Source organism: Pinus tabuliformis, chromosome 9, assembly GCF_031772625.1.
Source record: "Pinus tabuliformis cultivar Carrire ecotype Pingquan chromosome 9, CPIR1, whole genome shotgun sequence".
Classification (NCBI taxonomy): domain Eukaryota; kingdom Viridiplantae; phylum Streptophyta; class Pinopsida; order Pinales; family Pinaceae; genus Pinus; species Pinus tabuliformis.
The window spans coordinates 1,096,662,228-1,096,734,316 of record NC_142307.1 but is presented as its reverse complement, the minus strand read 5'-3'; positions in this window follow the sequence as shown (position 1 = coordinate 1,096,734,316).

Below are 72,089 nucleotides of genomic sequence, written 5' to 3'. Positions count from 1 at the left end.
CTGTTCCTGTTGAAAGGAACTTGCTGATGCTTCCCTGCTGGGTGGGACCATACCAAAAGACTGTCCTATTGGCATTTCTTCCTCTGAGAAGGGATTGATTCTCTGTCTTTTCTCCCCATGACTTGCTGACGTTGTAAGGGGAGTCTCTTTGTCCCTTTTTCTACTTGTATCCTCCTTTTGTGGAGTTTGGAGGATTGATGCCTCAGCTGAAGTTTCTTGCCTTGGAGGCACAGATTTTTCAGTGGATTTAGGGGCTTCCACTGTTTGCTCTTGCTGGACAGGCTGTTCCTACCTTTGTTCTTCCTGTTGTTGCTGTTCTTCTTGCTGCTGCACTAGGGTTTCCATTTGCTCTTCAGTCATAGGAGGTGGCTGTTCCACCTGCTTTTCTTTGCCTTTGTTGGCTGTCTGTGGAGTATTCACGGCAGCTTGCTGATGTGTTGTTGAGGATGAGGCAGCTGCTCCAAGTTGTCTTTTGTATGAGAGGGGGACCTGTCCACAAGTTTCTAAGTCAGTTTCCTTTTGAATATTTCTGGCCTCTCTTTCTAGCAGCTCTTCACTAGTGATTTCCTCTTCTAGGGTGCCCTCTTCCCAGCTTAATGCATTGGCATACTGCTCAATCTCAGGCTGCCTCACATGTGAATAGGTACCCAATTTGTATCTTATCCTCCTGAGGGAAACAAAATGATTAGGGTCATAGGGTATCCACTCAAAACTAGTTTGCAGTTTGAGAGCCTCTAGGATACTATTTGCCTCTTTCCATCCCTCTTCTTTTTTGTTATATAGGAAGGGGCCCAGCTGGCTCCTTACCTTCAACTGTGCCTTCTTGTTCTTACTTTGGAAGTGGAGGTAGTCGGCATTCCCAAATTTCCTGAAGTATTCTAGGGCAAAACGCCTCATGGGGACATACCTTGGCAGCCTAAAAGGCTTCAACTCACAGCCATATACTCTGATGACTGTGTGGTCTTGGTAAAGGTACCAATTACCAATGCTGTAGGTTTTGTTTAGATGGAGAATTCTCCTCATGTCATCAGTTAGCCTTGGAGGAGGAACACCATACAATAATGTCATAGCTGGATGTATGAATAAGTCTATGAACTCACAGTATGTGTATGGTGACACAGAGGTGCAATGAAAAACAGAGGTCCAAAACACAACTGACCTTGGATTCCCCTGGGCATTAACTTGTTTCAGGGGAATGAAGAAGCTGCCTGGTTGATTAAACAAGAATAGACGATAAATGTAGGAAGTATATCTGAACAGTCTTTCCCTTTGCAAATTCATCAGCTGGTCATGGATCCTATTTGCAATATATGTGGCATAGTCATAATGTACAGCTGGAGGCTTTCCAGGAGAGAATATAGACAGCATTTCCATTATAATTTCATCCACATCCTCCGTTCCCTTGTACCCTAGGACATAGCTGATCAAATCCACTAGCATTCTGCCCAATTCATTTAAGTAAGCATATCCAATAGGAGGAGTTCTGATGGTTTCAGAGCTTGATTGTACAAACAGCTGGTTGATTTTGATGATCTGGTCATTTGACAACTTATTCCCCTTCTTTATCAAGTTCTGCATGTAGAGGGGGGTCAATGGTTTTGCAGTGTGGAAATGCAGCATCTCATTTATGCTCTCTGGGGTGATATGGAACAGAATTGAGCCTGTAGGGCTGAGGACAGCTCTTTGGCATGGATCATAGCACTCCTGGCATCTGTGGATCAATTTAGGCATAGGATTTACCTGGGGGAGGTTGTAGATGGGCAAGTTTGAGTCCCAAATCCCTAGGATGTCAGCTCCACTAAGGTGCTGGGCTTTCAACTCATTTAGCATCTGAATATTATATTTAGAGCCTAATGGAAACCAGTCTAACATTTGATAATCCATATCTCCCAGAGCTTTCCATTCTAACTCCCTGTGAGGGGCATTGAGAGGCTTGATGTTCAGTGCAATTGGAGTTTCCATGGTCTATTAAGCTTCTGACTTGTAGGTGAACTGGTTGAAGTAGGCAGAACGACACAGAGGTGATTACTTGCAATGAAAGTGTGAATTTCAGGGACCAGAGGGTGAAGTGGGCACATAGCAATTGAAATACTGTTTGAATTATGAATAAGACCAATGTCTGGTCTCACTTTGTCATTTGTGGCAAGTTTTTTAATGGATTGACCAACTGTCTCACGATTGCGCGAGCAATTTACTGTTTTTGATAAGAACTCGGGAAATCAAGGCTCAGCTGGTGGTTTTCGAGCTTGCAGTTGGGAATAGAGGCTTTGCAGAGGGAATTTGCCGGTAAAATGATGATTTTTAGTGTCCTTTGAGCCTTCTGAGTAATTTACAGACAATTCAGGCGTATGGAGGATAAATGATGAGAAATACCTGGTAAACAGCGAGCAGTGGTCGTAAATGTGGGTAGGATTGGTGCTCTGGAGGTCTTCAGGTCGATTCCAGCGGGGTGGCGCAGTTTTGGACGTAAAAGACCATGCAGCGGAAACAATAGCAAATGAGCAAAAGGTATGCAAAACGTGATTTTTGGCCAAAATATGGACCTTTTGGCAATTTGGCGCTTTTTCTCGGATGACGTTAGCATGACGTCATAGGGTGGGGTCAAGCTTAGATGACGTCAGCATGACGTCATCGGGTGAGGTGGCGAGCTACTATTGGTCCATGGGGATGATGCGGTGGCAGACACGTTGGCACAGGGGCGGACAAGAGTACTGATGCGATGGCAGGGTGGCGATGACGTGGATCTGACGTGGGACCAGCAAACCGGGCGGTAAGTGCCATAGCAATTACGGTTAAGTGCCATAGCGGTTACGGTTTCTCGGAGCGCTTACGATACGGCCCTGGTTTTGTCAGAGGCCGCTCCAAGAGACCCGAGAGGGTGACGCGTGGCCGCGCAATGACGTATCCCTTCGTCATTTTCTCGGGCGCTAATCGTCTGTCGTGGGGGCCGCTCCGATATCAATGAGGGTCGTCGGATCCCACGGGTCCGATCCGACGGTGGACGGGAGGGCGATGTGATCGGTGGATACGGATGCGGGCGGAGGAATAAACAAATATTTCTTTTGGGACACGTGCTCAGCGGGAAAGGTTTAGATATGGTATTTTTCAATGTTTTTCAATATATTTCGAAAAATCAAATATATGCGCCAACTTTGGTTAAGCGGAAAAAGTGGGTTTTTTGGGTTTTTTCATAATTTCAAAGGGGTTATGGGTAGGAGGGGTTTTTATAGGGTTTTTCTTTGCAAATGATGGTTTGATGAGTGGAATGACTTGAAACAAGGGAGAGAGATGAGGTATAGGTTCATCAAAGTGACCAGATGTCATTTTGATTCCTTTTTAGAGAACATATGGCTATAATGCCAAGGGGAGGGATATTTATACCAAATTTGGGGTTTATACACGATGGTGTTAATACTAGTAGGGGAAAGGTAATATAGGGGATTTACATAGTAAAGTTAGAGTTAATATGGGGGGAAGATGTGAATGAGGGGGGAAAATCACTAAGTTTATTTGAAACTTACTTAGTTTAGGGAGTAGATCAAAATGAAAAGAGTTTAGACAAGAAATGTGGCTTCTAAAAAGATTAAGAACCACCATGAAACCATAATCTCTTCCATGAATATCAGCTGATGAGGGAGTGTTAGTAATGAAATGGAGAGGGGAGGAAGGGAGGTTAGACATGCTTCCTGCTTGCTGCAATTTGATGAAGAATGACACCTTCTCAATTCATTGATTTTGCTTTGGTAAACAAAGTGAGCACACATGCAACTGATAAGAAATGGCCCTTCTGCAACCCCAACTACCTACCCATCTATTTTCCTAGCATTTTTTATTTCTTCTTGGAGGGTGCACTTGGACTTGCAGACCCTTACTTGCCTTTTCTTTTCTTTGGATTTTCTTTTGTTTTTCTATCTACTTATACCCTTATTTCTTCCAAGGTCCCAGATTAAGCTGTTGGGAGCCTTTATTCTCTACCTAAACTACTTGTCTTCCAAGATTAAACAGTTTGGACAGACTGCTTTCTCTAATCTACAACTGAAAATTTGGAACATGACATGATCCAGATTAGACTGTTGGACCATTCATCAAAATTCGAGTCCATACCAAGCTATAAGCACAGATTGGATGCTCTTGGAAATATGTGATCTTTGAATCATCAAAGCAGAGCATATTTGGACCTTTTCATAGCCAATCATGAAATATGAAACCTATTGGTATAGGTAGCTAACATTATATATGAATTACATTTTAAAAAAAGTACACGAGCAATTATCATCTTGATATCATTATCATATATTGATCAAGGGAAACTCAATCCCTATATATGGAGCATGCATATTGAAATTGAATTGTGTGTAACTTTAGTTATGATATTATTGAGGAACCATTAGATCATGAACAATAGGTAGCATTAACGATGATGTCAATACATATTCCTCCATGAAGGGCTTTTGAATATAGGAAAGTCAAGTGGTTCCCCCATGAGAGAATAAATTTACATCAAAGATCACATTTGAGTTCATTATCCAAATATTTCAATTGTAAATCAAGTAGTACAAAATGTAACAAAATCATTATCAATTACTCATAAAACCTCTATGCTTTCTCTTTTTATAGACCATCAGAGGTTTGATTGTTGTAAATCCATGTAGAGTATTTTTGTTTTTTTTTAATGAAAGGAAATTGGCTTGATGGATACAAAATGGTTCCAAGGGAAGATCCCATGAAATCAACACCAATGCGATGGTTGCAGTATATGAAGTGGATATAATATAAGCTTAAAATTTAATATGGAATAAAATTAAACTTACCTCTGTCCTATTGATTATATATGATGTAGGAAATCCTTTCCAATCTAATATAGATGTCTTCTGATATATCCTAGAGTTAACACACCAACAAATGGAACCACAAGAAAATTATTTCTTGATAAAGATCATGAACCATTCTAAATCAATTGTCTTTATGATGATCTTTCTATAAAACATAATTAACTAACTTGGAGTTAACAGGGTGATTATTTCTAGCCATAACCAACACTTCATGGGAAGTTACATAACCACATGTATGGGTTCTTAGCAGTTTGGGCGACAATAAAAAACATTTCTAGCACTCTCCAACTTGGTCCAAATTGATACAAACATAATGTTTTTTAATGATTATATTCCCTTCAATATTTTCTCAAGAAAGAGTTTCAATGAATGATTTATGGTGGTAAATAATCTATCAGTCAGGTATAGACCTTAACATATATCAGAGTTCTGATTGAAGATGCATAATGAATGGTCATGATATTTTCCTATTCCAAATCATGTTTTGGAAATTTATTAAGACAAAAATTATCACCTTTAACAATGGGATCCACACTAGGTAAACGATCCTTCATGTGAAATATTTCTAGAGCCTTATTAATGTAGGCCTTTTGAGACAATCCTAATATCCCTCAGTATCTATCTCTCTGAGGGCATATGCCAATGAAAAAAGAGGCTTCACCCATATCCTTCATTTCAAAAATACGTTTCAAATATTTCTTAACCTCATGTAGCAATCCCAAATCATTACTGGAAAGCTTAATATTATCCACATATAGAACTAAGAATATGCATTATAATGGATTTGAGACTTCTGCTACCTGCATATTGTGTGGTTATATCTTCCGGATCCATCACATTTTGTTATTTTATGCATTGACGTTTCGAACCATCCTCTATGGATGCATAAAATAACAAAATGTGATGGATCGGGAAGATATAACCACACAATATGCATTATCTCCCATTGACCTTAATGTACATACATTGATCCATGATGTTCTCAATAAAACTAAATAAATAAATGACACCATAAAATTTAAAATACCATTGATGTGAAGCTTGTTTTATCCCATATTTGAAGTAAAACATTTAGGTTGAATCATGTAGACCTCTTCCTCTAGATCCCCATTAAGGAAAATTAGATACTAATGCCATGATAATCCAAAATGAGTCGTTTGTATAAACCAGAGAAAAGGTATCATGGTAGTCAATACCTTCTTTTTGAGTGAATTATTTGGACACAAGTATGGTTTTATATCACTCTATATTTTCATATGAGTCCTTTTTGGTTTTGTAGACCAATTTATAGCTAATGGCTTCGAATTTGTTAGGAAATACAATTAAATCCCATACATGGTTCTTATCCATTGGATACAACTCTTCTAACATAGAACTATTCCAAAGTTTGTAGTTTGCTTCACTCATGGCTTTTGAAAATAAGATATGATCTTCCTCAATTCCAATGCATGGATCTGAATCTTGTAGGTACACAACATAATCAAAAGAAATTATTGCAAGTTTCCTTATTCTTGATGATCTTCTTAATCCTATATCTCCAAACACATTTTGTGGTATTTAAATAATAGGTTCATTGACAACTTGATCCTCATGGGGTGGAATTTCATTAATTTTTGTTCTTCCATAACGACATCTTATAGATTGTGATGATCCACTGTATTTCAAAACCAATGTTGCAACTCCTCAAGGCTACCAACTTTAATTATCAACCCAGGGTCGATACAAACGTAAGAGGGGTCGGCATTGTATGTGTAGCAGACACCTTCCTCTTCCTAGTATGACTCAATTTGATGCACATGAAAGAAGGAAATGAAACAACTTCAAATGGGAAAATATGTAGGTAATGTGCCAGTACTAAGTTGAAAAAGGTAAATAGCAATAATAAATCTTATTCTACTTTGACTCAAAAGTAAGTGACAAAAATGAAATCTATTCTATTTTCAAAAAGTGTAAAGCACAATGAAAACCAAGCAAATCTAATCTATCTTGCTGGAAAGGAAATGAAACTAAAGGAAATATATTCTATTTTGTAGGAAAGGAAAGTCCTAGATTACTCTTGCAGGAAGGAAATCACATTTTTCTTAAAGTAAATTGTGGAAAGGAAATTTAAAATAATTCTAGAAATCAACATTCAAGAAGCAAGCAATGTAGGAGCTAAATGGCGACCTAATCAAGCCTTATCTCAACCAAAGTGTCCTCAGAGAATTCAAAGGCTATAAATATATTTATACCATGAATTTAGAGTAAATAAGAGCTCGAAAACAAACTATGACAAAAACTTTTTGTTGCTACAAGATTGCTACAGGATGCACGTTTCTTGAGTTAACCTGCCAAATTACAAAGTTAATAAAATGAAAGAACTGTGAGGTAATTTTTTTTATTAATTTAATATTTTTAGGCTTCAATCCAATTTTAATCAACCTGAAAGAGTTTTGTTATCATGTGTTGAAATTCAATAGAAAATTACTACTAAAAAGTAGAAATTTCATAACGATGAACTAGTAAGTTGATCTAAGTACACAAATGCCTAAGCTAATCAAGTGAAAATGTTATGGAGTAAATTTTGTTATTAATTTGGATGGTTTTAGGCTTCACTACAATTGGAATAAAATCAAAATAATCTCATTAGCAAGTGATAAAATTTAGTATAAATTTATAACTATTTTGCTAATGGATACTCCTAGAAATTCCAAAATTGTGAACTAGTAAACCAATACAAGTAGTTCAATGATGAATATGAATTTGTAGAGGTGTTCTAAGGACGTATCATACCTGTAAATGTATATACGACCTGCCAAACCACTTACCTCAGTCATTTAACCAATCTAACCTAGAACAAAGGAAGCATAAGTGGAGAAATAGGAAATGCAAGAATAAGAAATGCAAGTGAAAAAAATATTCAAAGAAGATAAATAAATTGTACATCAGGGATCTAAGGCTCTTGGGATGGCCAAGCCAAAGGATACACATATTCCTATGAAGGAAGCCAATCCTTAGAAGCTAAAAATGAAACCAAACTTCATTATTAGAGTCAATCCAAGTACATCCATGCTCGAAATGAAAGTAGAACTGTGAAATAACAAGTTTTCTTCACTAGAAGACTAAAAAATCCATTCCCCTAGAGGCTAATTTGAATGGGTACTTATACAAATTAATGGGGAAGCATCCTCCTTGAAAGGAGGTAGATTTTCCCTCCAAAATCCCTCAAAAAGTGGATCTGGTTCCCAATAGTAGAAATCTTCATTAAATACTAAGTTACAACTTCTCCTATAGCATGGAACACATCCCTAGATTTTATCAATCAATGGAGCTCTATAATTTGTAAATAATTTCATGATATATTATTCATTTATTGGTCCATCCTGTACAGATCTTCGGAATTTACTCAATATTCTATAAAATAAATAATATTAGGCACATAATATGAAATTATCTCTAAACCTCCTAATGAACACATTATAGCTCAAAAAGATGTCATCAAGTGAAAAAATAGAGGTTAAATGTGATGAAGGATGGTCAAATAGGCCTTGAATAGTACCTATTTGGGAGGTCCATCATACCCCACTACTGAAATTGTTGCTCATCCTCTGAAGAACTTATTCACTTAACTATACCTACTCCATGGACCTAATGGTCTCTCTCTTGTACATTTCTTTTATGTATTTCTTTTTTTATTCCACACTTAGATTAGTTGTCTCCTTTTGCAAGTCTGTTTATATGAAAAGGTTGTTCCTCTACAAACTTATCATTCCTTTCTCTTAAGAAGTTTGGTTGTAGGTTCTACAAGGACAAACACAACAATATAGTTGTTCTTTTCATGCAATAGTTAAATCTTATTTTAAATTCAATTAATCCTTCCTTTTGAATTTTGGTCTTTTAAAAATTAGTAATTTGTTTAATAGTGTTTTCAAGCACAAAAACATAACTTTTCTCTTTGTAGGTGAACTTTGTTGGATTATAGGGAAAAGCGGTATCATCTCCATTACATTCACACCCTCTCCCTTGACACCCTCATTCCATTTTCACACATTCTTCCAAACTATATGTGCCTTGAAAAATCATAGTTTTGCTACAAACCATTAGTCTATCTTTTACCCCTCATGCAATATGGGATCTTGAGAGTTCTAGGTTTGGCAAGGTCTTCCACATCCTTTTCCAACCTCCTGCTACATTTTTCTACCATTTTTCCACCTATGGAACCCTCAAAACGCCATCAGATGAAATCATATAGAAATATAGAGCATCTTATAGCATCTTGTAGTAGACCTATAACATCCTTTAGAACCTCACATAATCCATCAGAACTTTACCAAAATTCCCCCTCAAGCTTAATTTTGGCCTCTTACCCTTCTATAATGTCTTCTAGGCCATGAACACAAGATGGCAAAGATCAAAGACACCTTGGAAAACCTATTTTCATCACTATGGTCTGAATTCGATTAGGGTTAACTGTTTTGATTTTGAATGTCTCCTTTCCCTGTGCTCCATTATTCTCGGTAGTGGGATCTCTAGGGTTGAATCCACCCCCCATAGTCTACAATACAACTTTCCAAAGTTGGAATGGTAGTTCTCCCTTTCTGGTATAAGTTTTAGATATTTTCTCAGCAGTTAGGGTTTTAGAATAGGGGTAAAAGAGTAGTTTATTCACACTTGTTAAAGGAAGGAAAAATTCAAACTCAACTCGAAAACAACCCCATTTCCCTTATAATCATGCTTAACTCAAAATAAACATTCCCATTCATTTCTTTTCATTCCCAAACTGGTATTATAATTTCATTACGAGATGCACTGTTGAAGGAACAAGAGGTTTTGCAAGTTTCTTGTCCATAGATGACAAAGAAAAAGGTGTAATTACCCTTCTCTTGGATGTCCCTCTTTGAATCTACATTTTTTGGATGGAATTTCTCAAACTCTGGCTCTTTTACAGCCCTTTAGACTTTCATGTAGTTCTTGGAAACGATCCTATAGCATATTGTCTTATCTTCTAGGAGATTGTCTCAATCTTGTAGCTGCTAACTCCAGATACTATAGCCCCTCTACAATAGTATTGTTGAGCCTCGATATTGAAACAACATTGTTGCAACTCCCAAGGCTACCGACTTTAATTATCAACCCGGGGTTCATACAAACTTAAGAGGCATCGACACTATATGTGCAACATACAATGTGTCCTTCCTTTGTTGTCATGATGTAATGGAGTGCATGTATTGAAATCAAATCCTAAACTAATTGTAGAAAATGAAATGCTCAAAATGGAAACATTAACCTATTACAAGAAATAAAGTACAAGGAAAGAAACCTATTCTAATTGCATAAATATCTTGAACTAAATGTAAAAGAAAATTAGCTTAACCCTATTTATCACATGTGATTATTTAAACTAATTGAGCATGGAGTCTAATCTAGGGCGTGTTAATTTCTATGTGCATGTGTGAATATAAAAGAACTCTTTTTTTAATATTTTTTTTTTATAAATGAAAATGCTAATCTTTCCTTTTTCTTTGGAAGGGGAGACAGGTATGGAGGAAGAGGGTTACAATGGTCTTGATGGCATGGAGGTCAATTAGGGGCCGAATCCTAGCTTTAGTGATGATTTTTCTCAATTCGGGATCAAAACAGGCTGCTACAAGATTTCCTACATGATTCACTAGTTCTCTTATATGATCCCCTGCTTTACTACAAGAAGAGGACGAAAGCTTAGGAAGTAGTCTAGAAGGTGGAATGAAGCTTGAGAAAGGTGGATAATGGAAGAATAAGGCATGGAGCTTATGGACACTACCTAGAAATGAAGCAAGGGCTTCAGGATGGTTAGATTTTCTCAATGGAAATGGAAATTTTTGCTTATAAAACAAGAATTCAGATTGAGATTTTAGTGGATTTTAGCGACATTGGTGGATTAGGCTTGGATGAGGCGAACGAGATGAGGTCTCCTCGCAATGTATAATATGTTTCACAAACACACATTCTTGTATGTATCTATACACAAATTCATCTATGCATAGGGAAGATTTATTAAATGGAAGAAAACAAAATTGCTACCATCTAATGACTAGGTGCGACAATGGAAGTGCTTAAAGTCAATACAAAAGTTCTATGAATTTATTAAGAAATCTAAGAGATCGGAAATGAAAATTGCAACTTATCCTAAGAAACTTAAAGATATTTAACCCATTCTAAAAAATAGCTGAAAATTACTAGTCTAAAATCCAGAAATTTGAAAACTAGTGAGCTAGTAAATCCGTAAAATTCCTAACCTAATCAAGTGAAAATCTAATGGGGTAATTTTTTTTATTAAATAGAATGTTTTTTTAATATAATTCAAGTGGAACAAACTCGATTGAAGCTCGTTAGCATGCTCTAAAAAATAGCAGAAATTTATTGTTCTTTGCCACAAAGGAGTTCCAAAAATCTAGATTTGGGAATAAGAAAACTAATCCACATATTTCAGTGATTAATATGACCTTCCAAATATTTTTCAAGGGTGAAATGATGATTTTGATCCTACAAAATAGCTTACATCAACCATTTAACCCAATCCTACAACAATAAATCATTAATACTAAATGCAGAAATAGAACGAAACAAGAACAAGAGATGCATGTGAATAAGAAGTGACAAGAAGAAAAGAAAATGACACAAAAGGACTATGAGGCTCCTAGGATAGCCAAGCCCAAGGAAACTCAGAGTCCTATGGAGGATACTAAGACTTAGAAGCTAAACATGACACCAATCTTCATTATTTCCATCAATATAATTACATCCCTACAAGAAAATACAATAGAGCTATAAAAATACGAGTTCTCTCCACAAGGAGACTAATCAAAATCTCTCCCTAAAGGCAAATTCGACTTGGTACTTATACAAAATGATTAGGAATCATTCCCCATGGAAGGTTGAAGGTTTCCCCACCAAAATCCCTTGATTACTAGATCTGGTTTCCAATACTAGGAATCTGCATTAAATGGTAGGGAACACATTCTTAGATTCTCAATCATTGAAGTTCCACAATCTATGTCATAATTCCATAATATCTTGTTGATTTATTATTTAATATTGATCCTCCTGTAGTAGGGAGAAAGACCCTAAATTATCTCCTCCTCCAAATCTTCATAATCTGCCCAATATTCTCATAATATTCCACAAAAATAAATAATATTAGGCACAAATATGCAATTATTCATAAACCTTCCTAATGAACATATTAAAGTTAAAAATAAATTATCTAATGCAAAAATAGAGGTTTAATGTGCTAAAGGATAGATAGGCCTTAATTTATGTCTAATTTTGAGGCCCATCATACCCCCATGCTGGAAGTGTTGCTCATCCTCTAAGAAACTTAGTGACGTCATTGTGCCACATTCATGGCCTTGACAACCTCTCTCTTGTGCATTCCTCAGTCCTTTCTCTTAAGAAACTTGGATGTAAGTTCTACAAGGGAAAGCCCAAAAATCTATTTGTGCATAGAAAAATCACTATTTCTTGAGACCATTAGCTTGCCTTCTTCCCCTTATTCAAGATGGGTTCTTGAATATTTTGTACTTTGGCAGGGTATTCCACATCTTATCAACCTTCTGGTACCTTATTCCACCATTTGGACACATTTGAAACCTTCAAAATGCCTTTAGATGAGAACTAGGACATCTTGTACTAATTCCTGTCAAAACTACAGGAAACCCATTTTGAGCATAAATGATAGTCTGAGCCAAGGCTAGGCTCTCAACTTGAATTCCATGCCTTTCTCCCATTTCTATAACACCTTTTATGCCTTGGACAAAAGCTAGAAAGTGATTAGAGACCTCTTGGAAAGTCTCTTTTTACCACTGCATTTTGAGTTCTGTTTTGATGGTCAATGCCTTATTTCCTTTTGTCACCTTCTTCTACTCTTTTGTGGCCTAGATGATTGCCTAATGGCCTTGGAGTTCTCTGTTTTGATTAGGTCTCCCTTAGGCACTGCCATTTTTGGTTTTAGCATAATTTGTTCCTTTCTTCCTTCTTGTAGCAACATTCTGTTTTCCTGTAGCGGTCATTCCTTCTCTTTCGGAGTCTTTAAACTGTATGAGAGTGATGAGAAATGATGTAGAGGGTTTGGAGGATGATGCTAGGGCTCAAAGGGAGTAGTCTAGGTTTGTCAAAATGGAGAGGATGCTCTGTTTTTTTTTCAAGAAATTTTCAGGGTGAGACAGAGTGTAGGGTTTGTTCTCGAAATTATGAAATGGGATGGATGAATGATGGATAGATAATGAACATGAAGTGGATGGAGGGTTTGGATTGCTGTGGTGACTTGGCCTTTGCAAAAATTTCTTCTTTTATTTTTTGTCCCCATTTCTTGAAATCATCACCCTTCATAATTTGACTTTTCCACATTGCATGAGTGAATGAGTGAGCTAAAATTAACTAGTTGAAGGTGGCCGAGACTACTGGCCCATACTTAGCTTATAAAACCTCATCTCTCATGCATTGAAAACAAATTTCTAACTATAATAGGCTCAAGTGAAGAGGTTAAGAATATCACACACATGTACCTACCTGTTGGTTGTTGGAGAGACATGCATGTTGCTGCTGAGTTGATGTTGTTGTGCTGCTCATGACTCGGGTACATCTTCTTGACTACCTTTTACTTTTTTTGTTGATATTATTTTGCTAATGGGTTGATTTCTCGTTGATGTGCAAGTGTTGGCTTCGTCTATTGCTGTTGAACTCTAGAGGATTTTCCTTTTACATGCAATCATTCTTCTTCTCTCTCAATCATTGTGCTGAAGGTTAGGTCTGGAGTTGTTGTTTTTTTCATAATAGGATGCTACAGGATGTCATGTAGCTTTATTTTTCTTCAATTTGTTTTCATCCTTCCTCTGCTCTGAGGGTGAATAGGTATTGGAGTGAGTGGAAGGTGTGGTCATGGAGTGGAAAGGGAGTTAGGCAGCTGGTATGCCCCTTTGATGTTCTTTTCTCTCTTTTTTTCATTTTTTTTAAAGACAACGAGGACAACCTCCTGTAGCAGAATTGGTTTGTTCATATCTCCCAAACGATAGAACGGACCGACCTGAACTTTCTAAGCATGTTTCCATCATCATTATGCACCTCCCCATAAAAAATTCTTGGCCAATGGATGCACGAATCTTGAGAAAAAATAAAAATGGCTGAAGGTGATGGAGGCCAATTGCTTGGAAAGCATGCACTTGAATTTGCTGAAATTTATTGGACATGTTACCATCATCCATATGCATCTCCCGATGAAACAAATTTTTAAACATATGCATGAATATCGAGAAAATTGAAAAATGGTTGAAGGTCATGGACATCAATTTCTTGGAAACCATGCACTAGAATTTTTTGAAATTGCTTGAGCATGTTACCATCATCCATATACATCTCCCCCTAAAATAGCTTGGAAAATGGATGCATGGTTTGCAAGATATGGCAGAAATAGTTTTCCGCTCTATGTATTTCTATTTTGTGTTGTAAAATAGAGTCTTCCTATAGTATTTTGGGACAACAAGGAAAATGAGTGTTAGAAGCTTGGGAATGATGAGTGTTTGGTGGAAATAGATGAGGGTGATGGATTGGCATGGCCTTGGTCTTGTTGGAGCATTTGAGAAAAGGAGAAGAAAGTCAAAATTTGAATTCTTTTGACTAGGCTTGATTAACTTTTTTCTTTTGGTACCAACTTGTTTTTGTTGCTTGCAGATGTTGGAGAGTACATGCATTCATCAGAGAGATACATGGAGAAAATATTTTTTATTTTTTCCTTTTCTTTCTTCTAGGCCTACTAGTTTCCTCAAGGAGGTTTTCAACTAGTAGGTCTGCCTAGGCACCTCAAAGGAGGTTTTCACCTAGGATTTTTTTTTTTTTTCTTTTTTTTTTTCCCAACCCATTGACCGCCTCATGGAGGATTTCAATCAATGAGCCAATCTGAGGCACCTCAAATGAGGTTTTCACCTGACATTTTTTTATTTTTCTCTTATTTTTCATTTTTTTATTTTACCCTACTTTACTTGAAAAACAAAATCACTTTCAAGTATAAGAATACTTCCAATGGAGCCATGTGCATATCAATATGATAGACAAACTGATGTGTAGACTTTCAATATATGATTTGACATGTACCTGGACTTCAAAGACCAAATGATTTGACTTTGAAATGATCAAGCATAGTTGAAGAAGAGAGTGATGCTCCATCTTGTTGATTTTTTGGAACCAAACCTCAATATAACTTTGATGCCCTTGGTTTTCTTGCTTATCTCGATCATTCTTCATGTCTTATTCTACCATGACCTTCAAATATTCCTCTTTTCATTGATTGTTCTCTTGAATACATGGAGGATTTCATGGTAACCATGAGGAAACTTTCTTGACCTTTGATTTTGTTGTTTGCTCTTCATCAAATGCAGCCCATGATCCTTTGGTATTCTCATTTGAATATTCTTCTTTTGGATGTGGTCCTTCAATGATATCAAGAGAATCTCTTTTTTGCAATACTCTTCCTAAGCTATGGTGAATACCATTTAGCTCAAGAGGAGATGTTTGGAAGTTTTGTACCTCAGCATTGTAAGTGGGCTGAGCTACTTCAATGTGTGGGTTTGGAAATGGTGGTACAAGTAGTTGAGTGGGAGTGGATATTTGAGATGGATGTGATTGGGGTTGTGGTTGTGGTGGAGGTGAATGGTAGGGATAACATGGAGTTGGGTATGGAGGATATTGAGGATATTGTGGATGGCTCCAATAATTTCCTTGCAAACCTTGTTTCCAAGATTGGTTTTGGGGTTGAGATGACCAATGTTGCCAAGGAAAGGATGTGTTCCAATTACTTTGAAGTGGATATGAATAACCTTGAAATTGTGAATTAGGCTCTTGCATCATACTAGGTTGACTAGGCTACCATGGTCCTCTTGGAGCTACATAACGTAGTTTCTTTGGTGATTGACTTTTTCCATTTTCCTCTTGGTAAAATTCCTTCAACCTTGGTAATAATGGACAATGTTTAACAACATATGATTCTGCGTGGACAACACAAATATCATCATCTTCCTTTTCTTCATCTTGCATTCTTAACATTTTTACCCGTTTGGTTAGATTGCTAAGAATTTATGTTTTAAGATCATCGAACAAATTTCCAAGGCTAGCTTGACTTACCGATCTTGATGTCGATTTACCTACTCTTTCACTTCCTCTTGATATGTGTTTTCACGTTTCACAAATTTCTTCAAAAGATAATTGGTATACATCACCTCTACTCATGAGATCAAGGAGATTAATCCATTCATCCCTAATTGTTCTAAGTAAGAGGGTTTTTAGTGTGTCAGATCCTCAATTATGTAGTTTTTCCCTCTTAAGATTATACATGAACCTCTCTATTAGATCCTCTAGACTCTCATCTTCCTTTTGATTCATTCTAAATATTTCTTCTTTAAGATTATGATCTTTATATTTTTTTTAAAATATCCTTTGCATATCATTCCATGATATTATTGAATTAGTCCCTAAACTCATGAACCATTTAATATCTCTATCCTTCAATGTTGTTGGAAACAATCTCAATTTTTAATTTTTAATAAGTAACCCAAATGGGGGGGGGGGGGGGGGGGGGTGGGTTGGTGTTGGAGTTTTCTTTTTGTTTTTATGATTGAATGGAAACAATAATGCAATGCACTTTTCTGTTTTTAAAATGAAATATGCCTATTGCAAATATTTTTTTTGTTTTTGCAAAAAGTAAAAAGTAATGAATCAACTAGGGAAGAAAACAATGCACACCTCCCCGACAACGACGCCAAAAAGTGATGAGCCTCAGTATTGCAACAAGAATGATACAACTCCCAAGGCTACCGACTTTAATTATCAACCCAAGGTTCGTAGAAACTTAAGAGGTATGGGAACTATATTTGCAGCATATAATGTGTCCTTCCTTTGCTATCATGATGTAATGGAGTGCATGTACTGGAATCAAATCCTAAACTAATTGAAGAAAATGAAATGCTCAAAATGGAAACCTTAACCTATTGTAAGAAATAAAATAAAAGGAAAGAAACCTATTCTAATTGCATAAAGATCATGAAATAAATGTAAAAGAAACCTATCTTAACCCTATTTATCACATGTGATGATTTAAACTAACTGAGCATGGAGTCTGATCTAGGGAGTGTTAATTTCTATGTGCATGTGTGAATATAAAATAATTGTTTTTTTAATCTTTTCATTTTATAAATGAAAATGCTAATCTTTTCTTGTTATTTGGAAGAGGAGATAGGTATGGAAGAAGAGGGTTACAATGATCTCGATGGCATGGAGGTCAATTAGGGGCCTAATCCTAGGTTCAATGATGACTTTTCTCAATTCAGGCTCAAAATAGGCTGCTACAGGATTTCCGACAGGATGAACTAGTTCTCCTATAATGTCCCCTGTTTTACTACAGGAACAGACCGAAATCTTAGGAAGTGGTATAGAAGGTGGAATGAAGCTTGGGAAAGGTGAATAATAGAAGAATAAGGCATGGAGGCGGTGGACACTACCCAGAACTCAAGCAAGGGCTTTAAGATGGTTGGATTTGCTCAATGGAAATGGCAAATTTTGCTTATAAAACAAGAATTCAGATTGAGATTTTTGTGGATTTTGGCGACATGGGTAGATGAGGCTTGGATGATGCGAACGAGATGAGGTCTCCTTGAAATGTAGAATATCTATCACAAACACACATTCTTGTCTGTATCTATACACAAATTCATCTATGCATAGGGAAGATTTATTAAATGGAAGAAAATAGAATTGTTACCATCTAATGGCTAGGTGCATGAAATCAATAAAAATTTGCTTTGAAACTAGTATGAAATCTAAGAGATCAAAAATGACAATTTCAACTTATCCTAAGAAACTTAAAGAAAATTAACCCATGCTAAAAAATAGCTGAAAATTACTAGTCTAAAATCCATAAATTCAAGAACTAGTGAGCCAGTAAATCTATAAAATGCTTAACCTAATCAAGTGCAAATGCAATGGGATAATTTTTGTTATTAAATATAATTTTTTTGTGATTTAATGCAAGTGGAACCAACTCTATTGAAGCTCGTTAGCATACTCTAAAAAATAGCAGAATTTTTTTGTTCTTTGCCACAAAGGAGTTCCAGAAATCTAGATTTGGGAATAAGAAAACTAATCGAAGTAGATCAGTGATTAATATGACCTTCCAAAGATTTTCCAAGGATGAAATGATGTTTGTGATCCTAAAAAAAAACTTACATCAACCATTTAACCCAATCCTACAACAAGAAAGCATTAATACTAAATGCTGAAATAGAATGAAACAAGAACAAGAGATGCATGTGAATAGCAAGTGGAAAGAAGAGAATCAAATGATAGAAAAGGGCTATGAGGATTTTGGGATGGCCAAGCCCAAGGAAAATCAGAGTCCTATGGAGGAGACCAAGACTTCGAAGCTGAAAATGACACCAATCTTCATTATTTCCATCAATATAATTACATCCATGCAAGAAAATACAATGGAGTTGAAAACATACGAGTTCTCTCCACAAGAATACTAATCAAAATCTCCCCCTAGTGGAAAATTCAACTTGGTACTTATATAAAATGATTAGGAATAATTCCCCATGAAAGGAGAAAGCTTTCCCCACTAAAATCCCTTGATTACTGGATCTCGTTCCCAATACTTAGAATCTACATTAAATGGGAGGGAACACATTCCTAGATTTTCTCAATCATTGTAGTTCAACAAACTGTGCCATAATTCCATAATACCTTGTTGATTTATTATTTAATATTTATCTTCCTGTAGTAGGGAGAAAGTACCTAGATTATCTCCTTCTCCAAATCTTCATAATCTGCCCAAAATTCTCATAATATTCCACAAAAATATATAATATTAGGCAAAAATATGAAATTATTCATAAACCTTTCTAATGAACATATTAATGTTAAAAATACAATATCTAATGCAAAAAGAGATGTTTAATGTGTTGAAGGATGGTTAGATGGGCCTTAATTTATGCTTAATTTAGAGGAACAGACCTTAATTTATGTCTAAATTAGAGGCCCATCAAATCTATGAAAGTAATAGCTCGGGTATCTTGTCCTCCAACACCAATGGTGGGCCTCCTTAGCTTAAAATAATATTTTTTATGTGCCAAGTGAGGCTCAAGCCCGCTTAAGTCATTTGTGTTTTGGTGAGAGGCTTAGTGTGTTTTACAAGTTGACCCCCACCTACCACCCTTACTTATCAACTCTGATGACAAATACGCATGTAGGCTCCACCCTACTGAGTCATCGTCCTCTATTTGTATTTTTATTCAAATATGTGAGGGAAAAAAAGGTGATTGTAGTTAATTGTTGAAGGCGGTTGATAAAAATGACCCATCATTAGCTTATAAAACCTTTTTCTCATGCATTGCTAACATTTTCTAAACTAAGATGCACTCATAAGGAAGGGTTAGGAATGTGAATATCTGTGTAACAATCGCCGGTTGATTTTCCATGTAAATAAAATAATACCAAGGTCATGGGACATGTATTCCAAGCTGAATGTTGGGAAAACATTATAATGGACATCATTTGTGGTTTATTAATGGCTATGGAAATTGGAAAAGGCATTGGAAAAAGAAAATAGGCAATAATTGGCATTTAATTATGGGAAATAAGGAAAATAGGAGAAATTGAAGGTGGAGAGACACAAATTTTCATGCAAGGGAAATTAGACGAAAAATGAAGGAAAATGAAGAAATCAAGAGAGATCAATGGTAAAAAGGCATCAGAGAAAAAACTCACAACTTTTGTCAGTTTAGTTTTGGCTCTCTTCTTCCATACTCTTACACTCTTACACACTTAGAGCATTCGTGGAGCACTCTAGCATTCATTTGGATTGGATGATGCAAGCAAAGAACAAGCAAGGAATTTGAGGACAACGAAAAAGAAGGTTGGATCAACAACTACAACAAGAATAATTTGCAGGTAACATGATGCATCTGTGATTTCCTTGATGGTTTCTAGATGCATGGCATTTGCATGTGGTTCTTTGGTTATTTTACTGTCATTGGCATGATATTTTCCTGGATTGATAATGGTTTTATCCTTGCCTTGCTATTTCCTAGATAATAATGGTGTTGTGGGTGCCTTGTGTTGTTTTAAGCTTGATATGGGTGGTAGACTTTGGATCTTGACGAGGTGGTCTCAAGAAATCCCCAAGGGTCAAGGGTAGAGATGGGATTTCTCCTGGAACTCTTGAAGGATGGGTGGAGACAAGAAAATCTCTCTTGATGTGGTGAAGAAAGTTGGAGGCATCTAAGCTTGTTTTGGTGTTAGTGATTTCTATATTAGTGCGGTAAAATCATTATGGTTGAGCGTTGAGGTGGTTTGGCCTCTAGAAGCCCTGGTTATATTATGGTTATATGTTGGTTATAAGATTGGTTAGATGATGTGCTCTTACTATGGATTGTTTTCATGACTTGACAAATTATTCAATGATTTTTGTATTCATGAGCTAATAAGTGTTTTTGTAGCTACCTTAAGAGGGCATTGGACCTTCTTGACAATTATCTAATGTAGTCTAGAAGTTTATAATCATATATGCATTGATGACCTATAGCTTCTATGTTTATCATATGTTTGACTAAATGTCTATCATGTATTAGGAATGTCTAGGACAAGAACTTTTTCAAGCTTTGATTTTTTAGCATTATTATTAGCATTATCATGATTCTAGAAAGTTACAGGTAGTTTTGGTCAGTGGTATGGACGCTAGCTTGAAAAAGTGGCATAGATCTTGTGATCACATGCACATAACAGGGGATTCTGGGTCATAACCGCATGGAGACCAGCTTGTGGGTTCAATTATAGCCTCTTGGTTGGGGAGTAAACTTGGTGAAATAGAGTTCTAGCTCGGGGATTGATCAGCTGGGGTGGTTAATAGGCTCCTGAGCTATCTATCGTCTTCAAGGGATGTCAGTTTACTTTCGGTCTGTAGGCCCCACATCCATATCTAGAACTTTGTGGTCGGGTCATACCATAGTGATAGTCAACTCATGTTTACCTTGGAGAGATTGTCAAAGTGGGTAAATGTGGGAGGCATTACAACCTGTTCCTACCTAATGGTATTTGTGTTGATGTGTTGTGAATGATGTTTTGGATCGTTTGATGCTTGCAGGAGGTTGTTGATCATGGATGAGACTATTTGTATTTCCTCTAAGGAGTGTATTTATTGTCTTCACTACTCCATGCACTAGCTTGAAATTTGTTTTGAGTCTCTTCTACTGATGAAAGTTTTTATGGTGCAGGTTCTTCAAAATGCAAGTGTCATTATGGGTTAAATAATGTTTTTTTTTGTTGAACAAGGAGACTATGACAGTCTACAGGGGATCCTATATATGCCAGGATCGATGGTGTAGTCTTCTAATGCTACATGGTGATTAGATGTCTTGATTTGGTATCTTGTCTTTGGTCCAATAGGGTGTGTGAAAATTACTACAGGATTGTGTTTCTTCCTGGAGCAGTCACACATACCCTTCTAGGATTAAAATTTCCTCTAAATTCTACTTCAAAAAACATTGATAATTCATAAAGAAGCTATTGATAATGGTCATAGGTTTTTTCTGTGGTGGAAGAGGTTGAAGAATGGGTGAAAAGTAGTGTTTTTGATGGACAAAAGTGGGAAGAAAGGTGGGAAAAATGTAAAATTGTGTGGTGGATGGATGATAGGTATTTTGTGGGCCTCCTACCTTATTCCTGAGTGAAAACCATCCAAACTTCTCCTTCTTTTCATGCTAATAAATATGTTGTAGTAGTGTTGGGACAATCTTGTAGTAGTTTAGGGACAATCTTGTAGCAAAATAGTTTAACCCATATCTCTCAAATGGTAGCTTGTATTCATCTAAAGTTTGTTTATCATGTTACTATCATCCTTATTCACCTCCACATGAAAAATATTATCCAATGGATGCACAAATCTTGAGAAAAAATAAAAATGGATATAGGTTACGATGGTCATTTTCTTAAAAACTATGCACTAAAATTTGCTAAAAAATTTTAAGCATGTTACCATCATCCTTGTGCATCTCCACATATAAAAGATCATCCAATTGATCAATTATTTTCTAGATATGGCCAAGACAATTTATGCCCTGTATTTTTTTCCAATTATGAAATATCCTGTAGCAGCACAAAAATTTCCTATAACAACATGAAAAATGCATGGGAAAGGCTTAGGAATGATGGTTAATGTTGGAAATGGATGAGGGTGATGGATTGACATGGCCTTAGTGTTTTTATAGCATATGGGAAAGGAGGTGAAATCTCAAGTTTGACTTCTCTTAACTAGATTTCTGATCAAATTCTTTTTATGGTGCTAACTTCTTGTTGTTGCTTGCAAAGGTTGGAGAGCACCTACATGGAGAAAACAATTTTTTTTCTTGTTTCATTTTTTCATTGTTTTCCTTTTTTTTCCTAGGCCTGTTGGCTACCTCAAGGAGGATTTCAACCAGTAGGTCTACCAAGACACCTTAGAAGAGGTTTTTAACTCGGATCTTATTTATTTATTTTTTCTGTTTTTTCCAATCCATTGACCACCTCATGGAGGTTTTCAATTAGTGAGACAATCTCAGGCTCCTTAAAGGAGGTTTTCACCTGACAATTTATTTTTTCTCTTATTTTCTTTTTCCCTTTTTCCTTTTTTTTATCTTACTCTACATGAAAAAAAAAGAAATTCGCTTTCGAATATAGGAATACTTCCAATGGAGCCATGTGCATAAAAATATGACAGATAAACTCATGTGTAGGATCAAAAGATATGCTTTGACATGTACCTGAATATGAGAGACTAATTACTTTTATGATGTCAAGAACATTAGAAGAAGAGAGTGGTGCTCCACCTTAATAATTTTTTGGAACCAAAACCCAATACAGTTTTGATGTGCTTGGTTCTCTTGCTCATCTATATCACCCTTTGTGTCTTCTTCCAATGGATCCATGTGCATAACAAGATGATAGATAAACTTATGTGTAGGTTCAAAATATATGCTTTGACATGTACCTAAATATGAGAGACCTACTGCTTTGAAGATGTCAAGAACCATAGAAGAAGAGAATGGTGTTCCACCTTAATGATTTTTTGGAACCAAAGCTCAATATAGTTGTGATGCCCTTGGTTCTCTTTCTCATCTAGATCACCCTGTATGACATTCAAATATTCTATTTTTGGTTGATTAATATCTTGATCACATAAAGGATCTGGTGATAAGCATAGTAGAAATTCTTAAATCTTAGTCTCTAATGGTTGATCTCCATCAACTGTGGTCCATGATTCTCATGGATATTATTCTTTTGGATGTTGTTCTTTAATGAAAATAAGAGAATGTCTTCTTTGAAATACTATTCTTTATCTAAGATGAATATAATTTGGATCAATAACAATTGTTTGGAAATTCTGTACCTTAGCACTGTAAGTGGGATGAGCTACATTATTATTTGGGTTCGAAAATTGTGTAGGTAGTTGAGTGAGAGTGGGTCTTTGAAATGGTTGTGGTGGAGGTGGATGGTTTATATAACAATGAGATTGGTATGGAGGATATTGAGGATGTTGAGGGAAATATGGATCACCCCATTGAGGAGGTTAGTGTTAATATGGTTGAGAAGAAGGAATGACGGGTTGGGGAGGATAATACCATGAATATAAAGAAAAATATGGATCACCCCATTGAGGAGGTTTGTGTTGATATGTTTCAAAAGAAGGAATGACGTAAGACCTTGATATGGTTGAGAATTTTTGGGAGGATAAGACACTTGTTGATATGGGTTGACAAAGTAGAGTTGCTCCATGCCCCCTTCTATCTTCTCTGCCACGTTTTATTTTTCTACCTACAAAAGTGGATGGTGATGTGGTTCTTACTGCACCATATGACCAAGTGGGGGGCTTTGGGGTATTGAAGAATTTTTTGTTGTTTTTATAAAAAGAAATTGAATGAGAATGCTAATGAAATGCGATGAAAGATGCCTGATGCAATTTTTTCTTTTTGTAGAAAATATGATTGCAGAAAAGAAAGAACGAATCATTCCAAGAAAAGGAGAGTAATTTCTTTGAGACCCTCCCCAACAATGACACCAAAAAATGTTGAGCCTCAGTATTTCAACAAGAATGTTGCAACTCCAAAGGCTACCAACTTTAATTATCAATTCAGGGTTCATACAAACTCAAGAGGGGCCGACATTGTATGTGCAACAAACACATTCCTTTTCCTAGTATGACTCCCTTTGATGCAAGTGAAAGAAGGTATTGAAACAAATTCAAATGAGAAAATATCTAAGCAATTCGTCATTCCTAAGTTGCAAAAGATAAATAACAATAAGCAAACCTATTCTACTTTTACTGGAAAGTAAATGACAAAAATGAAATTTATTCTATTTGCAAAAAGTATAAAGCACAATGACAACCAAGCAAATATAATCTATCTTTCTAGAAAAAAAATGTAATTAAAGGAAATATATTCTATTTTGGAGGAAATGAAAGTCCTAGATTACTCTTGCAGGAAGGAAATCACACTTTGCTTATAGTAAACTATGGAAAGGAAATCTAAACTAAATGCAGAAATAAACATTTAAGAAGAAAGCAATGTAAGGGCTAAATGGTGACCTAATTGAGCCTCATATCAACCAAATTGGCCTCATAGTGTTCATAGTCTATAAATATATTTATACCATGAATTTGGAGTGAATAAAAGATTGAAAAAAAACTGCTATGATAAACTTTCCGTTCCTACATGATTGTTACAGCAAGCATGTTTCTCGAGTTAGCCTGCCGAATGAGCAAGATAATCAAATGAAAAAACTACGAAGTAACTTTAGTTATTAAGTTCAATTTTTTTAGGCATCAATCCAAGTTGAATCAACCCAAAAGAGCTTCATCAACACGTGCTAAAATTTAGCAGAAAATTACTGCTAAAAACTGGAATTTTGAGAACAATGAACTAGTAAATTGATCTAGGTATCCAAATGCATAAGCTAATCAACTACTAATTCTATGGGGTAAATGTTGTTATTAAGCTGGATTTTTTAGGCTTCAATAAATTTGGAATCAACTCAAAAGAAGCTATGTTGGGTCCCTATAATACTAGTGATTACCCCATTACTATTCTAGTTATACCCCTTATGTATATTGTTGTGCCCCATAGAATCCCTCTATTGTTAGTTTTGTGGCTTTATATTATTATTGTTAGGTCGGCTGGATTATATTGTGACTCCTTAGACTCCTATATATAGAAAGGAGGTTTTGTCATTTGTATCATCCAAGAATTTCTCATTTATGTAATGTAAAGGAGGTTGCCCCCTCGAAGAGGCTGAATTCTAAGGCATTGATCTTTCTTTTCTATCTTTTCTTGAGCTGGTTTCATAACATTTGGTATCAGAGCTTTGGATTCTAGGGTTTCGCTGCTCCAAACAGGTCATCGTGGCATTTTCGTTATAACGTTTTTTCTGTGACATTTAAGAAGTCGCAAAAAAAACCCATTTGAGAAGAAAGCACGTTGAACCTTGGGTCCGAACGTCAGATCTTTTCGCGCGATATTTGCGGAGATATGCTCTGAGGAAGTTGGTCTTTTTGCAGACTCCTGAATTACATTCAAAACAGGTGACCTAGGAAAAATCTTCATAACTTTCTCTCTGGGGATCGGATTGAAATTTCGTAAAAAGGTATAGAAAGAGGACGGACTGTAGTTTCTTGCATATCGTTTTCAGAACCAAAGGTCGAAAATTGTACACGGGGCACTTCATACAAGTTCACTCTTCTGGAAAGGTCTATAATCAGGTCATCTTGGGAGATTGCGCATAACTCTTTCTTGGAGAATCCAATTTGGATCAGACTGGTGGCATTGGAAAGAGGACACAGAGAGCTACTATAGGTCACAATTTTAGAACTAGATGATTGGAAAGTACAGAGATACATCAGAGGCAATATCAAGCTCCTACAAAGTGAAAAAAGGTGTGTAGATTTTTTTAAATTTTTGTTTAAGCTTGGTTTGAAAATTTATTTTGAAGAAATTCAAAGGGCATAGTAGAGCATTATCATCGGTAACTGATTCCCCGAGGAAAGAAAATGCAAACACCTAGTAAGGAACCTGAAAGCTCTAGCATGACTCATGAAGAAGAGGAAGAAATGCAACATGATATATCAAAATTACAAGACCAAGTGCAATAACTGTCCCTTGCACAAAAAGGAACAGAATCTAAGATGGATGGTTTAAAGAAAGATGTAGAAGCTAAGATGGATGGTTTAAAGAATGGTGTAGACGCTAAGATGGACTGTTTAAAGAAAGGCGTAGAAGCTAATATGGATGGCATGGAAGCTAAGGTGAATGGCATGGACGCTAAAATTGATGGCATGGATGATAAGATGGAAGAATTGAAGATAAATATGAATAGATTGCTACAAGAAATGGTCACTAAGGGTGAAAGAGTACTAAAGGAAACTCATGATGAGAACAAAAGAAATGTTAATCATGATTCCATAGACTCTAATGTTGGATCAAAGATTAACCATGTTCCAAAAATCGATATGAGGAAGTTTGATGGCAAGGATCCCGCCACATGGATATTACAGATGGAGCAATTCGTCGATCTCAATAATGTGCAAAACACACAAAAGGTACGTATGGCAACTTTATATTTGGAACCAAATCAGTTTGTATGGTATCAATGGCTTTGGTCTCGTAAACAATTTATCACTTGGGCAATTTTTACGGAAGAATTGATAGCACATTATGAGGATACAAAAAGCAACACTTTTTTTAGCCAATTGATAAGTCTCAAACAAAAGGGTTCAATAATGGAGCACATTGAGGAGTTCCAAAAATTGAACATAAGGGTAAAAGATATTCCAGAGGAGCATAGGATTGATGTGTTCATAGGGTCTTTAAAGGATAATATCCAACATGATGTGCGCCTTTGGGAACCTGATTCATTAGAGAAGGCATTCAGGTTAGCAAGAAAAATGGAAAGCAAAATTATGGCAACTAGGAAGCATACCATTCACAACTATAAAGACGGAAGTGTTGTTACCCATAGTCTTCCACAACCTACAAGGTTGACGCCACAACAATTGGAAGAAAAAAGAGCAAAAGGGCTTTGTTACAATTGTGATAGAAAATACAGAAAAGGTCATAAGTGTGCTGAGAAGAAATTATTCTACATAGATTGTGAAGAGGAAGAAGAAAAGGAGCAAGAAAGGTCAAAAGAAGAGGATATATTCTAGGAACAAAGCCTAGATGAAGAACAAATAAATCCGACCATATCTTGTAATGCATTGGCGGGAATTACCACTCCTCAAACCATCAAGATAGAAGGACAAATCAAGAAGAAAAAGGTAATAGTGTTGATTGATTCAGGAAGCACCCACAATTTTATTCATTGTAGGGTAGCAAAAGAATTGAATTGCTTCCTATATCCAGCACCAGAGTGTCAAGTGATGATTGCAAATGGAGGAACAATAAATTGTTCTGGAAAGTGTCATAATATCAAGCTATCCATGGGAGAATATGTATTGACTAGCCCAATGCTTTCCATTCCAATGGGAGGTGTTGATGTTGTACTAGGAGTCCAATGGCTACAATCCTTGGGTATAATAGCTTTTAATTTTCAAGAACTTTTCATGAAATTTTTTGTGGAAGGAAAGGAAGTTGAATTAAGGGGTATTGCAGGGAAACCAGGAAAGATAATCAGCTCTAATGACATGACAAAGCTTCTAAAAAAGGAGCAAAGAGGTGTAATTGCACAATTATGTTCGCTAGATGTTTCCACATTGGAATCATCTATTTCTCCAGATCTCCAAAAAGTCCTGGACAATCATTCCAAGGTATTTGAGACTCCCAAAGGTCTCCCGCCTATGCATGATCATGATCATGCTATTCATCTGATTCCAGGAAGTGTTCCTCCAAACATCAGGCTGTACAGATATCCATATGTCCAAAAAAGTGAAATTGAACGTATGGTTGCAAAAATGCTAGAGACAGGTATAATTAAACCGAGTCAAAGTTCTTTCTCAGCTCCAGTAGTATTGGTGCACAAGAAGGATGGATCATGGCACATGTGTCCAGATTATAGGGAGCTCAACAAGCTCACTATTAAAGATAAGTTCCCCATTCCTGTCATTGATGAATTACTGGATGAATTGCATGGATCAATTTACTTCACCAAGTTGGATCTTCGTTCGGGATATCATCAAATCAAAATGAAGATTGAAGACATTCCGAAAACGGCATTTAGAACTCATGAGGGTCATTATGAATTTTTGGTCATGCCTTTTGGCCTTACCAATGTACCTTCAACATTTCAAGGTTTGATGAATTCAATTTTCAAACCATTCCTTAGAAATTTTGTGTTGGTATTTTTCGATGATATGCTAATCTACAGCAAGTCTTGGAAGGATCATGTTGAACATGTTGACAAGGTGCTACAACTATTGGAGGAGAAACAATTATATTCAAAAAGATCCAAATGTTTCTTTGGAGTCTAGGAGGTGGAATATTTGGGTCATATTGTATCTCATGAAGGAGTTAAGGTAGACCCTAGCAAAATTAAAGCTATTAAGGAATGGAAAATCCCCACATCCATAAAGCATCTGCGAGGATTTCTTGGGTTGAGAGGGTATTATCGCAAGTTCATTAAGAATTATGGGAGAATAGCAGCACCTCTAACAACATTATTGAAGAAAGATTCATTTTCATGGACTTCGGAAGCAACAAAGGCCTTTAAACATCTTAAAGAGGCAATGTGCCAAGCACCGGTCTTAGCTACACCGGACTTCACAAAAACCTTTATTGTGGAATGTGATGGTTCAGGAAATGGAATTGGTGATGTTCTAATGCAAGATGAAAGACCCATTGCTTTTGAAAGTCGTCCAATCAAGGGAAAGTTTTTAAGCAAAGCTATTTATGAGAAGGAAATGTTGGCAATACTCCATGCACTTAATAAATGGAAACCCTACCTAATGGGAAGACACTTCAAGGTAAAAACGGATCATGATAGCCTTAAATACTTTTTAGAACAAAGATTATCCTCTGAAGAGCAACAAAAGTGGGTCACAAAGATGTTGGGTTATGACTTTGAAATCATCTACAAAAAAGGGAAGCAAAATGTGGTGGCAGATGCACTCTCAAGAAAGGATGAGGATATGGAAGCATTGTTGTGTGCCATTTCTATTATCCAATCAGATTGGATAAACGAAGCAAAGGAGGAATGGAAGAATGACGAAGAAGTGTGGGCACTTATTCGAAAGCTACAACAAGATTCCAGTACTTCTGATATATTTAGTTGGAAAAATGATTCGTTATGGTACAAAGATCGCTTATACCTTTGTAAGAATTCCCAGCTAAAACAAAAGATTCTTATGGAATTGCACACTTCTCCCTTAGGAGGGCACTCAATATTTTTAAAAACTTACCACAGGGTTAAGAACGAATTTTGTTGGGATGGCCTTAAATCAGATATTCAAAAGTTTGTGGCGGAATGTTTGTTTGCCAACAAAATAAAGTTGAAACAATTAAGACACCGGGTCTATTACAACCTTTATCCATTCCAAGCCAACGTTGGGAGGAGGTTTCAATGGATTTTATCACAGGTTTACCCAAGTCTGAGGGAAAGAGTGTCATCATGGTGGTAGTTGACAGACTTACCAAGTATGCACACTTTTGTGCATTATCACACCCATTTAAAGCCAGTACAGTTTCTACTGCATTTATGGAAACAGTTCAAAAGCTACATGGAAATCCAAAGATTATTGTAAGTGACAGAGATCCCATTTTCACTGGAAATTTTTGGACAGAATTATTTTCTTGTCTTGGTACTCAGTTAGCTCATAGCTCATCTTATCATCCTCAATCTGATGGGCAAACTGAGATAGTAAACAAATGTTTGGAAGGATATCTTCGTTGCTTTGTATCTGATAAACAGACACAATGGGTCAAATGGTTGCCTCTGGCTGAATGGTGGTATAACACTTCCTTCCATACAGCAACAAAAATGACCCCATTTATGGCACTTTATGGGTACCAACCACCATCAATCACATCATATTTAAGAGAAAATTCTAAGGTTCAGGCAGTGGAACATCACATCGAACAGCAACAACAAGTCCTCCAACTCTTAAAGGATAACCTCGTGTTGGCACAAAATAGAATGAAACAACAGGCAGATCAACATCGCAGTGAAAGAAGTTTTGATGTAGGTGATTGGGTATTCATACGGCTACAACCATATAAGAAAATGTCCCTAAAGCAAGCTAAGAAGGATAATAAATTATCACCAAAGTATTATGGTCCGTACAAGGTGTTGGAAAAGATTGGTACTATGGCATACAAATTGGAGCTTCCTGCAGCTTCTCGATTGCACCCAGTTTTCCATGTTTCATGTTTAAAGAAGGTTATAGGCGAAAAGCTCCCAGTTCAAACAATATTGCCAGAACTTGACGAGGAAGGAAAAATTATATTGGAACCGGAAGCAGTCACAGAAATAAGAACTCGACAACTACGAAATCGATCAATTTCAGAGTATCTTATCAAGTGGAAGAACTTATCCGCTGAAGATTCCACATGGGAGGATGAGAATTTTATGCAGAAGTATCCAGAATTGCTCAAGTGTTGAGGACAACACTTTTTTGAAGGAGAGGGGCATGTTGGGTCCCTATAATACTAGTGATTACCCCATTACTATTGTAGTTATACCCCTTATGTATATTTTTGTGCCCCTATTACCCCCATATTGTTATTTCTGTGCCCCATAGAATCCCTCTATTGTTATTTTTGTGTCTTTATATTATTATTGTTAGGTCAGTTGGATTCTATTGTGACTCCTTAGACTCCTATATATAGAAAGGAGGTTTTGTCATTTGTATCATCCAAGAATTGTTCATTTATGTAATGTAAAGGAGGTTGCCCCCTCAAAGAGGCTGAATTCTAAGGCGTTGATCTTTCTTTTCTATCTTTTCTTGAGCTGGTTTCATAACAAGCTCATTAGCATGTGCTAAACTTTAATAGGAATTTATTATTGTTTTGCTATAGGATGCTTCCAGAAATTTGAAAATTATGAACTAGTAAACCAATCCAAGTAGTTTGATGATGAATATGAATATGATAGTTTTTCTAAGGATGAATCATACTTGTAAATGTATAAATGACCTACAAAACTACTTACTTCAATCATTTAAGTATGATTCATCCTCAAATGAAGCATGTACAAAGTGTAGAAATAGTAAATACAAGAATAAGAAATGAAAGTGAACAAGACATTCAATGAAGATAAAGAAATTGTACTGTATGGATTTGAGGCTCTTGGGATGGCCAATCCCAAGGATAAATAGAGTCCTATGAAGGAAACCAAGCCTTAGAACCTGAAAATGACACCAAACTTCATTATTAGAGTTAATTCAAGTACATCCCTGCTGGAAATGAAAGTAGAACTACTAAATAACAAGTTTTCTTCACAAGAAGACTAAAAAATCCATGCCCCTAGAAGCTAATTTGAATTGGTACTTATACAAATTGATGGGGAAGCATCCTCCTTGAAAGGAGGTAGATTTTCCCTCCAAAATCCTTCAAAAAGTGGACTTGGTTACCAACAATAGGAATCTTCATTAAATATTGAGTTTTGTCTTCTCCTGTAGTGGGGAACACATCCATATATTTTCTCAATCAATGGAGCTCTAGAATATGTCAATAATTTCATGATATATTATTGATTTATTGGTCCATCTCATGGCTTCCTGTGGCAAGGAGCAAACCCCTAAATTCTCTCATTCTACACATCTTCATAATTTACTCATTACTCTCTCAATATTCTGCAAAATAAATAATATTCGGCACATAATATGAAATTATCTCTAAACCATCCTAATAAGCACATTATAGTTCAAAAAGATGTCATCAAATGCAAAAAGAGAGGTTAAATGTACTGAAGGATGGTCAGATGGGCCTTAAATTGTACCTATTTGGGAGGCTCACCATATTATCTTGAAATATAGTTAACCAATTTATATTTATAGGTATGATAACTAGAGATTGCATTTCCTCAAAATTTAAATTTCGAGGTTTTTCACTTCCACTAATGTCATTTTCCTTGAGAAAACTTGCATTATTACGTGTATGGAAAGGACAACAAAAATTGAACGCCTTGGACTTTCTACATAACCAATGAAAAACCATTGGTTGTGTTTAAGTCCAAATTTTTCTCTAATGGATTATATATCCTAACCTCAACAGGATAGCCCCATACATGTACATGTCCTAAAATTGGTTCCCAACCATTCCATAACTCAAAAGGAGTTTTAGGTACTGCCTTAGTAGGAACCCTCTTTAGAATATATACAACTTTTTTTAAAGGAAGACTCCATAAAGATATTGAGAGTGTGGAGTTACTAATCATACTCATCACCATGTCCATTAGTGCGTGATATCTCCTTGTAGCTACATAGTTTTGATGCTATTAGTCAGAAATCGTGTATTAAGTAACAATGCCTTATTCCCTAAGAAAGTTCACAACTGGACGTGGTTTTCGTCCTATACTCGTGTCCTTTCCATACTATCTACCTTTGTCTAATATCATGATTTTAATTACTTTCTAGTTTGTTTCTCTACCTCTTCCTTATAAGTGATAATATATAAATGAGATGAATCATTTCCAACCATTTAGGTATGGAGTTAGAAAGTATCCACATACATCAGGTTGTACCATTTATAATATGTTTGAACAACTCCTAGAACCTTTCTTGGTTTTGTTGGTCTACTTTCCCTTTATGTAATCCACACAAACACCAAAATTAGAGAAATGAAGAGTCTTAAGGACTCTATAATTTATTAATATTTTGATTCTATCTATGGAGATGTGTCGCAATCTCTTGTGCCAAAGAATGGAGGAATTTCCATTCATAATATCGCGCTCAATTCTCACATTCCCGTGAAAAGTTAAAAAATAAAAATCAAAAGCAGGGTTCAAATGGAGTCTATGAAAACCATTAGCATATGTTCCATCGCCAAAAATAAGTGATATTTAATAAGAATAAAAGTAGAATTAGTAAAATTGAAACTAAAACCATGGTGAACAAGTTTGGATATTGAAATAAGATTCTTAGAGAAATAAGGAATATAAATTTTCCATTCAATATTTAAAACAAATCCATATTTCAGGATAAGTCTGAAGGTCTCAATTGATTCCATATATACACTCATATTGTTTCCTAAATAGATGAAGTGATCACTTTCCATTGGTTTCCTTTGGTTGATAAAACCATAAATTGTATTGGAAATATGGATTGTAGACCCATATTCAATCCACCAAGCATTATGAAAATATCAACCATATTAAATTGACAACATAGTAAAAAAAACGAGATTACCTTTGTTTTCGAGCCAAGATTTATATTTGGAGCACTCTTTCTTGATGTGTCCTTTCTCCTTATAGAAAAAGCATTTGATGGTATCCTTAATTTCATATTTACCAATTACCACCTTCTTATGATTTTTATTACAGTGAGCATCCTTTCCTTTTCCTAAACATCCATTTCCATAAATCACTAGAAGAGCATTTTATAGTTTCTCCTACTTCATTTCTCTTCCTTTTGAACACACATGGTCAATAATTTTTTAATTAACCATTTCTTCTTATGTATGTTATAGGAAATATTAAATGGCCCATAATCTATAGGTAGGGAGTCAAGTACGAATTGGAAAAGGAAAGACTCTGAGAAAGTGAGCTCTAAAGCTTTCAGTTGAGCAATTATATCTCTCATTTCCATAATGTGTTCGCATATTCCCTTTTTGCTGACAAGTTTCATTGATGATAGTTGGTTCAATAAAATGTTGGATAGTGCATTTTCAGAAATCATATACTATTATTAAATAACATTAATGAATTACTTTTCCTTAAACAATTCTAGAATATCACCTCGAATACATTTTTCAACATGGCCCTTGATAAACATTAAACTTAAGCAAATAGATCCCTTCCACTACTCATATAAGGCCCTCTCTATTGGCATGCTACATTTTGTAGCTATGAGTGGTTCATTCTCATGGAACACCAAATCTAAATCCATGCACCCTAATGTAAGGAGAACTTTCTCCTTCTAGTCCTCAAAATTATAACTAATTAATAATGGAACACGAGATAATTCAATGGACATAATTATAGATGTAATAGTTGCAAAATTAAAAAAAAAAATTGTTATCATTCATATATGACCATAATTTAGTTTGTTAACCTGCGTTAATAATATTAAAAGCAAAAGAGTGTGCCATTGTAATCCTCCTATGGGCCATGATTACGATATTCCAATTTATTTGCTCAATAAATTTATAATGCAACTGATATAGCTAACATGAATAGGGAGATGACTCATTACCTATGGGAATTTAGAATCTTATCTATTTGATGTCTAATTTATCATCATATTATGATTAATTCATGAATTATGATTTCCTCCCTATGGGGCCAAGACATATCATTTTCATGATTTAATCAAAATTTTGATGTTATTCATTAATATAATCACTTGCATCGAATATGTGATTTATACTTTATCATTGACTTAAGATGTTGTGGCTACTCTATGAGTCAATTAAATTTTACGAGCATATAATAGCATCAATGATTAAAAATAAAAATAAAAAAGTTTGAATAATCTTAAGGTCAATGCATCAAAACAATTAAAAATTAATATGCATTATCTAATAATGTCAATGCATTAATTTTAATCATACATGATCAAAATATATGAAATAAACATGTATAAATAACAATAGAATGATTATGTCACAAAAATAATGCATATCATGATGTTCATTCATGTGTATATGATACATCATGATGCATAACTATAAAACTATAAATCCATATAATTCTATCTTGAATTAACTTAAAACAGGGTATGCATGTTTGTCATGATACATGGAAAAGCATATAAATATCTATTTTTCATGATACATTGTTCAAATAACTTTTTGACATCCATTAATTGTCAATTAACCTTTTGATATATGCATAATTCATAACTATCAGTAAATGCATATACCCATAAGTTCCATTGATATTAAAATGGCTATAGATATATTAGTTTTAATACATACATTTGAGATACTAAATTGTCACCATATATCGTCATTAAATAACTCAAATCATGTTAATCTTCAAATGTATGTATCAAAACTCATATATCTATAGCCATTTTTATATCATAATAATTAAATTAATTATTTTTCTCTCTAAAACGACCAATATCTTAACATAATTTATGAACTTACATTCTCTAAACCATCTGTATTTTAGAGAAAATCAATTAAGATATTTATCTATGATCAAATATCTAAAAAAAAAGACTATCTTAGAGAGAAAAATTAATTTAGAGAAACAAAGGAGTAAAATATTCAAATCAAACAACATAATCTGATGGAGTGCTCTGATACAAAATTTAAGCTTAAAATTTAATGTGGAATAAAAGGGAACTTACCTCTAGCCATGGTGATTAGATTTGATGTAGGAAATCATTTTCAATCCAATATAGAGGTCATCCGATCTATCCAAGACTTAATGTGCCAAAATATGAAATCACAAGCTATTTCTTTCTCGATATAGATCAAGGACCCTTATAATCCACCTGTATTTATAATGATCTTTCCATAAAAGATCATTAACTAACTTGGAGTTAATAGGTTGGTTATTTCTGGCCATAACCAATACTTCATGGGAAGTTACATAGCCACATATATGGGTTTGTGGTAGTTTGGGCTACAATTCTAACATATATGAGAACTACATATTTTACTGGAAGTTTCAATTTTCTACACAAATTCTATAAATTTTCATGACAATATAAATGTTTTGGAAGTTAGCCAAACCATTATTATTTCCTCAATGATATTGATCTATAATATCTTGCAAATTCAATTATCTTCAGAGGATAACTGTAAACAATAACATGCCTTTTCTATCTATTTTATCGAAACTGTGATTGGAAATTAACTAGTTTACTTGCCTATTTGCGATACCCATATTCAATGTTTAATAGTGATATGTTTACTTACTTTGTTAGAATGTCCCTGGCATAGAATGAATTACTAGGCCATTTCAGTGAAACATTTCTATTAATCTTCTAGCAGCGAGTTATAAAATTTCTCGACTATTCGCTTGGCTGCTTTTCAAGTTAGCACCCTACCCTCAACATTGCCTACACAACTATGACCCTCAAACAAGAATTTTGAGTGAAAGAATGATATGGATATTATAAATATATATCATTGTTTGGAAGATGTTCCGAGGTGTCATTATGTCTAACATTATTAGCATTCTTGGCTTTGGCATGTGCTTTTTACTTTGGCATTAGCTCTATTATTTCCCATATCACAATTACAATACTTGTGAAAAAGGTAAGAAAAATGGTTGCTACTGAAATAATAGAAATATCTTTACCAAGGATATTCCTACCATGCATTTTTTGGGTGTAATATTTCTAGTCTATTGGGCAAATTATGTGAGTTACTTTCATACCTTGTCTTAATAGATTTATGCACAAGATATCATCGAAGGCATTATCAAAGCACTTACAAAACTAGAAAGAGATATTAGAGAATAAGAAATGATTGTAAATAATGTGCACATTCTAAGATAAAATACCTATAACTTGTTAGTATCCAATAGAAAATCCATCATATAAGCTAAGAAGCTTATGCAAGACAACAATGGTGAGGGAAAAAAATGTCTTTACCTAGTAAATTTTATGACTAAAAAAATGTCTACACGATGTGTGGGCACAAAGTGTTTGGATGCTAGAACATGACAAAGTGAAAGAAGTGTGAAGTTAATGTGCAAAATACATCTCAACCCTAAGTTAAATGAGTAAAATAATTGTATATATCTTACCAAATGATATTGGAAGTGAATTAATTTATCCTCCATTAACAGAATAGTTCAATTGTCTTTCTCCATGGAAAAAAAAAAAAAATATTCTTTAAAAATCACACTCACATGAATATGAATTCATGGATTTGGTTGATGAGTTTGATAAAAAATTGGTAACTTGTTGACTAAAACTACAAATAATTAGTAGAATCTTGATGCAAACTAAGTCAAAATTCCACAGCCACTACAACTACGAAAATGGTAATTGAAACAATCAATAATCTCACTGAAAAAAAGAGAGCAAAGAATGAGATAAGGTGAATGAATTGAAAGCAATACTCTCTTCTAGACCCCTTTAAATGTTGATTACAAGACACACTACAAATGTTCTCCACCATTTTACCTATTGACTAAAGAGATCTCACACCATCTAGGAAATATAGAGAACTTAACACTTTGTAAACTATGGTAGAAATTGAAGACATGGAGTAAGATTAAAAACTACCTTTAAAGAATGTCATCCATTTCTCCCTACCTTTTTTCCAGCAGAAAGAAAAAATATAAAAAATATATATAAAAAAAAGATCTTTAAAAATCACACTCAGAGGAATATGAATCATGGATTTGGTTGATGAGTTTGATAAAAAATTGGTAACTTGTTGACTAAGACTAAAAATAATTAGTAGAATCTTGATGCAAACTAAGTCAAAATTCTGCAGCCACTACAACTACGCAAATGGTAATTGAAACAATCAATAAAAAAAAAAAAAAAAAAAGAATGAGACGAGGTGAATGAGTTGAAAGAAATACTCTCTTCTATACCCCTTTAAATGTTGATTACAAGGCACACTACAAATTTTCTCCACCATTTTACCTATTGACTAAAGAGATCTCACACCTTCTAGGAAATATAGAGAACTTAACAATTTGTAAACTATGGTAGAAATTGAAGACATGAAGCAAAATTAAAAACTACCTTTTAAAGAATGTCATCCATTTCTCCTTACCTTTTTTTAGTAGAAATAATAATTAAAAACAAAGTTACCTCTATGTATTAAGGAAAAAGTAGTACATTGTCATAGGTCTTTTTCTTCTCCATTTACTTACAAAAAAAAACTGACTTGATCTGTCTAAGCTATTAACTGTTCAGTAAAGGACTATTAAGTCACTTTTTGATCTTAATCATCTATGTTACTTGTAACTTTAAAATTACATATTCCACATACTAGTATTAACTGAAAACAAAACAGATTACTATCATCACTTAAAAAAACAAAAAGTTCCATTGTCCTCTTTATGCCTGTCCTTCTTGGGTGGAAGTGGCATCCTGCCTTTAACACTATGCATAATTGATGCTTCCTGAGTTGATCATCTTTCCCTCTTCAAAAGCTCAGAAGAAAAATTTCCATGTTGGCTTTGGCTTGTTCATCCCTCTCTCTGATAACATGTCTACTATCCAATAATGTTCCCTATATACGTGTTCAAAACATATTTCTCATAACATTGTCATCAACACCCGAATCCTATTCATCCAATTTTTTTAGAATGGGTGGATTGAAATTTGTATACTTCCCTTTGCTTCCCCGAAGATCTGGATATTGTCTATCCTGAGCCATTTCTAATATCCCATCTATTAAAAATAATCATATGTGGAAGTACTTGCATCATGCCACACCATATATTATATTTGACTGATGTCTTTCTAACTCTAGAAGTTGCATATATTTTATCTTCATATAACTAGACCATATGGCGTTGCCTGAAATTGCCCGCCATAAGTTTTTTATGACAAGTGCCTTATTGAAACTGGAGATTTATAAAATATCCCACCCTCCTTCCTTTATCAGTCTCGCGATCACCGCCCATTTAATCAAGTGAAATTTATCTTTAGCCCCATGATGGATTCAATTCTCTGAAAAATGTGCAGATGCATCCAATAGAACCGCCGTCAGCATTATCATCCATCCTCCCATGTAAAACCATCTGCCTTTCCATCCTTTCTAGTTTCTTCTTAAACTGGTCTATCATCCATTCCCAATCCTTGATAAAGTATCCCGCTGGTTTAATAAAGTATCCTCTATCCCATATAATGTTCTGATCTATTACAACACTTCCAAATCAATCTCTAAGTGTAACTGAAGTCACTTTAAGCCATTCATCAACAAATTAGATGTCGAGCCGAAGCTTATGAGAATATTATTTATTCTACCCCATTATTGAATCGAATCCACACCACCAAATTGTAAGTCACCAACAAACAACATATCGGTAAAATAAATCTGTTTGGAGAGCCTAATCCCAATAATTTCCTTGTATTCTTTTGCAGACTGCATCCTCCATCTTAGACAGTCTATAACAAGCAAAAAAAGTAAAGGCGATAGGGTACACCCCTGCCTAAGATCTTCGTGCGCTTTAAAAAAATGAGTAGGTAGGCCATTGATAATAACTGCAAAATTGGTAGACTGAAGACATTCCATGTTCCTTATTCCTAATAATCTATGAGTTGCATGAAATCCGATTTCAAATAAGCTTTTCAACAAAGATAGAATGATGATTAGTGACAATTCGTGTTTAATTAAGATTAATTTAGAAAATAGTGAAGGGATTATATTATTTTTGAAGGGATTTAAATCTAAAATCCACATTAAATAAAATGGATATATAACACAGGAATGGAAGTTAAACTTGGAAGAAAATAAAAGTACATGCCATAGACACTTTAAGGTTGATCTTAACTAATCATAAAATTAGGCAATGAATTAATTACACATAACGTAAATTCAACAATGTTTTTCTCTTTGAACCTTTGGGTAGTTTGTATCCGCCATTAATGTAATATTAGAGATATGTTTTCCTTATTTTACTTATGGCTTTCATGAATGTCTTTTTCAATATATAAATTAGAAAATATGCATTATAGCCTAGGTTTGTATGAACTTATTCATTGAATGAATATGTATTGTTAAAGGATTTATAATAGGTCTTGTATTTATTACCATATGTTTGTGTTAAACAATGTATTTCTTAAAACTTGGGATGTTGTAGGGTTCATGGTTGTTGTGAGCTCTGGGGTTTTGGCGAATATTTCAATGTGTTTTATAAATGCAATTGATATCATCTGAACCTCTCCACTCCAATATGGTTTCGTTATCATTAAGAAGGTTAAAGACTCCAACCTCAATAATCTTCATGACTTTGTGTTCCTCAGTGTCAAGGAATACATATGATATTTCCATTAATATATGAGACTCTTCTTTTGCTCCATTCATTTATATTTTATGTATCTATATTGCAAGATAGATATGTCTACTAGAAATTATCTGATATGGAGATATACTTTGAGTGTGCTATCATCTCGAGCCAATACTATTTCTCCAAATTTTATTTAATCATTAAATCTTGAATCTAGTACTTGATGGCTTAAAGGAGTTGCTCTAAGGTGACTTAGAGCAATTATTATTCATGAAAAATTGAAGATTACACCCTTTGGTCAAAGAGACAACTTGACACCTAAAGGGAGGAGGTTCTTTAAACCTCCATAGGGTGTGTTGGCATTGCTTCCTCATCGGGAATAACATAAGTAACAACAAAACCTTCCTCAAGGTTAACATTTTCATTGTAATAGAGTCTAGGGATGAGTTTTTGATCCTTTAGCGCTTAGAATTGTCATCAAGGTAGATCCTAGGGATGTTTGGGAAACCATTACTCAATCATAATATTCTCAAAATATTGACATTTATGTAAGGGTCAAGTGACCTTTCCTCTAAATTAATATTCTCATTAAGAATTATCCTAGGAAACGGTCAGTTAAGTCTCCCTCAAGCATAATATTCATGTCAAGGGTATTCATGTATAAGGGTTTTTTGACACTTCCTCAAACATATTAGTCAAATTGTGGTCTACTATGTTAGGATATTCCGACACATAGGATATAGTTAAGTTCAACTTGGTCTAGTATAGAGTTAGGTTAGAGTTAGGTAAAGTGTGTTTCTTTACCGTTGTACATTTTGTAACTTACAATCCGACGGTCACAATATGTAGTGATCCGACGGTTCACTCTCACCTCGGTATTACCGACACTTGATCCGTGGCTTGACACCCGATTGGTCCATGAGTTCTATTTAAAGCGCATGGAGGGTCATTGTTCGGGTAATCCATGCATGAGAGAAGCTTATGTAAATTTTCATTCTTTGATTAATAAATTGCCTGTAGTACCCACGCTGGGACAGGCCGTGGACTGTTTCCCTCCTTGCACTTTGAGGGTTTTAACCACGTCAAAAATACTGGTGTATTGATTTGAGATTTGGTTGTGAGCGGTGTCCTTTTGGTGTTCTTTCTGAGGAACTTACCCTGTAAATTCCTACATGGTATTGGAGCTATTTGAGGGCCGCGTCCGTTGGTGATCCAAATCTGAAGCCGGTAGAACTGCATGCGGCTGTCGTTTCCTAGATCTGCTGTTTCTGACTGCTTTCGGGCCGAGAGGACTGCTCTGTTGCGTTCGGAGCATCTGTTCCAGTGAGGAACCCCTTTCGTTTCACGCGAAAAGGTTTCCGGTAGCCCTAGCTGCGTCATTTTTCAGATCGGGAGGTATACAGTGTTTTTTTGCAGTTCACTGTTATTTTCTCTCTGCTTATTTCGGTCTCAGTTTATTTAGCCTTTTTTTTAAACCGGATCTATACCTTTTATTTCTGCGTATGCTCTTTGCCCTACGACTCTGTGCGATCTGGGCAAATCAGAAACAGAAAGGAAGGATTTTTCTCATGCGTATGCTCTTTTCCCTGCACCTTAGTGTGATCTCGGAAAATCAGAAACATTGAGAAAAATATTTAGTTTTTCGGCTAAAGCTAACTTTGAGATTTTTTTAAAAAATTTCTAGTTTTTTGGCTAAAGCTAACTTCGAGCCGCAAGGTTCGTTTTTCTTTGCATATTCGTGTTGGGTTTTGCGTTTTGTAGGGAAAAAGAGCTTTCTCAAGGCAAGCACGCAAACCAAGGCCCCCCCACCCCTCTCTCTCTCTCTCTCTCTCTCTCTCTCAAATTTTTTGTATAGATCAATTGGTTCAAAGCTATTTTAAGAGAGTAGAGGTCTTGGGTTCAAGTCTCCATTTTGTGGGGGCAGATTTTTTCATTCCCGCACATTCGCGCACTTTGCCGGCAACTTCAACAATTTTTTTTCAAAAAGCCATAACTTCTTCATCCGGAAGCCTTTTTCAGAGCCGTTTTTTTTAAAACCGCCTATTTTTTCGAGATCTATCCATTGGAATACTTACTTTCAGCATCTTCAGCTTCATTTTTTAAAAAAAAAATGGAAAGTCCATGCCAAGTCATTCTTGACAGCACTAACTACTTCCAATGGGTAGCCTACATGGAAGATTTACTTAGAAGTAAAGGTCTCTTCAGAATAGCCACAGACCAAGAGAAGAAACCAAAAGATGAAGACAAGGTTGCAAAATGGGAAAATAGACAAGATCAAGCACGTGGTTTGATAGGGATGTCTATTTCTCCTGATCTTAGATTCCACATTGCAGAACTTGAGACTCCTCATGAAGCATTAGAAAAACTCGCTAAAGTTTTTGGGATTAAAAATGAAATTAGAGCCCATCAACTTGAAAATGAGCTGCTTACTTTGGATCCTAATAATTTTTCTTGCATTGAAGATTTCTTGTCCAAATTCAAGACCCTTAGATATCTCTTGGAAGGTGTTAAAGTTAAGAAAGAAGATGGTAACCTTATTTATTCTATCCTTGCTAAGTTGGGACCAGCCTACTCTGTATTTGTTTCCACTTTCCATTCTACAAGGGAAGCTTTCATTTGTCAAGGACAAGACTACAAGGCCCCTTCCTTTGATTCCTTTTGTGATTCCTTAATAAGAGAACAAGAAAAACTCTTACACCTTGGTCTTCTTAATCTTGGAAACTCTTCCACGAAAGCGTTAGCCGCCCAGCAACAACCAAATTCAAAGAATCCTAAGAAGTCATATCCTCAAAAGAATGGTCCTAAACCATCTCAGCCTCAAAATGAAAGATCATTTCAGCAAAATGATAAGACCAATAAAAACAAATGGAAGAAGACTGATAGACATTGTAACTTTTGTAATCGATATGGCCACTTAGAATCTAAATGCTTTAAGAAGATGGAAGCCTTGGAAGCCGCAATGAAGAAACATAACATCCATGTGGAGCCTACTTCAACTTCAACTTCCGGAATGGCACTTTCTGCATGTCATTGTCAATCATCTCAGTCTGGTTATGCATTAAATGCATCTTCTTCTTCTTCTCATTCTCATGAGTGGCTCATTGATTCTGGAGCCTCTTGTCACATGACCAAAAACCAAGCCATGTTTTCTTCTTTAAATGATTGTAACACCAAAAATATATATGTTGGTGATGATAGATCTCTTAATGTTGTAGGGACTGGAACTGTTCATCTAGACAATGGTCAGTTTAATGATGTATTATGTGTTCCAACCTTATCCTGCAACCTTCTATCTGTCTATCAGATAACTCATTCAGGTGAAGGTAAAATTGTTGAATTTTCACCTCATGATGTTGTAATCAAGGATCTAAAAGATCCTAAACAGATTCTAGCTACTGGTCTTGCTGATGATTCCAAAAGGTTGTATAAGTTTCACAACTTTGGGTCATCAAATCTTCCCTCAGTATTTATTGCTCATAATGATGAAGTGAGCAAACTTTGGCATGAGCGATTTGGTCACTTAAACTATCGCTCCCTTCAGCATCTATGTAAAGAAAATATGGTGACAGGTCTTCCTATGGTATCTTGCAGAGATGGTGTTTGTTCCGGATGTGTACTCGGAAAACATCATCGGGACAGTTTTGACAAACGTGCCTCTTGGCACGCCTCAGCCCCTTTACAGCTTGTGCACAGTGATTTATGTGGTCCTCTTCCTGTTGCTTCATTCTTTGGCTGCAAGTACTTCTTAACTTTCATTGATGATTTCTCCAGACGCACTTGGGTATACTTCTTAAAACTCAAGAGCGAAGTATTTAACACCTTTTTGGCCTTCAAAGCCTTTGTTGAAAAACAATCTGGACATCAAATTCTTAAGCTAAGAACTGATAATGGTGGAGAATATGTTAAAAACACATTCATCAACTTTTGCACCGAAAATGGAATTCAAATGCAACATACTGTTCCATACACTCCACAACAAAATGGTGTAGCTGAAAGGAAAAATCGCACCTTAAAGGAAATGGCTAATTGTATGCTGCAATCTAAAGGACTCAGTCTTAGTTTTTGGGCCGAAGCAATTAATTGTGCAAATTATATAATCAATCGCACTCCTACTAAGGTTCTAGAGAATATCACTCCAGAAGAAGCTTGGAGTTCCATTAAACCAGATGTAAGTCACTTTCGTGTGTTTGGAAGTGAAGCATGGGCCCATATTCCAGATGAAAAGCATAAAGCTTTAGAACCTAAGAGTGAGAAATGTACTTTTGTTGGATATTCTGAAGATGTAAAAGGTTATAGACTTATTCCATTTAAGTCCAAAAATGTTATCATTAGAAGAGATGTAAAGTTTGATGAAAATAAATCGGCCTGCGAGCCTAGTCCGGCGGATGTGCCACCTCTTCCTATCTCCTCTACTTTTGAAAACATTTCTTCTTCAGATGATGAAAGCGAGGATGATAATCCTCCCCCACCTTCTCAGGATCCTCAACTTCCACGATGGGTCCGTGCTACTCGGGATGCAGCAGGTGATCTTGCCGGTGATCCTACAGATCAGCGACGTACACATTCTCAGTTTGAAAGAGCCTCTTCTTTACTGGCTCAAACTCTAGTAAATCATGATCCTGACACTTTTGCAGAAGCTTCAGGCCATCCACTTTGGGAAGCAGCTATGAATGAAGAATATCATTCATTGATGACAAATGATACATGGGATCTTGTTCCTCTACCAAAGGGACGCAAACTTGTTAGATGTAAATGGGTTTACAGAACCAAGTATGGACAAGATGGGAAAGTTGATAAACATAAAGCTCGTCTCGTTGCTAAGGGCTTTTCACAGGTTGAAGGCATTGACTACACTGAAACCTTCTCCCCTGTTGCCAAAATGAACTCTATCCGCCTTGTTCTTTCCCTTGCTGCCTCTTTAAAATGGGAAGTCCATCAGATGGATGTTAAATCTGCCTTCTTGCATGGGGACTTGCAGGAAGAAATCTATATGGAACAACCCATTGGCTTCATACAAACAGACTCCAGCCTTGTTTGTCGACTTAAGAAATCCCTTTATGGCCTCAAGCAAGCTCCTCGGGCTTGGTATGCCAAAATGGATAGCTTTCTTTTAGAATCTGGCTTTTCTAGGTGTCATTCTGACAATACTGTCTACACCAAGAAAGTGGGAAACTCTCTTATCATCCTTGTTCTTTATGTTGATGATCTTATTCTTACTGGTAGTGATCCCAACCTTATAAACCATGTGAAGTCCAGCCTTAAAAAGAAATTTGAAATGACAGACTTAGGACACTTACACTATTTTCTCGGTCTTCAAGTCTTGCAATCCCAGGAGGGTATTTTCCTTTCCCAGTCCAAGTATGCTTGTGATATTCTTCATCATTTTCACATGGAAGACTGTAAGCCAGCCCGTTCTCCCTTTCAGTCTGGAGTCAAACTTTCAGTCTCTTGTACTTCTCCTGAAGTTGATGCTACCTTATACCGTCACCTTGTCGGAAAACTCTTGTATTTAACCCATACTCGTCCTGATCTTTCCTTTGCTATTGGCCTTGTTGCTCGTTTTGTGCAAAACCCCCGTGAAAGTCATTGGAAAGCAGCTAAAAGAATACTTCGTTATGTTCGAGGTACAGTACCGTTTGGGATTCATTACAGTGCCAAAGCAGCTCCTCTGTTAGTTGGTTTCACTGATTCTGATTGGGCTGGTGACCCTGATGATCGGAAGTCTACTGCCGCTTATGTCTTCACTCTTGGTTCAGGACCTATTACATGGGCTTGTAAGAAACAGGCTGCCATTTCTCTTTCGTCAGCAGAAGCAGAGTATCGTGGTGCCGTGGAAGCTAGTAAGGAAGCCTTGTGGCTTCGTCAGATCCTATCAGAGTTTGGCTTTGAGCAGCAGCATCCAACCACACTTTGGTGTGATAATCAAAGTGCCATTCAGCTATGCAAAGATCCAGTCCAGCATCAGCGTAGCAAACACATTGAACTACACATGCACTTCATCAGAAAGCTCATTCATGACCATGTTCTTGAAGTGCAATATTGTCCAACAGATGATCAGGTTGCAGACATCTTCACAAAGGCTCTCACAGAGGCGAAGTTCACTAAACTTCGATATATGCTTGGAGTTCAGGAAGTTGTCACTAAGGGGGGATAGGATCTAGTGCCTCCTTCCTTCTCCTATTGTGTCATATTTGTAAATCCTTCAATCCTATCCCAAGTTGTTCTTAAGGGGGGATGTTAGGATATTCCGACACATAGGATATAGTTAAGTTCAACTTGGTCTAGTATAGAGTTAGGTTAGAGTTAGGTAAAGTGTGTTTCTTTACCGTTGTACATTTTGTAACTTACAATCCGACGGTCACAATATGTAGTGATCCGACGGTTCACTCTCACCTCGGTATTACCGACACTTGATCCGTGGCTTGACACCCGATTGGTCCATGAGTTCTATTTAAAGCACATGGAGGGTCATTGTTCGGGTAATCCGTGCATGAGAGAAGCTTATGTAAATTTTCATTCTTTGATTAATAAATTGCCTGTAGTACCCACGTTGGGACAGGCCGTGGACTGTTTCCCTCCTTGCACTTTGAGGGTTTTAACCACGTCAAAAATACTGGTGTATTGATTTGAGATCTGGTTGTGAGCAGTGTCCTTTTGGTGTTCTTTCTAAGGAACTTACCCTGTAAATTCCTACATACTAGTCCCTCTAAAATATTAGTGTTCTTGTTGAGGGTGACATTAGGGAAAGTTTGGTTCAACCTTCCTTAAGCATAATTTTCATATAAAAAGTGTTGGAAACATATCACTACTAGGTGGGGGGGTGTGAATCAATAGTGATAACAATTACACACATTTTAAACTTTTTTTTCCAATTCATTGGACAATCAATACACAACATTTAATCAGTGGATTTGAGCATGTACGAAACACTAAGAATCAACACATAAGCACCATAAAAAGACATCAACACAATCATGCACAAGGACACATGTTTATGATGGGAACCCTTTAGGGGAGAAAAACCACCATGTTATTGTTCTGCTTCTCTTTCTTATTTTAGTAATCATCAAGCTCTTTACAATATTTAGCTAGACCCAACTAGCTAGGATCCACCACTCCTTTATATAAATTATGATGGCCTCTACCAACAAGGATCTACTACCCCTACAATAGGTTTCTGACCACTACCATCTGGGAAGCCCTAACTCCTTATCAACTATTTTATGGCCACTACCATTATGGATTCACTACTCCTATCTTAGTAATCCACCACTTATTGGAGGCCCAAACCTCCTGAAACTCTATGTGCCACCCTTTCATGCATGTTCAAATTGGGCCCTAATACAAACATCAACATAAGCTTCTCACTCCAAACAACTCATCAATACAACCTCATCAACAACCCTATCTTTGTTAACGCTCAACAACATATAATAACTTCACTCAAACTACCCTCTCACTCAGCCATAAGATTTGTATTCTCAAACACATACATTGACACCATGCCCAACCAAACTCAACCCATGACAATACATGTTACATGACACAATGTAAATTCTCCAAAAGCATAAACGACATCCATGCATAAATGTATCATATAAATCCTTAGCCTAAATGGATTCTCACACATGGAATAAACCAATACCATTGGCATCCTTGTAACAACAATAACATTAGTTTTTCAAACCAAAAGCTCTCTACAAGAAACCACATACCAACTCTTCAACAATCACTGCTACAAAAATATAAGCATTCAAAATCACTTTTCCTTTTGTACTCAGCGAAAAACCATTCAATCCACACCCTAATCAACAACATAGCCTTTATCAATTTGCTCTTTGTGTAATTATGTTCTTACGCCTAACATTTATTAACAATTTCTGAAATAGTGTATGCGCACAAGTATTCCCCTTGGCACGATGCTATGAAATCATGTTATTTAATTCTCACAGCACACCATCTTCACTTCATCTAATCTCAACAACAGAAATCTAATCATCCTTTAAACAACTCCTCCACACTAAATCGAACCACATCAATATCATCAATGTGTTCCATTACATCTAGTGACAAAGTTGATACATGGCCAAATCAAGCACGAATTGTGCTATCAATGCATACACAATATCACTTCAACTAATTCAATAGCTAATCGCCATGGCCAGATCAACCATTAAGTGTGACAAATTCTAGACTTCGTTGTGCCAAAACCCTAGACAAATTCTATGGTTTGGGCCCATGGTTTTACCTTTGCACACCTACAAGTAGTGTCATGGTAACAAGCCTAGTAGGTTACAACAATTACTACATGCAGACAATGTGTATTCTACGTCATTACTTAAGTGTCACTCTATGACCATAGGGAGACCATGGTAGTGCTATGAAACATAGAAAATTCAAATCTAGTTCTCTACTCGGATCTTCTTCCACCTACATCATCACTTTCTCAGGCTCCTCCAAGACTTGTACAACCTCCATAAAATTAGCCATATAACATTTGAACACCTATAGTACCAACATTTCATCAAAATCACAAGGCCCACCATCACCAAGTTAACATCAACGCCAACATGCCAACCAATCATAATCCCAACAATCTCCCCCTATGGTATTGATGGTAACATCCTACAAACACCAAGCCATATAATATTTCTCTCTCCCACTTTGACATCAATGGAAATGGGAAATTGTCTATGAGTCAAAACAAATATGCCAACATTCACTTACAAAACCACTGATTAGAAACCAACATGCCAACATCATATTCAATCATCTTTGTCTAAAAAATCATCAAGGAATCCATCCCAACAATAACATCGTGTCCACTCTGATCTCCACTTAGCTTTACAAGGCTTGTTAGTAGTACATGGAATCAATAAGAAACAATGTGTTCTCTTGAAAACAATAGCAAAATAATGACAGTAGATAGCATATGAAAACACATGGCAAAATCTCAACACCTCATTCATAGTCTAAGGTCTCAGCAACAACATATTATAGGTATTTAGCAACAAATACATGGAAATACTTGGAATCTTACAACACCATACATACATGATATCAATGAGGGTTCTTTGCAATATGAAATCCCTCACAAGCCACTAAAACATAACAACAAACAATACTGATACAAACCTCAAATCAACAACATATCAAGCTAGTCAACACTAGTGATCAGTCCTTTGTAGAAATACCATGGAAATAACACAATGTATTGGGTCAACACGTCTACAAAAAACCACCATACTCAACATAAACCTCTACAAAATAATATGATCTAGTAGTAGCAATAAAAATAGAATGACACAGTGGTAATAGCATATACATCTTGTTTTAGCTATCCTCCTCATCAATACAACACAATATCATCAGTGAGGCTCAACAACATAGAGCCATACTCCTAAGCGAAAACTCTAGCTCTAAACAACAAATCACCAAGAAACATAACATTGCATATACTCTGATAATAAACAAATGAAGCAATACAACACCATTCTTCTCAAATCAGTAGCCACAACTCATTCTCAAGCAGTCATCGTGTCACAAAAATCCTCTCCAATAGTATCATCCACACTAAAACCCTAAGTAGATCTCAACAATCAACAACATCGATGAGTGCCCAAACTCCCTACTCGTAAAATGAGGTCAAAACAACAAAAATAATAACATAGCAATCACTCTGATCAATACATCATAGGCATCATAATCTCATTCATTCAGATGTACATGGCATGAATAATAATACATAGCATAGATGTGACCTCTGAAACTCATCCAAACATATAAACAAAGTACAATATAAACCTTCACTCAATAAAATATAGGGAAACTGCATATGAATTCATACAAGACTATGAGACAACACATAAGACATGAAAACCCTCGTTGTAAAAACTCCAACTCACACTCTCTTTTGCCTTAGTCATTTGAAGCATCATCAAAGATATGCATAACTCTTCCTATCAACTTGTACTCAACCACATGGAGTACTAATAACCCCTACATTAAACCAATGTTAGACATAGCATGAGGAGTATAATGAGCTCCCTGAAGAACACCATAATGTCAACAATATGCTAGTCTACTGAAAGCATTTAAATGCTCCTCCTAAACATGTGACATCTCTTTATGATCTCCACAACTTAACAATATTTCCCTAAGAAATTATTCTCATGCTCATATCATCAATCATAAACTTTCTATCAATCCCTAATCATAATAATCTCATCATAATCAACATTAGTAATATAAAATTATTTAGAGTGTATGAACAACATCAAACATGGATAATGATTGGCAAACCAAAACTGACATAACTGTTGGCAAAGAAACATTTTGCCACAATTTGGTCACAAACCCTAGCAACATATATCAAACAAGAATAGGTACTAAAAATAACCTTACACACAATATTTCATCATATATGGAAATAACTCCATCAGTCAAAGTATGCAGTAGCAACACCAACTCACACTAGATAAAATACTTGAACATTCATGTGGGATCATAGTCTTGGCCACCATGTATTCAAAAACATCATTAAGGTTTGAACAAAAAAATTGCTCCAACTCTATCAACAATCATAATGGTTGATCCAATAGTTATCAATCTTAACAAATATAAAGTAGAAATAAAACGAAAACCTACAAACCTTGTGTATCTCCCCCTGATCGCATGCACCTCCTTCCTAACATGGAAATTTGTCCATACACATTACTTCTACTAAGCAGGCCTCTATTTCTCCTCGAAGTCGCTTGCTTCTCCTTATTCTTCCAAAATTTGATGGGTAATTCACATCTCTTTCTGGATTTTTGTGTATTTTTACATTGAATGACCTTCATGTTTTTAATGGATTCCTTAAATATCTGGGAAACTTGCAATATTTATCCATATGGTCAAGATTTTCACACACATAGAACCTTATGCGACCAAGGAACATGGGAAAGGACTCGTATATTCTACTTATCTTCCTTCTATTCCTTTTATAAGTCTTGCAATCAACATCCTTATGGCCAAAATCATTGCATGAGTAACAATAGCCATAAAATGAAATACGATACCCGACAATAGGTGACCTTCATGATGACAACAATCTTCCTTGATTTTTTTCTTAGGGTGCTTCCTATTTAGATGCATTTTCTACTGAGAAGGTCTAATCTTTTTACTGCTACAATCTACTACAATGTGTCCAAGTTTTTGACAGTTGAAGCATCTGACAACTCCTTTGGTTCCTGATTTTGTTGATGGCTCCCTTTCTTGTAGCTCTCACTTCTAGTACCATATTTTGCTCTGGATGTTTTACTATTTCTTCTGAACTAGTTTGTCCTCTGTGAAGGATGATATTTAACATAACAGAGGTAGAATTTTGGTTGCTCTTTCCCAAATCAACTAAGTGGTTTACTCCTATAGATCACTTCTTAATGAAACCACTTCAACTTCCAATCTTTCACACTGAACTTCCTTTTCCTTATAGTGCTTCCTCATTTCCTCTTCAACTCTCATTCCATATTCTACCTGATTTTTAATATAATGATTTCTTTTTTGAAGGCACATTCTTTCTCATCAAAAAATTGTAGTAAAATATGTTGCTTTTTGTTCTCAATTATGATCCTTTCAACCTCAACTTGAAGTTCCACTATTCAACTTTTCTCTTCATCTTCAGAATTTTCTAATCTTGATTTATCCATATGATGATAAACTTCCTTTTCACTTGGAGAATAAATTTCAAAGGACTGATTATCATCCTCTAGATCTATATTCTCAAGGACATCATTATCACTATTTGTAATAGGAAATGGGAATCTAGATGTATAATGACCATCATGTCTATAATTGAAGCAAAATTCCCTACCTAATCTACCTTCATGACTGTCATCAACATCCTTGATCATCAAAAATAAGGGTTCTTTGGGATCAAAAGTATTTCTCTCATCATTGTGGCCCTTTATTTTTTGAGCCAACTTCTTCTTGTTCTTGGCCATAGATCCTATATCTACCCTATAGTGATCAAGCTACACTAGATGGAACCCACTCTAATACCAATTGTTGGAAATAGATCACTAATAAGAGGTGGGGGGGTGAATAAGTAGTGATAGTAATTAACACTTTTTAAACCATTTTTCCAATTCGTTACACAATCAGTACACAACATTTAATCAATGGATATGAGCATGTTTAACAACACTAATAATCAACAAATAAGCACCATAACAAGCATCATGACAATCAATACAATCATGAACAAGGACACAAGTGTTTATGGTGGAAACCCTTAAGGGGAGAAAAAACACCTTGTTACTACTTCGTTTCTCTTTCTTCTTTTATTAATCATCAAACTCTTTACAATATTTATCTAGATCCAACTAGATAGGAGCCACCACTCTTGTATATAATTTTTTTACGACTACTGACAAGGAGCCACTAACCCTACGTTGGCCAGATAAATCGTTCTTGTGGACATGACCAATCTCCCTAGTATCAATAGATATCTAGCAACAGGCAGGACAAGGAACTCTACCTTTCTCTAAACATATTGTGATTCATTAATAAAAACTAAAGAGGTGTTTTAGACCCTACCTTTAGTCCAACGCTAGTTTGTGGCAGCCATGCTTCGATCGTCCGAAAGAGTTTCCTTTTGAGAACCTGCAATCACAAACAAGCACACATCAATTAACACCTACATAGCTAATATAATAAATCATATTCATCATTTTGATCAAGGAATCCATGAAATAAACCATAAAACACAACTTATTGAGAAAAATAAACTTGATTGTATTAACTTTGAAAATGGAAGAACTTTACAACCTTTGGTGCCTTGATGTTGTACAAGCTCCTCCTAGGGTCCGAAATAGGAATCTCATCTATTTTGACAAGGCTCACACTCTTCGAAATGAGATCAACAAGGTATGTAATCTTTCCTCACAAAAGCTCAATTAGGAAGACTAAGTTCCAGCAACATTTCACCTAAAAAATATTCAGCTTTCAACCTCTCAAGTAACCAACCCAATGCTTCATTTTATAGTGCAAATGAAGGAGGTTACAGGTCCACCTATGAAGGCATAGAGTCCTCCTTCAAAGGGATAAGCTCCTCACATCAAGGGGTTAGCTCCTTAAGGTATGGGATGCATGAACCTTAAAGGAGCAAACTTGCCAACTCAAGATTCCTTCTAGAAGCTTCCAGAAATGACTGAAAGTGAGTTTTTGAGAATGTACTTGTGCATTTTTGACTTTTACAGGGGTCCGCACCCATTACACAAAGACAGAGCGGTCAGGTGCATAGGGGACATGACCATTAGGTGTGGGACCACAGGTAATGCTAAGAGAAAGTGCAGAACCAGAGTTTTAGAGACTTTTAAGGGCTTTCTCTTATTTTCAAGGCTTGACATGAAGAACTGAGGTTTAAGACTTGGAAAGGAGGAAAGTATGAGTGGTGATAGACTCACACCGATTGTAGAATGTAATGGTGACAATATTTTGTGCAACACCCTACAATAGTTTGTTTCCCACTACCAGTTAGGAAGCCTGAACTCCCTATGACCTATTTGTTGGCCACTACCATCAAGGACCCACTACTCCTATCTTGGCAAGCCACCACTTGCTGGAGGCCCTAACCTACTCAAATTCTATGGGCCGCCCTTTCACACATTTTCAAAATCGTCCCTAATACAAAAATCAACATAAGCTTCTCACTCTAAACAACCCATCAATACAACCTTATCAACAACACTCTCTTTGTTAACACTCAATAGCATACAATAAATTGACTCAAAATACCATGTCACTCAGCCATAGCAGAAATGATCACAAGAACATACATTGACACCATGCCCAACCAAACTCAACCCAGACAATACATGTTACATGACATAATGTAAATGCCCTAAGGGCATACACTATATCCATACATAAATGCAACATATAAATCTTTTGCATGAATGGATTCTCACACATGGAATTAAAAAACACCATTAGTAGCCCTATGTAGAAATTCACACTGTAGATCACCTGATAATGCAATATACTAAAGCAAAATACTTGAACTACTTCTACAACAAACTTTGCAGAAGCTTAATCGATTTTGAGCAAGATCAAATAGGACACATATAATAGAGAATGAGAAAGCTTTCACACATGAACACAGAAGAATACTCTAGGGAAAGCCTCAGCTAAAAACCCCGATATCTATATTATCATACAAGTTGAAATATCTCAGGATTACACAAAGCTTTAGCTCTTAGTAAAATCCCTCAATGCTACTCATAGACTGAATAGTCACAACATATGCCTTCCTTTAGTCCTCCAAGCCTTATATTTCCTTGTGTAGTTTCTCCTGGGTCCTTTGGCTGCCACTTGTGTGAATTCACCTCTCACACAACTCACCAAACTTAGAAATAACTATGCAATCCTCAAGGAATGAATTCCTTCTACATGCAAGAGATATCCTCAATGGAATATTCCTGCAACTGATAGTACATTGTCCCATCCTCTGATCTCAACTGGGTCTCTGACTGAACTGACATGCATTAGTTATTTATGAGATAATATTTAGTTATCTGAAGTACACTAGTTACATGCATGCATGCATTAACTAACTGAACTCACAATCAGTTCCATAAATTGTTGGAACTAATCTAACTGGCCTTAACTCAATTAACTGAGCTAACAAATTACAACTCAAAGTACAACTCATCATGATCTCCTTAATTAAGGGATAACTTCCTCAATCAAAGGGAAAATTGTTGCATGTCTTCACATAGACTTCATGTTTGATTTTCTCCAACTAATTAACTCAAGATGAATTAATTAATTATTTTTCAAACAACTCCTAAGATCAAATTCGAGTTTTAGTTCTCAATTTTATTTCAAGGACTAACTAAAATTGGAATGTATCTCAAAATGCTATTTATAGCAATGCTATTTTTATCACTTCTATATTTAGCATTTCTTGTTGCTATTTTCAACACTCCCTCTCAACAAGAAAGGGATTATCTGTCACCCCAATCTTGTCTCTGTGGAACTCGAACTTGCATTTTGAAAATGCCTTAGTCAAAATATCTACATCCTGCTCCTCAGTCGAAACATACAGCAACAACATGATCCTCTTCACCACACAGTATTGAAGATGATGATACCAAATATCGATGTGCTTGGACCTATCATGAAATACTGGATTCTCAGGGAGTTTGATACAACTATGATTATCACAATAGATCACAGTTGGATCCATCCTTTGACCAAGCAATCCAACTAGAATTTTCTGCATCCAAATGACCTCACATGTTGCCTGACTCGCAGCCATGTATTCAGCGTCTCCTGAGCTAAGTGCAACTGACCTATGTTTCCTGCTGTACCAAGAAACTGCAGCTAAACCAAGGTTGAAAATTCCTCCTGAAGTGCTATATCGATCTGATGGACTCCCTGCCTAATCTACATCTGTGAAGCCTTGAAGCTTCACTCCCTCTGTCTGTCTGTACTATAATCCATACTGAGATGTGCCTCTAAGGTATCTCAGCACATGCTTCGTTGCCTTCCAAAACATCTTGTTAGGCTGAACCATAGCTTGACTCAACTAGTTCACGACAAAGCACAAATCTGGTCATGTGTTCACTAAATACATCAATTAACCCACAAGTTGACGATAAATAGTAGTAGCTACTACCTCACCTGAAGTAGCATCCTCCTTCCTTCAATTACCTGCTAGAGGAGTTTGCATGGGCTTGCATTTCTCCATGTGGAATCTCATGAATATCTCATTGGCATACTTGCCTTGAGACACAAACACTTCCCCATCCTTCTGCTACACTTCCATGCCTCGAAAGTAGTGCATGAGACCCATGTCTTTCATCTCGATCTCTCTTGCAAGTTCCTCCTTGCAAGACTTGATCAACTGATCATCACCTGTCAATATCAGATCATCAACATAAAGAACAATGATCAATGGCTTACCTTCTAGCATGATGTGGTAAAGGTTTGCATCTGCTTCACTCTTTGTGAAGCCCAACCCAGTGAAATAACTGTCGATCCTGGTATACCAAGCACGAGGTGCTTGCTTTAGCTCGTACAAAGCTCTCTTGAGTCTGCACACATGCGACTCCTAATTGAAGGTCTCAAATCCTTCTGGCTGCTCTATGTACACCTCTTCCTCAATCTTGCCATTGAGGAACACAGTCTTCACATCCATCTAATGGATCTTCCAACCCATCTGTGATGATAGTGCCAACATCAATCTGATAGATGAGTACCTTGCTACAGGAGGAAAAGTCTCGTTGTAGTCAATCCCCTCAACCTGTGAGAAACCACGAGCAATGAACCTTGCCTTATGTTTCTCCACACTACCATCAGCTGATTGCTTTACCTTGTAACTCCATCGGGAACTCACCACTGACTTGTCCTCCGGTCTTGGGACAACATCCCAAACACTATTCTAAACTATGGAGTCGTACTCCTCCACCATAGCATCAACCCAGACTGGCTGCTGCACTGCTTCCTCAAAGGAAGATGGCTCGGTCTCTACACATTCCCCAACTAGGGCCATGTAACCAGTGTATCTCTCAGGTGATCTCCTCTGTTTGCGTTGAGAGGATAGCTGTCCCACATTCTCTCTCGCATCCATCACTAATCTATCAACTTCCCTTGAGCATTTCTACCCATCTCTGGAAGACTCTGCATGAGTGGATGTCTCCACTCCTGGATCCTCTACATGCGGCTGCTCCGCATCAGTCCGAGGCTCCTCCTCCTTAGGAACCAAAAGTTCCTCCTCTGCATGCAACTTGAGCTCCCTCTCAAGGGATACTCGCATGGCCTTCTACTCATCGAACTTCAGATCTTTGCGTACCACTGTCCTCTGACTGGTAGGTAAGAACACCCAATAATTGTGGGGTGTATCAGTGTACCCCACAAGTACCCCCAGCTTAGTTGTTGGTTGTATCTTCTTTCGAGCATATTTGGTCACATGACAATAAACCGATGATCCAAAGATCCTGAAGTGACTCACATCTAGTCTCTTCCTAGAAAAGGCCTCCACTGGTGTCTTCATCCCCAGTATACGATGTGGGCTTCTATTCTGAAAGTATATTGTTTTATTGCATGTCTGAGCCCACAAATGAAGTGGTAGGCTTTAGTCATGTAGCATCGCCCAACCTGCTCCCACAATCGATCTGTTCTTCCTTTCGGCCACCCCATTCTACTGTGGGTTATGGGGTGTCATCAACTCTCGTTTAATTCCTTCTGCTGCACAAAAGTCCTTAAACTATTGGGAGTCATACTCTCCACCATTGTTGCTTCGCAAGGCCCTTATTTTCTTTCTAGATTCTTTCTCAACCAAGGCTTTGAACTCATAAAACCTTGAGAAGGTTTTATCCTTCTTATGCATGAAGTAGATCCAACATCTACGAGAAAAATCATGAATAGAAATAACATAGTACCTTTGTTTAGCAATGGAGGTTGTCGAGAATGGTCCACACACATCTGTATGAACTTGCTCCAGGATTTCTCCAGCTCGACTGTCTCGATCCTAAAAGGAATATTTTGCATACTTACCCAAGGTACAACCTTTGCATGTATCCACTTGCTCCAGTTTACCCTTGGAAGTCTGGTAGGAATCTGCTGCATGATCTTCAAGGCCCCATGGTGAAAGTGGCCCAATATTCTATGCCATAGCTCACCAATATCTTGGCTTTGCACCAACTCTGCTTTGGAACTCAATGCAGCACAATTGTCTACCTCCAGCTTGTAGAGATTCTTTACTTGAATACCAATCCTCTTGGTCTATCCAGTGTTGATATGCCTTAGGAATGCCTATCATTTAATAAAGACTACATCATATCCTTTGTCTTCCAACATAGCGACGGACACAAGGTTCTTCTTCAGACTAGGCACATACTTTACATCAGTCAAGGTGAGAGGAGCTCCATGATCCCTCTGAAACACAATCGTACCTTCACCTGAAACATGATACTTTCCATCATTACCCATATCTATGCACATCTAGAGGTCCTTCTCCTCCAAGGTACTGAATAATCTCTTGTTTCCCGTCATGTGGAATGAGGCTCCACTGTCCAGGTACCAAACACATCCCACCATCAATGAAACCATGCATGTAATAAGGGTGAAATCCAATTCAAACTATGAGGCCAGTGACTCACCATCTAATCCTTTCGAGGATCCCTTCTTGGATTTCTTCTGTGGACAATTTGTAGCATAATGGCCCACCTCATGACAATGTAAGCATCACACTTTCGATTTTTCAATATTCTTCCCACCATGGGAAGAACTCGATTTGGAATGGGAAGCCTTCCCCTTCCCTTTCCTCACCTTACCCTCTAAGGCTAGATTTTCTTCATCATCTTGCTTTGATGAAGATCCATCTCTAGTGCTTCTCCTTATCTCCTCCTGCATTAGATCCGACCAAAGTCATTCCCAATCTAGCAGTTTCTCTCTTCCATTTACTGAGTCTTGGTAGCTATTCCAGCTCTTAGGAAGACCTAGGAGAGCAAGACTAACCATGTCATCATCGACTGTCATGATTCCTACACTTCTAAGCTCATCCCTGCAGGTGGTGAGCTTGTTCATATATGTAGAGATTGTGTCATCCTTTTCACACTTGATTTTCCGAAGCTTGTCTTTCAGCACCAACTTCCTCTGATCGCTATTGTTCTAATATAGATCCTTCAATTTTTTCCACATTGAAAACAATTTCTCCTTCCCATGGAGACTTGAGACAATGTGGTCTTGAACTCCCTCTAGAAGAATCCTCCTTGCTCTAACCACACATTTCTTCCATTCCACCAATTCTTGGGCATTAACAGCTGTTGGCTTGGGGACTTCTTGATCAATGAAGTCCTTCAAACCATTGTCCTCTAATACTGCTTCCATGCAATCCTTCCAGGCTATATAATTCGAGCTTCCATCCAGGGCATACTCGAGTCTCAAACCGCTGAACACCATTGGTGAAATTTGAGATGTGATAAAGAATTGATTTCTATAATTAGGAATTTCAAACTTCGAACTTCTCCGTTTTTTGTATATTGTTCTCTGCTTTGATCAACTTGGCTCTGATACCATGTAGAAATTCCCACTGTAGATCACCTGATAATGCAACATACTAAAGGAAAATACTTGATCTAATTCTACAACAAACTTTGCAGAAGCTTAATCTATTTTTAGCAAGATAAAATAGAACACATATAACAGAGACTAAGAAATCAATCAAACATGAACATAGAAGAATACCCTAGGGAAAGCCTCAGTTAAAAACCCCGATATCTATATTATCATACAAGTGGAAATATCTCAGGATTACACAAAGCTTTAGCTCTCAAGATATCCAGCTCTCAGTACAATCCCTCAGTGGTACTCATAGACTGAATAGACAGAACATATGCCTTCCTTCAGTCCAAACCTCCTATTTCCTTGCGCAGTTTCTCCTGGGTTTTCTGGATACCACCTGTGTGAATTCACCTCTCACACAACTCACCAAACTCATAAATAACTGTGCAATAAAGGAATGAATTCCTTCTGCATGCAAGAGATATCCTCAATGGAATATTCCTGCAACTGATAGTACATTATCCCATCCTCTAATATTAACTGGGTCTCTGATTGAACTGACATGCATGAGTTATTTATGAGAGAATATTCAGTTATCTGAAGTACACTAGTTACATGCATGCATGCATTAATTAACTGAACTCACAATTAGTTCCACAAACTGTTGGAACTAATCTAACTGGACTTAACTCAATTAACTGAGCTAACTAATTACAACTCAAACTACAACTCATCCTATTCTCCATAATTAAGGGATAACTTCCTCAATCAAAGGGAAAATTGTTGCATCTCTTCACATAGACTTCATGTTTGATTTTCTCTAACTAATTAACTCAACATGAATTAATTAATTATTTTTCGAACAGCTACTAAGATCAAATTCGAATTTTAATTCTCAATTTTAGTTCAGGGACTAACTAAAATTGGAATGTATCCCGAAAACGCTATTTATAGCAATGCTATTTTTAGCACTTCTATATTTAGCATTTCTTGTTGCTATTTTCAACACGCTACAACAACGATAATATTAGTACTAAAAACCATGAGCTCTCTATAAGAAACCACATATGCACTCTTCAACACTATATAATTCAAAAATATAAGTATTCCAAATCATTCTTCCTTTTTTACTCAACATACAACCATTCGATCCAGACTCTTCCATCATCAACGTAACCTTGATCCATTCGCTCTTCATGTAACTCTATTATTACATACATCATTGATCAATCATTTCTAAACTGGTGTATGCACACAGGTATTCACCTTGGCACAATGCTTTGAACTCATGCTATCTAACTCTCCAATACAAAACCACTATCTACACATCATCTTCACTTCATTGAACATCTACAATGGAAATCAAATCATCCTTTAAACAACTCCTCCATGCTAAATTAGACCAGATCCAAATCATCAATGCATTCCATTACATCTAGTGACTAGGTCAATCCAAGACCAAATCAACCATGAATTGTGCTATCAAAGAATACACACTCTCACTTCGACCAGTTCAACAACTAATCACCATGACAAAATCAACCATTAAGTGTGACGAATTCTAGACTTCATTGGTGCCAAAACCCTAGGAAAATTATGTGGTTTTTGCATGTGGTTTTACCTTTTCGTACCTATAGGTAGTTTCATGGGAACAAGCCTCATAGGATGAAGCAATTGATGCGTGCAAACAATGTGCATACCACGTTGGTACTTTATTATCACTTTGTGACCCTAGGAAGACCAAAATACTGCTATGAAATATAGAAAATTCAAATCTTCGATGCCCAAATCTTCTTCCACCTGCATCAAGACTTTCTCAGGCTCCTCCAAGACTTGTAGAACATCGAGAACATCAACCATATAACCTTTGAACACCTACAACACCAACAATTCATTAGGATCATGAGGGCCACTAGCACCATGTTGACATTAATGCCAACATTCCAACCAACCATAATGCTAAAAAAAGGGAGACCAAGGAAGGGTTAGTTGAGCCTTCCTAAAGAAAGTATTCCCATTGCAAGGGATTCCAAGGAAGAATTGGGAAAAAAATGATATGTGAACTGACATGGATATTTCACTAAACTATTCAGGACAACAGATTTGATAAAATAAATAAAACATTAATGCGACGATCAATCTATTTTTGAATTCATATTCTTTAATTATTGATTTTCTAGTTGAATGTATGCAAACCAAGTATTTACCCTAGAAAACCCAATTACAAGAAAAGACCTAGCTAAGAGGTGAGGTTCCTCTTCTCTCGTTTCTATAGTTTGGAATAATGCAAATACAAATATAGAGGGACCCTTTGTAAAGTTACTTAAGACATTCTGCCCTATATAGATGCTATATAATCTTATCCCCCTCTATTATGCTCTCCAACCTACCACTCCTAACAACCATGCTCAACTATGGAACAAATACAAAACTTACCTTAGCATAGTACTGAACCCATTGCAAGGGAGTCCATGGGATAGTTTTCCAAGAAACTTATTTGTAAACTACCTCTTATATATTCTAATAGACAATTCATCACAATATATTTAATAAAATACTAAAATATTTACTATGATGGTTAATTCACTCTAGATCTCAGATTCTTCAATAACTAGTTTTCTACCTAAATCTACATAATAGATGAAATATGAAAAAAATAGTGAATAAAAAATACTCACACACTATCCATAATTAAACACTATATTTACCATTGAAAACCTATTATGAGATAAAATGTAGATAGGAGGTGATGTTGTTTTTCTTTCTTTTCTTTATTAGGGATATATTAAAATACAATGAACGAGGTATTCTTTGTGGAGCTACTTGAATTGTTATGGCCTATAAGGATTCTACATAATCTTACCCATTTCATTTTTCTCTCTAACTTACCACTCCCAATTTCTCTACTCAACTATGGAAAAAAGTACAATGACATAGAATGGAACCCATTTTCCTTCTAGCCACTTGTCATTTAACATTATCTAATAGCCATCTTGGAGTAGACTTTTTTAGTTTACTCAACCCTCAATTATGATAAGGTTTTTGACCTTATACAATATTCTTGAAATTAACTATGTGGCTAGATCCACATGTGTGACTAATGGGGGATGATGTAGCATCCACTCATACCATGGTGGTAAAAAACATAGGTCAAATTTAGGGAGGCATAATTTTTTGCATACAAGCTTAAAAGGAGGTGATTTTCACACTATTAGATATGTCTCAATGTGTAGATCAATATTATGGGTGTGTGCATAGTTCTGGACCATAAAACCAAAAAAGCATTACTTGATGCCTCAAAAAAGCCCTAAAAGGTCATAGACCCCAATTTTTCAAATAGATACTTCCTAATAAAATGGCCTTGCAAGTTGATTCTTCCATTTTATTCCACCTAAAAGGTATCAAGGTAGATGAAAAATATTATGGTGATCCAATTGGAATCGCACCTCCCCATTTCAGGACAAATTTATTCCCTACAACATTTATTGGATGAGGTTAGTAAATGTTTCTCTACACTTTTTCTAGTATACCACTCTACTTTGCTTCGAAATTTTCCTTTGAACCTAATCTTCAAAAATTCATGTTTCCCCAGTCTTATAGTTTGGACTTATTCTGTAAAATTTTCTAATCTACAAACTATGTTTGAGCATTTGCTACTATCTCCTATATGGAAGGTAGGGCATACTCTTTTCCCTAATACAACATGGAGGGATCCTAGTGTTTGTGACTCTCCACCTTCCATATAGAGTAAATATGAATGCATGTGGGTTGATTGAGTATGTAGGAATTATCTCCTACCTTTTCCAATATATTGAAAGGGTTATTCCACATATCCTTGATCAATTTACTAGGACCATGTAGTATTTACTTGTTTAGTTGTATCCAAACTTTGTCTCCTACTCTAAATGAATTCTCTATTATGTTTTGATCATATTTTCCCCATTATGTGTTGGTCATATTTTGATCCTATTGACAGTGCTGGACTTGCCAACATGTCAATGGGATATCCCCAGTAAGAAGTCCCAATTAGACCTCAAACTATTTGGTGTAGGATTCCCAATAGTGGTTCGTAAGTTAATGCCTTGACCTCAATGTTGCACAGAGGCAAGTAAAATAACTTTGTCAGTAGCAAGGGTGTGACCGCTGCAGTGAGTCAAGGAAGATGAATGAGAGGTTCTAACACATGGGGGCTGAGATGAGTGCGCCCCTTAGCAACCTGTAGCAGTACTCAGCTGAGAAGGGAACAAATGAGCGAAGATGCATCACAAGCTAGAAAGCAAATCAGTCGACAATCCAAAGTGATGGTTAAACCAACAGCACATCTACAACAATATTCATATAATCGCATAAGAAGTAGTTCATACACAAATACGTAAGTTAAACAACATATATTGCTAAGAAACCAGAGCAGTCCAACTACAATAACAACATATGCATGAAAATGAGTTGGCTCTTATTATATAAAGAAGTGTAAGTCCCAATCATACAATACATCCATGTGAACCTACTAGCCCCAACATTGAAGTATTACAACCACATCCACCTGCTCCTCCAAGGAGATGTACTAGCTCCATGCAGTGGAGAATCCAAGGCACGTTACAATATTTTCCAACCTTTCTTCAAGATAGTCTTAACAGAATCTTGGCTGACCAAAATCCTATACAATGAGTTATGAGGGACTATTAATTGCAAAGGGTGGGGTGACCCTTGACATTCCCCTTTGTGATAGTTCAACTACCCTCATGAATCTTCACCTACTCTATGACTGTTACATCCAACTATTGACACTTGACTTACACTTGACATGACTTAACATTACAATACACATGTACTCATGTGAGACAAAATGGCTTGAGAAAGCCATGCAATACATCACTAACACTCGGTCCGTTGTGATGACACCAATTCTTTGACATGCTTGTGATGATGAAGGTGGCGAGATGATGCCAAGCTTGGTTGTCCATGATGGTGTGCATGCACCCAATGGTGACATATTCATGAAGCGAACTCTTGCCTCTGTTGTATCCGGTGCATTGGTTCAGTTCCTTCATCCAACTCGCCTACTAACATGTGCATGGTCTTCTTGGGTGCAGCTGAACCGGGACACACTGATGCATAGTGTCCGTGCTGATCTTCAAGTGTGTGCCGATGGTAATGCGCATCAACTTGTCGAAGTACATGTTCAGCTCCAGTGGTACTTTCTTCTTGTCTCTGCCTTGGTGAGTGTGTTGAATGGCTTTGATTGCATGCATGCACACAATGACATGCATGCTGTTGAATCCCTTCCATGCAATATATTAGTCCTTACAATCTCCTACGCTGAGAAGGAAATCGAGAAGTTTTATAGACATTTTTGGGCCCTACAACCCCAAGCATGAAATGTCCATAAATCAGGGGCTCCTAAGTCCCTAAAAGTGTTGTTCTAACCCCTAAAGGAACAAGGTCAATAGATTACAGCTTCTCCCAGAAGTTCTCCATGAAAAACTGCTCAGAATTGGTCAAAACAGGATCATTTCAGCTGCTCCACTGGCTAAGTGCATTGCATCTCACCTAAATACACTGCGTGGGTGCATTGCATTTCAAAAATCCCTTTTGTGGAGTGCAATGGGTGAGAAATGACAAATGGCAGTGTCATTCCGCGAGGTGGAGAGGTGATGGAAACTTCCAGAATCTTCTCCTGTGACACTTGCCTCACTGAATTTGACCAAGGATGAGTAAGAGACCATCAATCTCCAAGTGGAAGAAAAAACTATCAGAGGGAAGAAACTAATCAAATCACAAGTTGACTCATCCCCCTTACAAATATCTATATATGGATCCCTCATCCCAGAGATCCGAAGGCTGGAATTTTGTATATTGTAAGGAATTGTTGTTGGTTTCTTGAGACAAACATCAGATTGTTGGGTGGTCTAAGCTTTGTTTGAGGAGAAGAGGGGCTTCTTTGCTAGGAGGTTGATGCTGGGTCAGAACAACTGGTTGTAACTCCTCTTGGCTCTTTCTTGTTTTATCAATAAAAGCTATTCAAGTTTTCCTCCATGCTTTTGTGTCATTGATGCTTGCTACATTTGTATGGTCAATTTACATATGATCCTAGATTGTTTATGATTATAGATCCATGTCTTTGTATAGTGCTATGCTTCTATGATTTTACAGGTACTTTGTGAAGCTGGGCGTGCAAGGGAGCAGGTAGCTGAAGACTATCAAAGAAGAGAGGAATCAAATCAGGAGATTAGCGCAAGACAGAGGTTGGTCTTTCTATTCCTCTCTATCTATAATTCATAAAGGAAAAACGAAAGTAGCTTTTCTCTGTTTGTTTTTAAGGCAGCTGTCACACCTAGTGGGATAGAGCAGTTCTATATAGACACTCTTCCCTGTAACAAAATGGCGACTCCGCTGGGGAGATAATTAGTTTGTTTGTTTATTATTCTTTGTTGTCTATTTCATAAACTTACAGGTAGCATTCGAACTGCATTTGCCATAGCAAATGCAAAGTAGATAAATGCTACTTCAATCCATCTACTAGATCTGTTTATGATTTAAACAACTGATTCACAAACTATCTGATTGCCCTTGTGATAGCTCTTAGATCCTCCTTAGATCTACCCCTGATTGTTGCATTACTGATTGCTTTTTGCTCGGCCAAAACCCAAGAACTGAACTGCAAACTATGACCCGGAACCTGAATAGAGTCTCGTTTCTGGCCTAGCGCAGGTACTGTTCAGAGAATCTGAAATTCAACGCACTTCCCGAGTGGACAAGCTGCGCTGCATTTCAAATTCTCTATGTTACAGGTGCACTGATCAGACTAGCTCTGTGCAGTTTTGGCTTCTGTGATTCATTCTTTCTAGTTCTATTCTTCAATTTTGCTGCCTGTGATCAGTATATGTCTATTTGAAACCCCTTTTCCTTTCTGTTATTCCACCTCCTTTGTACAAAAGAACTGTAGATGTTTTTGTGTGTTTGTTGAGTCGTTTACAGTTCTCCTTTGCAAAAGTAGCATAATCGTACTGTCGTCCTTTGATTTGAAACTTTCGCAAGTGTCGATTTCAATCGTAGGAAAGAGTTTGATTGTTGTTGATGGTTGATTATCCTGTTACTATTGATTTTGGTCTGAATTTGTAATTTTCTAGTGTCAAGAACAAGTATTCATTTCAAAATCGTAAGGTTTTGTGATCGTCTCCATTTTTGATTTCGAAAAGAAACTTGTTGATATTTGTCGCTTGAAAAGAAATTCAGATTTGTGCATCAAATTTCTTTTTAGCATTCATATACTAAGAAAGTTGAAAACAAATACATGCATGTGCATTTGCATATAGACAGTCTGATTGGCTTGATTTAGGAAAGTGCATTTAGAGTGTGCTCTTTGCTCTTTGTGAAAAGACTCTGTCTTTCTTTTCCCTAGTAGCTAGGATTTTCATTGTATAAAGAAGATAAAATGTTTGTTTATCATCTTAGATTGCATTTTAGGAATTACATCTACATCTCGCGATGAACCTGAAAGGCAAACTTCATAAACAAGATCAACTTAAAATAAATTCAATGAATCTAACAACGCTTTGGAACTTAACGCACAACATTTAGAAGTCTAGGCTAGAGACGTATTCCGGCGTCGTAAAGCCTAGTAACTGTTGTTCTCACTGATGGTTGGGTGATTCCTCCACTTTGAGACGATAAGTGCCAGTACGGACTTGTGCTCCCATGTACCGTTGAGTATATTTTGGGAGACCCCAATAGGCTTAATCCTTTATCCATAGGAAGCTGTGTCTGCCGCCCTATCGATCGCAATGCACTGAACACAGCATTCAGGAAGATTTATTGCAGTACCGTAAAAATTATTCTGCAGTTTTGCGATTGGTTTGGTAATCCCTCTACCTAGATTTCCAGAGCAGTTCCTTTCGTTCCTTTTCATACTCCTTAACGGAAAAGGTCCATCTGAGCACTTGTCACTTCAGGCTCATTAAAAATCAAAGGAGACTAGAGTCATCTTTTGTTTTTTCTCGACTCTTAAAAATTGAAAAAACAAGTTGTGTCAAAGCATCTAAAATTTATTTTAAACGGAATATTCATTACCCTTTCCTACGTTGATCTTGGGTTGAGAAAATGGAATCCACCAACCAAGGAATTCCCCTTGGAGGAAATCCTAGTCCCTTCTCCTCTTAGGGAGATGTTGGTGCACCCCATATGGCCACATTGTCACTTCTAGGACTGACAATTGGTTTGCCTGTATGGCTCTTCTCAACCTCTGTCGTTCAGAACACTGCAATTCCTGAACAATCAAATCAGCAACTAGACGAGTCCAGAGTTACCCACCAACCTTATATTTCCTCTAATTCTTCCTCTCCTCCTTCCTCTTCGCTTGATGGGGCTGGTAAAGCCAAAAGTCAAGTACCTAAGGAGAAGAAGGAAAAGAAGAAGAAAGAGAAGAAGAAGAAGGAGCCAAAAGCGAATGGGGGCAAACGAGTGTCGTCTAGCGAAAATCCACACACTGCACCAATCAGGCCTAAATTTCCATGTGTCATTTGCAAAGGAGACCACTATCACAGAGATTGTCCTTGCATCTCTCGGATCTTAAGGGACTGGTCTCCTCGTTTGCACAACCTGGTGTCGTCAACCTCTGATGGTCATGTTGAAAACACACCATCAACTAGTGAAAGTGAAGCCCCAGGACAAAAAGGAAAATATAGATTTCCTTGTAAACTGTGTGAAGGCGATCATGCCATCCACCATTGTCCCTTCTTAGACGAGGCTAAAAGAGTTTTGGACGATCGTCCGGTTTCACCGTTACGACTTCCTCCTGGATATAAAAAACTCTTGCCGAGTTCGTCACTAGTTGAAAATCCAGCTGGCCCGCTCAGGTGGTCAGCTGAAGCATCTATCATTAAGGACAAACCATCTGAACCCATACCAGACGAAAGTCAAAAGGTCGAGGCGGCAGTTGACCCGGTCTTGCCTTCAGAGGTTACATCTTCAGATGATACAGTCACTGAAGAGAACAAGGATGAAACCGTCCAAATTCTTTTCATAAGCACAGACTCCAACGAGAAAATAGTCATATACCATCCCTGAATGGTCTTTTCATGCAAGAAATATCTCAATCTCCAGTCCGTCCACCCGATGAGTGCGAGTGATTCGGGGGACATGACTGAAACCCAGGGGGCATGTACCCTGGTCTGCTTCGGCAGGAAAACTTCGGGTATAGGGTAGGTTTCCACGAGAGAATATTACTAGTCTGTACTCCCGTATGTGATTGGAAGAGGGGTTTATTCTAGAACAAGATTCTCTTGTCAAAGTTACGTGGGTGGAGTAGCCTCCTTCACTCACCTTTGTCTATTTCGGTAAACATCACCGAAGAAGTGTTTTGTCTGCGCTATGAATAAAACAATCTTTGGGTAACCCGTAAGAGGTAGGCCTCTCTCAGTAAAACAAATGTTTTAACGGACTAAAGAAGGGGTAACCTTGAAACTCTGTTTTATGCCTGGGGGCATGCAAACCTTTTGGAGTGCAAGCAAAGAGTGATCATTTATCTGTTTTTTAGATTGGTCGTTTCCTAACTTGCATAAAGAAAGGATGTGGGGCAAAAATCTAAAAATTGCCATTTTATATGAGACATTCTTATCACACGACTGGATTAATCGAGCAGTTTTAGCACATAGTTCAAGCTCGTTAAAAATAAACATAAGCCATGAGCAAATGTTTCCTCCCGCGTTTAAGCTCGTTAAAAAATGAACTATTCCCCGGTAAATAACCATCGTGAATGTAGTACTTCAGCCATTAAAGCCTTGGTTGTGTTTGCACCGTCACCTCCACTTTTGCATTGGCCGATCATTCACCCCCATTTGATTATTTACCCATTTTGAGGAACAACTGCGAAGAGTGATTTCACTAGCCATCCTTGTAACACTTCCGTGATTGGAAAATTCCAAACCTTACCTGGAATCAGCTGCTACCCATTTTATCACTCGTTCCTCAAAATACGAGTCTCCTTTAAGCTCTTTTCAACTGACTCGTAAAATATGAAAAGATTGTCGAGCCATTGGCCTCTCCAGATCGTTAAAGGGACAGGAAGTGCCATCCCTCCTCTAGATTTTAATCTTTTTGGACCTGAGGGATTATTACACAAAAAGATCGAGCGCTTGTTTTGTTCGGCTCGTTAAAAGTATCGAAAATTCATCCCTTCTATATTGTTTTATACTTTTTCGGACTTAAGGGATTAGATGATGAAAAAGGAATTTTGGAGTTACCTTTACATTCCTTTTCAGACTCTCTAAAATTGAAAAGGACCGAGTTATCTTTGTCGTTAAACTCGTTAAAATTTTAATAGCGACAAACTTGTCTATAGACGAGAACGAGTTTCACTATCGCTAGGCTCGTTAAAACATAGAGATGGGTTTGCCCGAAGGGTAAATTATAGAACAAGCATATGTTATCCTCCTCAAGCTTGACAAAAATAAAGAGGTACTGGTCAGCAATGACTGGGGAAAATTGGGAAGAAAACTTGAAGAAACTTTGTTGGTAGCAAGTCGCTCTTGAACATGACACTTCCACTCCATGTCTGAGTCGGGTTGGGTTGTTTCATTCACTGGTCACATCACCATGGTCCCATCATACCATCCACATTTGGGGTTAATGCTACCAAACCATCACATCAGTGTCGCCGATATGTGCAAGAGAAGTCATTTAGATAATTCACCTGTGTCTCAACCACTACCATACATTTATACTCCATTCTTTCATGACCGCCACCCTGAACCTTATATCACCAAATCGTTTTCACCTCCATTAAAATCATTTGCTCCGTTCCGTGTCATTGATGTGGGATTCATTAAGGCCCTCCTGTGATGGATCACTTCTTGTCGACATCAACTCATTATCCAAGAATTTGATCTAGGAACACCCCATTCAGTACTTTGAAGCTTCCATGCCTCAATGGCAAGTTTCTCACTTCCGGTGATAGGTTTACATCAATGGCCTTCGACGCCAAGTCCTTTATTCACACCACGTGAATTGTACTGCAGTACCTTGAGGGTCATTATCATTATCGGTGATTCCTCTCACGCTTGTTAACAGTTTACATCATTGGCTGGTAATCAAGCGATGTCTTTCCATGTTCGACTTCAGAACATTTCTCACATGGATTGACTTGTACTTCGAGTGAAGATCGAACGAGATTGAAGACCCCGGATCTAGTTTCATCCATCTGGGCTGCGATATATATTCAGGGAAATAAAGACATCAAATGTACATCATTGCTGCACAGATAATCATCCAATCAAAAGGATGATGGCTCTATCGGAATCATCAGTCTACACTAAGACGATTGTCTGTCCTATGTACATGAAAATGAATTTATAAAGCTGAGCATGGGAATACCCGCCTCAGCTAGATCATGAAAATATTATGAAGATAATGTATTTTATTGTATCTTATTACAGGTCTCCTCCCAGCACTGAAAGAACTTCGGATCCTCATAATAAAGCATTTCACCCGACATCAAAAGATTAATGACCTCATGCTTTAGGGGCAACTGTTATAGACATTTTTGGGCCCTACAACCCCAATCATGAAATTTCCATAAAAAAAGGGCTCCTAAGTCACTAAAAGTGTTGTTCTAACCCCTAAAGGAACAAGGTCAACAGATTACAGCTTCTCCCAGAAGTTCTCCATGAAAAACCGCTCAGAATTGGTCAAAACAAGATCATTTCAGCTGCTCCACTGGCCAAGTGCATTGCATCTCACCTAAATACACTGTGTGGGTGCATTTCATTTCAGAAATCCCTTCTGTGGGGTGCGATGGGCGAGAAATGACAAATGGCAGTGCCATTCCGCGAGGTGGAGAGGCAATGGAAACTTCCAGAATCTTCTCCTGTGACACTTGCCTCACTGAATTCGACCAAGGATGAGTAAGAGACCATCAATCTCCAAGTGGAAGCAAGAACTATCAGAGGGAAGACACTAATCAAATCACAAACTGACTCATCCCCCTTACAGATATCTATATATGGATCCCTCATCCGAGAGATCCGGAGGCTAGAATTTTGCATATTGTAAGGAATTGTTGTTGGTTTCTTGAGACAAACATCAGATTGTTGGGTGATCTAAGCTTTGTTTGAGGTGAAGAGGGGCTTCTTTGCTGGGAGGTTGATGTTGGGTCAGAACAACTGGTTGTAACTCCTCTTGGCTCTTTCTTGTTTTATCAATAAAAGCTATTCAAGGTTTCCTCCATGCATTTGTGTCATTGATGCTTGCTACATTTGTATGGTCAATTTACATCTGATCCTAGATTGTTTATGATTATAGATCCATGTCTTTGTATAGTGCTATGATTCTGTGATTTTACAGGTACTTTGTGAAGCTGGGCGTGCAAGGGAGCAGGTAGCTGAAGACTATCAAAGAAGAGATGAATCAAATCAGGAGATTAGCGCAAGACAGAGGTTGGTCTTTCTGTTCCTCTCTATCTATAATTCATAAAGGAAAAACGAAAGTAGCTTTTCTTTGTTTGTTTCTAAGGCAGTTGTCACACCTTAGTGGGATAGAGCAGTTCTATATAAACACTTTTCCCTGTAACAAGAAGGGTAACCTCAAACCACTTCAACTCAGTAGCTAGCCCTACTGAGCATGAGAGGGATCTCTCTAAGTCTCCTATTAGTGATATGACTTTAAAGCAAATGAATTTTAGGCTAGATATGTGTATTTGTTTGTTTGATTGTAAAAATTTGGGTTTTAGGGTTTGTTGAACTTAGAGTTTGGAGCCACAAGTAGGTCTAGGATGTGGGAGTGTAGGAGAAAATATGAGAAAGAGCTAGATATTAGAAGTCATTGTGTATTTGGAATATTTTCAGTGTAGTATAGAAGAGAAAGTGTAGAAGAAACTAATGAACATAAGTAAACATGATTTCATTAGCTTAGGAAGACATAAACATAACTATGAAAACCAGATAATAGAGCTTGAGAAACAAGAATTTTGCATATTTCACTTAAAGGAATCCATAGAAAGAAGAGATATCATGTAGATAAACATGTGTAAACCATTAGAAAAAATGTAGAATGAAGAACAAGCACCATGAACTCACTGGGCTAGAGTTTCTTGAAAATAGCTGCAACATGTCTCTGTATTAGTTGAAAAGATGATTACATGCAAGCCTCCTTCACAAAAAG